Source organism: Aquarana catesbeiana, linkage group LG05, assembly GCF_042186555.1.
Source record: "Aquarana catesbeiana isolate 2022-GZ linkage group LG05, ASM4218655v1, whole genome shotgun sequence".
Taxonomy (NCBI): Eukaryota; Metazoa; Chordata; class Amphibia; order Anura; family Ranidae; genus Aquarana; species Aquarana catesbeiana.
The window spans coordinates 35,567,153-35,639,241 of record NC_133328.1 but is presented as its reverse complement, the minus strand read 5'-3'; the positions used below and the strand labels follow the sequence as shown (position 1 = coordinate 35,639,241).

The window sequence follows — 72,089 nt, the reverse complement described above, 5'->3', positions numbered from 1 at the left end:
AGGGTCTTAAAAGGGCATTAAATGCCAGGATTGCATTACATACAGAGAGCAGAGAGCTGTCACTTGTAAACACAGAAACCAGACTTCTGTGTTTACAAGCGATTGTGGTGAGCAGGCAACAAAAGGGTCTGAGCCAGAGGTGGTGGAACTGAGTTCCACCAAGTTCCCCCTGAAAAAAAGCCCTGGTCTTAATAATCGCTTCAGTTTCCATTGCAGTAATTGGGGAGTTAATTTTCTGCAGAGTAGTGTTATCGATTGAAGGTAATTGGATACCATTAGGAATTTATTGATCTCAGCTTCAGTGGGTTGGTGAGTGCCAGGATCAGCGTTAAGATTGTAGAGGGAGTGGTAGTAGTCTTTAAATGCATTAGCTATGGCTTTCGTGTTGCATAAGGTGGCGTTAGTTTGAGAGTGTGCTTGTCTCTTTTTGATTTGGGAGGCCAGCAACTTCCCTGCTCTATTGTTTTGTGCATAATATGATCATTTAAGCCTTTTGTAATAAATGTCATATTCCGCCCTGAGTTCCTGTCTCAGTTCCTCTCAGCAAGAATTAAATCTTTTTAGTACCAGGGAAGAAGAGGAATTGGGGTTTTTGTGTTGCCCTTCTAAGTCAGCTATGGAGGTTTGCAGTGTTGTTATGCGCTGCAGTTTTTTTTTTCTTTGGAAGCAATTTGTATAAGAGTTCCCCTGATGACTGCCTTGTGTGCACACCAAACAGGCGAGGGGCAGCATTCACCAGTGTCATTAAGTTAAAAGTATTCCTGGATTTTTCCCTCAATCTCAGTCCTTAATTCAGGCTGGAAGGAAGGTATTATTGTGCCACAGGGGTTTGTGGGATGCAGTGTTTGTATCCACAACCTCAATGGTCACCGGTGCGTGATCCGACCATGTGATGCTGTGGATATCCACTTTGCCTATGGTCTGCAGGGTGTACACATCTGTAAGAAAGAAATCTATTCTTGAATGACTGTTATGAACCGTTGAATAGTGAGTGTGGGCTCTATCATTGACAATGTCAGCAGGCCCCAGGGATGGTAGGGCCGTTGTCATAAGCTTTTGAAGGTACGATTGCAGTTCAGCCAGTTTGACAGTTTCGGGGATACCCCTAAATTTTGGGTTGTTCCTGTGGGATCTGTCCTCGATATCCGCAATTTTCAGGCACATGGCTTTGATCTCAGCTTCCACATCAAAGTGGACATCTACCAGCTCATTATGTGCTAGAATGAATTTCTTCATTTTTTTCTCCACATACTCCACTCTGTTGTTAACTGCAGTTATTTCTGTTTTTGTGGAGTTTATAAAGGTTGCCATATCTTGTTGGAGAGCCCCCCCTAATGTTTGCAGCATCTCCTTCATTGTAGTGTCAATGATGGGTTGCCCTGTAGTAGGGAATGCATCTACCTGCTAGCTGCATGAGGTAGTTTCCTCCATGTCTTCCCCCTCTTGCTCTGTAGCATCCTGCACTTCTCCCAGCTCCGTTTTTGCTTAACAGGGCTGTTAAATGCTGAGGATGGTAGAGGATTGCCTGTATCAGGCGACTCACCCCCAGATGGTGCTGGATGGCTAGACTTGTTAGCTGCTGCTGTGGGGACACAGATCCCAGCGCCGGCGCCATCCGTCACAGGAGGGTAAAAGTCCGTTAATTTCCGCGGCCCCTCTCTGTTCTTTCTTTTATAGATCTCGCCTCCGGTATTCTCCCCAATCTCCTCTATCTGGTGATGTAATTTTTGAGCTTTTCTGTGAGCTGTGAGCTGCTGTATGAAGCCCATTGTGGCAGAGCTAAGCTCTCACACTGCCATCTGCTCTGGCCGCCGGCTCCACCCCCCTAAAATTCCCATTTCAATGGGCAGAAACAGGCATAGAATACCTAGGAATTATCCTAGATACCCGAGGAACCTATATAAAGAAGACTTTACCCGTTATAGACAAAAGTTTCTCCAATCCCTCCAACAATTAGAAACATACGAATTCTCATGGGCTTGCTCATTCAAGATGATCACTCTCCCTCAACTTCTATACCTTTTTCATACCCTACCTATACCAATACCCAAAAGCTACACCAACTCCCTCTAAGCGGCCTTACACAAATACATTTGGGCGAGTGTCTATAAGCAGACTTATCAAACACAGAATAGCAGGTGGCTCAGGCCTAGTAGATATTACTGACTACTACACAGCAAGCATATTAAGCCAGCTTATAGAGTGGTTCCTTCCACTGACCTCCACTCGATGGGTGGCCCTAGAAAAGAATGCAGTCCCAGGCAATGACCTAAATAAGTGGCTATATAGCCTACATGCAAGATCTAAAATCCCAAACTACCTCCCACCGACCATTATAGCGCCAGTTAGAGCATGGCGTAAATTCACTTCCACCACCTGGAGTGGTACTCCCACAACTCCCATCAAATTACCCATATCTGTTCTTAAACTGCTTTTTCCTGAACTTCATATACATAACTGGCCCGAACATGAATCTCTATTCTTAACAGGCCTAGTCCAAAAGGGGAGGATCAAACCTTTCCACATGCTCAAAACAGTTCTACAACTTAGCCCAGAATCTTATTACCAATATCTGCAAAACGCTCACTGCCTCCAGAGCAACCCACAACTATTGATCTCTATTCCCATGAAAACAATAGCATACTATTCACCCCATTCCTCTGGAGGTAAAGGTATCTCCCTATTCTACAATGTACTGCAAGAAAAGACTCAATTCCAACACTCCCTGGCCTTCAACCAATGGGAGCATGATCTAGGCAGACCATATACAGAGGAGCAATGGCAAAGGGCTCTTAAATTCACATATGAGGCCACAAAATGCACAGCACTGTGGGAACGTACACAGAACATTGTTCAAAGGTGATACTTAACCCCAGATCGAATAGCCAAATTTGACAAACGCACATTCCCCAATTGTTGGAGAAATTGCGAATCACCGGGTTCCTTATTACACACCTCCTGGGAAATGCCCAAACATACGACACTATTGGCATCAAATCTTTTTGATTATTTCACAACACTAAACTCTGGAAAAACATTAAACCTCCAGTTGTTCTAGATGTTATGATGGTCCAAACCCATCATGGTTATGAAATTCTCCTGACAAAAAATAACCAGGCCTACACCAAGCTGAGGCGAATGTGGAACTCCTGGTCTAACTGGTATAAAATGCACACAAACTAGCAATACTTGGTAGTTTATTCCTGAAGGTCCCCCCCACCTCAAATAATATTGTAGCATTGATTATAGCGTTCACTTATATAAATGAAGAAAACTGTTATAGCACTGTTTAAGATATGCCACATATACTTATATATCTGAGCTCATCTAATAAGATTTGTAATTCCAGATTTGTAATTACCATTATGCCTGCATTATATATATTTGTGTGTTATCTGCTCATATGTCTCCAAATAGGCAGTATGACCTGTTGACAATGTTTGTAACCAGAAAATGCACAATAAAAAACTATTGAATTGAAAAAAAAAATTACATAAAAATCTGAAAAAAAAAATTGAAAAAAAATTTTACTTACCAGAAATGGCTGTTGCTAGGCAGATCGTCCTAATCTGCCACTTCCTACTCTGTGGAGATTTTCATTCTGCTCCTCCTCACGTTGTCTTCTGGGAACTGTGTGTGTCCCAGAACACAGCCGGCCATTCACAAAGCGCCACGCGACTCGCGCATGCGCAGTAGAAAACGGGCAGTGAAGCCTCAAGGCTCCACTGAATAGTAGGTGTATGGGGTAAATCCGCGCAATGAATTGGGTATTTTAGTTGTGGATATGGCTGCTGCCTCTACACATACAATACCACCTAAGTGGAAAGTATTAGAAGATGGTAAAAAAGCAGGAGTAGTATGGCGCTGCCCTTATGGAGACAAAAAGATATTTTTCTTCTTGGTAGTAAATGTGTTACCTAGTGACCTTATTCCTAAAGGATTGCTTCTAAAACCTGTATGTGTCAAATGGCTGAATAAAAACTGTGACTGGTGACGGATTTTTTCTATTAAAAGTGGAAAATGCAACATATGATGCTCCAATTATTCAGCAAAGGTGCATTGTGCGCTTTAACCACTTGCCGACCGCCGCACGACTATATACGTCGGCAGAATGGCACGGGCAGGCAAAAGGACGTGTATGTACGTCCTTGCCTGCCCGCGGGTGGGGGGTCCGATCGGACCCCCCCCCGGTGCCTGCGGCGGTCGGCAAATCTTCCCCGGCGATCGGAGGTGAGGGGGAGGCCATCCATTCGTGGCCCCCCCCTCGCGATCGCTCTCAGCCAATGGGATCATTTCCCTGCCTCTGTATTGTACACAGAGGCAGAGGAAATGATGTCATCTCTCCTCGGCTCGGTATTTTCCGTTCTGGGCCGAGGAGAGAAGACTGCAATGTAAGTGCACCAACACACTACACACAGTAGAACATGCCAGGCACACAAAACACCCCGATCCCCCCCCCCGATCTCCCCCCGATCCCCCCCCAATCACCCCCCCCCTGTCACAAACTGACACCAAGCAGGTTTTTTTTTTTTTTTTTTTTTTTTTTTCTGATTACTGTATTGGTGTCAGTTTGTGACAGTTACAGTGTCAGGGCAGTGAGTGTTAGGCCCCCTGTAGGTCTAGGGTACCCCCCTAACCCCCCCTAATAAAGTTTTAACCCCTTGATCACCCCTTGTCACCAGTGTCGCTAAGCGATCATTTTTCTGATCGCTGTATTAGTGTCGCTGGTGACGCTAGTTAGGGACCTAAATATTTAGGTTCGCCGTCAGCGTTTTATAGCGACAGGGACCCCCATATACTACCTAATAAATGTTTTAACCCCTTGATTGCCCCCTAGTTAACCCTTTCACCACTGATCACCGTATAAGTGTTACGGGTGACGCTGGTTAGTTTGTTTATTTTTTATAGTGTCAGGGCACCCGCCGTTTATTACCGAATAAAGATTTAGCCCCCTGATCACCCGACGGTGATATGCGTCGCCCCAGGCAGCGTCAGATTAGCGCCAGTACCGCTAACACCCACGCACGCAGCATACGCCTCCCTTAGTGGTATAGTATCTGAACAGATCAATATCTGATCCGATCAGATCTATACTAGCGTCCCCAGCAGTTTAGGGTTCCCAAAAACACAGTGTTAGCGGGATCAGCCCAGATACCTGCTAGCACCTGCATTTTGCCCCTCCGCCCAGTTCGGCCCAGCCCACCCAAGTGCAGTATCGATCGATCACTGTCACTTACAAAACACTAAACGCATAACTGCAGCGTTCGCAGAGTCAGGCCTGATCCCTGCGATCGCTAACAGTTTTTTTGGTAGCATTTTGGTGAAATGGCAAGCACCAGCCCCAGGCAGCGTCAGGTTAGTGCCAGTACCGCTAACACCCACGCACCGTACACCTCCCTTAGTGGTATAGTATCTGAACGGATCAATATCTGATCCGATCAGATCTATACTAGCGTCCCCAGCAGTTTAGGGTTCCCAAAAACGCAGTGTTAGCGGGATCAACCCAGATACCTGCTGGCACCTGTGTTTTGCCCCTCCGCCCGGCCCAGCCCAGCCCACCCAAGTGCAGTATCGATCGATCACTGTCACTTACAAAACACTAAACGCATAACTGCAGCGTTCGCAGAGTCAGGCCTGATCCCTGCGATCGCTAACAGTTTTTTTTGGTAGCGTTTTGGTGAACTGGCAAGCACCAGCCCCAGGCAGCGTCAGGTTAGTGCCAGTAGCGCTAACACCCACGCACGCACCGTACACCTCCCTTAGTGGTATAGTATCTGAACTGATCAATATCTGATCCGATCAGATCTATACTGGCGTCCCCAGCAGTTTAGGGTTCCCAAAAACGCAGTGTCAGCGGGATCAGCCCAGATACCTGCTAGCACCTGCGTTTTGCCCCTCCGCCCGGCCCAGCCCAGCCCACCCAAGTGCAGTATCGATCGATCACTGTCACTTACAAAACACTAAATGCATAACTGCAGCGTTCGCAGAGTCAGGCCTGATCCCTGCGATCGTTAACAGTTTTTTTGGTAGCATTTTGGTGAACTGGCAAGCGCCAGCGGCCTAGTACACCCCGGTCGTAGTCAAACCAGCACTGCAGTAACACTTGGTGACGTGGCGAGTCCCATAAGTGCAGTTCAAGCTGGTGAGGTGGCAAGCACAAATAGTGTCCCGCTGCCACCAAGAAGACAAACACAGGCCCGTCATGCCCATAGTGCCCTTCCTGCTGCATTCGCCAATCCTAATTGGGAACCCACCGCTTCTGCAGCGCCCGTAATTCCCCCATTCACATCCCCAACCAAATGCAGTCGGCTGCATGAGAGTCATTTTCTTTATGTCCTCCCGAGTACCCCTACCCAACGAACCCCCCCAAAAAAGATGTTGTGTCTGCAGCAAGCGCGGATATAGGCGTGACACCCGCTATTATTGTCCCTCCTGTCCTGACAATCCTGGTCTTTGCATTGGTGAATGTTTTGAACGCTACCATTCACTAGTTGAGTATTAGCGTAGGGTACAGCATTGCACAGACTAGGACACACTTTCACAGGGTCTCCCAAGATGCCATCGCATTTTGAGAGACCCGAACCTGGAACCGGTTACAGTTATAAAAGTTACAGTTACAAAAAAAGTGTAAAAAAAGAAAAAAAAAAAAAAAACACAAACAAAAATATAAAATAAAAAATAAAAGTTGTAGTTTTATTGTTCTCTCTCTATTCTCTCTCTCTCTCTCTATTCTCTCTATTGTTCTGCTCTTTTTTACTGTATTCTATTCTGCAATGTTTTATTGTTATTATGTTTTATCATGTTTGCTTTTCAGGTCTGCAATTTTTTATACTTTACCGTTTACTGTGCTTTATTGTTAACCATATTTTTGTCTTCAGGTACAGCATTCACGACTTTGAGTGGTTATACCAGAATGATGCCTGCAGGTTTAGGTATCATCTTGGTATCATTCTTTTCAGCCAGCGGTCGGCTTTCATGTAAAAGCAATCCTAGCGGCTAATTAGCCTCTAGACTGCTTTTACAAGCAGTGGGAGAGAATGCCCCCCCCCCCACCGTCTTCCGTGTTTTTCTCTGGCTCTCCTGTCTCAACAGGCAACCTGAGAATGCAGCCGGTGATTCAACCAGCTGACCATAGAGCTGATCAGAGACCAGAGTGGCTCCAAACATCTCTATGGCCTAAGAAACCGGAAGCTACGAGCATTTTATGACTTAGATTTCGCCGGATGTAAATAGCGCCATTGGGAAATTGGGAAAGCATTTTATCATACCGATCTTGGTGTGGTCAGATGCTTTGAGGGCAGAGGAGAAATCTAGGGTCTAATAGACCCCAATTTTTTCAAAAAAGAGTACCTGTCACTACCTATTGCTATCATAGGGGATATTTACATTCCCTGAGATAACAATAAAAATGATTAAAAAAAAAAAAAAAAATGAAAGGAACCGTTTTAAAATAAGATAAAAAAGCAAAAAAATAATAAAGAAAAAAAAAAAAAAAAAAAAAAAGCACCCCTGTCCCCCCTGCTCTCGCGCTAAGGCGAACGCAAGCGTCGGTCTGGCGTCAAATGTAAACAGCAATTGCACCATGCATGTGAGGTATCACCGCGACGGTCAGATCGAGGGCAGTAATTTTAGCAGTAGACCTCCTCTGTAAATCTAAAGTGGTAACCTGTAAAGGCTTTTAAAGGCTTTTAAAAATGTATTTATTTTGTTGTCACTGCACGTTTGTGCGCAATTGTAAAGCATGTCATGTTTGGTATCCATGTACTCGGCCTAAGATCATCTTTTTTATTTCATCAAACATTTGGGCAATATAGTGTGTTTTAGTGCATTAAAATGTAAAAAAGTGTGTTTTTTCCCCAAAAAATGCGTTTGAAAAATCGCTGCGCAAATACTGTGTGAAAAAAAAAAATAAAACACCCACCATTTTAATCTGTAGGGCATTTGCTTTAAAAAAATATATAATGTGTGGGGGTTCAAAGTAATTTTCTTGCAAAAAAAAATAATTTTTTCATGTAATCAAAAAGTGTCAGAAAGGGCTTTGTCTTCAAGTGGTTAGAAGAGTGGGTGATGTGTGACATAAGCTTCTAAATGTTGTGCATAAAATGCCAGGACAGTTCAAACCCCCCCAAATGACCCCATTTTGGAAAGTAGACACCCCAAGCTATTTGCTGAGAGGCATGTCGAGTCCATGGAATATTTTATATTGTGACACAAGTTGCGGGAAAGAGACAAATTATTATTTTTTTTTTTTTTTTTTGCACAAAGTTGTCACTAAATTATATATTGCTCAAACATGCCATGGGAATATGTGAAATTACACCCCAAAATACATTCTGTTGCTTCTCCTGAGTACGGGGATACCACATGTGTGAGACTTTTTGGGAGCCTAGCCACGTATGGGACCCCGAAAACCAAGCACCGCCTTCAGGCTTTCTAAGGGCGTAAATTTTTGATTTCACTCTTCACTGCCTATCACAGTCTCGGAGGCCATGGAATGCCCAGGTGGCACAAACCCCCCCCAAATGACCCCATTTTGGAAAGTAGACACCCCAAGCTATTTGCTGAGAGGTATAGTGAGTATTTTGCAGACCTCACTTTTTGTCACAAAGTTTTGAAAATTAAAAAAAGAAAAAAAAAATTTTTTTTTTTGTCTTTCTTCATTTTCAAAAACAAATGAGAGCTGCAAAATACTCACCATGCCTCTCAGCAAATAGCTTGGGGTGTCTACTTTCCAAAATGGGGTCATTTGGGGGGGGTTTGTGCCACCTGGGCATTCCATGGCCTCCGAAACTGTGATAGGCAGTGAAGAGTGAAATCAAAAATGTACACCCTTAGAAATCCTGAAGGCGGTGATTGGTTTTCGGGGTCCCGTACGCGGCTAGGCTCCTAAAAAGTCCCACACATGTGGTATCCCCATACTCAAGAGAAGCAGCAGAATGTATTTTGGGGTGCAATTCCACATATGCCCATGACCTGTGTGAGCAATATATCATTTAGTGACAACTTTGTGCAAAAAAAAAAAAAATAAAAAAATAAATTGTCACTTTCCCGCAACTTGTGTCAAAATATAAAATATTCCATGGACTCAACATGCCTCTCAGCAAATAGCTTGGGGTGTCTACTTTCCAAAATGGGGTCATTTGGGGGGGGGTTGTGCCATCTGGGCATTTTATGGCCTTCAAAACTGTGATAGGTAGTGAGGAGTAAAATCAAAAATGTACGCCCTTAGAAATCCTGAAGGCAGTGATTGGTTTTCGGGGCCCCGTATGCGGCTAGGCTCCCAAAAAGTCCCACACATGTGGTATCCCCATACTCAGGAGAAGCAGCTAAATGTATTTTGGGGTGCAATTCCACATATGCCCATGGCCTGTGTGAGCAATATATCATTTAGTGACAACTTTTTGTAATTTTTTTTTTTTTTTTTTTTTTTTTTCATTATTCAATCACTTGGGACAAAAAAAATGAATATTCAATGGGCTCAACATGCCTCTCAGCAATTTCCTTGGGGTGTCTACTTTCCAAAATGGGGTCATTTGTGGGGGTTTTGTACTGCCCTGTCAATTTAGCACCTCAAGAAATGACATAGGCAGTCATAAATTAAAGACTGTGTAAATTCCAGAAAATGTACCCTAGTTTGTAGGTGCTATAACTTTTGCGCAAACCAATAAATATACACTTATTGACATTTTTTTTACCAAAGACATGTGGCCAAATACATTTTGGCCTAAATGTATGACTAAAATTGAGTTTATTGGATTTTTTTTAGAACAAAAAGTAGAAAATATCATTTTTTTTCAAAATTTTCGGTCTTTTTCCGTGTATAGCGCAAAAAATAAAAACGGCAGAGGTGATCAAATACCATCAAAAGAAAGCTCTATTTGTGGGAAGAAAAGGACGCAAATTTCGTTTGGTTACAGCATTGCATGACCGCGCAATTAGCAGTTAAAGCGACGCAGTGCCAAATTGTAAAAAGTGCTCTGGTCAGGAAGGGGGTAAATCCTTCCGGGGCTGAAGTGGTTAAATTAGGTAATAAATTAGGTAGATAGTTGTGGATATGGATACAAAACCACCTAAGTGGAAAGTATAAAAAGGAAAAAAGAAAAAAAAGGCTCCACTGCCTGTTTCCCTTAGTTCGAATGGCGGCGCCGGGACCTGATCCGATGGACGGATCGGCCTCGGGCGACCGGCATTGCGGGCACCCTGGACAGGTAAGTGTGCTTATTAAAAGTCAGGAGCTACAGTGTTTGTAGCTCCTGACTTTAAAAAAAAAAACATTTCAGCTGGACCTCCGCTTTAAGGCCAAGCAACACACCAGACAGGTCAGGGATGAAGTTGTGGAGAAGTTTAAAGCAGGGTTAGGTTATAAAAAAATATCCCAAGCTTTGAACATCTCACAGAGCACTGTTCAATCCATCTTCCAAAAATGGAAAGAGTATGGCCGACCACCTAAATCGACAGGTCTGGGCAAGGAGAGCATCAATCAGAGAAGCAGCCAAGAGGCCCATGGTAACTCTGGAGTAGCTGAAGAAGTCCCAATAAGAAGTCCCATTTGCAGCTTGCGAGAAGCCATGTGGGGGACACAGCAAACATGTGGAAGAAGGTGCTCTGGTCAGATGAGACTAAAATTGAACTTTTTGGCCTAAAAGCAAAACTCTATATGTGGCAGAAAACTAACACTGCACATCACAGTGAAACATGGAGATGGCAGCATCATGTTGTGTAGTGGCGGCCTGAATCACAGTGGCGGGGGTGTTTTTTTAAGCACCTGATTAGAGCCATAGGCTCTAATAGGCTTCAAAATAGGCTGGACTTGGAGTGCAGAGCATTGCGCTCGGAGCCCACCAAGGTGTGTTAGAAAAGCAAATGAATATTTGCTTTTCTAACACTAAAACGCCTCTCTGCCAATCAGGAAGCGTGGGTCTGATACCGTCACCTGATTGGCTGAAAGTACAGGTGATCCTGTTGGACGCCTAGCAGGACGCCAGAAGCATGCATGGCAGAAGCATCAAGCCGCCGCCCATCCCACAGCTCGCCGCTACCTGACCTGCTGCCTGTCCCACTGCTTGCCGCCGTCACCCGCTGCCTGACCCGCTATCAAGCGGGCGTAAGTGCTGGACAGACAATGGCAGGCAGGTGCAGGGGGTGCTGGTTAAATGCCGCCAGGGGGGCACAGTGGCTGCAATGGATGGGCACAGTGGCTGCTATTGATGGGCAGAGTGGCTGCAATGGATAGGCACAAGTGGCTGCAATTGATGTTGTGGGGATGCTTTTCTGTTAGTCTGCAATTGACTTGAGACTGGGGCGGAGATTCACCTTCCAGCAGGACAACGACCCTAAACATACAGCCAGAGCTACAGTAGAATGGTTTAGATCAAAGCATATTCATGTGTTAGAATAGCCCAGTCAAAGTCCAGACCTAAATCCAATTGAGAATCTGTGGAAAGACTTGAAAATTGCTGTTCACAGATGCTGTCCATCCAATCTGACAAAGCTTGAGCTATTTTGCAAAGAAGAATGGGCAAACATTTCACTCTCTAGATGTGCAAAGCTGGTAGAGACATCCCCAAAAAAGACTTGCGGCTGTAATTGCAGCGAAAGGTGATTCTAACAAAGTATTCTTCTGAAGTAGTATACTTCACAGTACAGCTGTATTTATACTGAGATTAAATTACACACAGGTGGACTCTATTTACTAATTAGGTGACTTCTGAAGGCAAATGGTTCCACTAGATTTTAGTTAGGGGTATCAGAGTTAAGGGGGCTGTACACAAATGCACGCCACACTTTTCAGATATTTATTTGTAAAAAATTTTGAAAACCATTTATCATTTTCCTTTCACTTCACTTCAGTTATGCCCTGTACACATGATAGGATTTTCCAACAACAAAATCCATGTTTTTTTTCCGACGGATGTTGGTTCAAACTTGTCTTGCATACACACAGTCACACAAAGTTGGTCGGAAATTCCGAACGTCAAGAACGCGTTGACGTACAACATGTGCGACGAGCTGAGAAAAATTAAGTTCAATAGCTAGTGCGGCTCTTCTGCTTGATTCCGAGCATGCGTGGAAGTTTGTGCGTCAGAATTGTGTACACATGATCGGAATTTCCGACAACGGATTTTGTTGTCGGAAAATTTGAAATCCATATCTCAAATTTTGTGTGACGGAAATTCCTACACACAGTCGGAATTGCTGACAACAAGCTCCGATCGCACATTTGCTTATTGTGTGTACGGGGCATAAGTGTGCTATAGTGTGCTATTCTGATTCTATTGTCTGTAGAATATCAGTTTAGCGTGCATCTAGAGATAGTTCAGTGTGAGTGTAGTGCAACTATTCATCTTTACATTTGTGTGAATGTTGGGATAAGTTCAGTCATTGTGAGTGTAGTGCGACCACCATTCATCTTTACCTTTGTGTCAATGTAGGGATAGTTCAGTCATTGTGAGTGTAGTGCGACCACCATTCATCTTTACATTAGTGTGAATGTAGAGATAGTTTAGTCAGTGTAAGTGCAGTAACGCACAGAACAAAACCTGTGTTAAACACCATATAGTTCTGTGCGTTACTGCAAGTTTAACGCCATATAGTTCTGTGCGTTACTGCAAGTTTAATGCCATATATTTCATTGCATTGTTGCAAGTTTAACGCCGTATACAGCAGTTCTGTGCGTTGCTGCACATTTGACGCAGTATATTGCAGTATATTTTAGTATATCCGTGGAGTGTGTCTGTGTCATGAATACCCAAATTAAAGTGCACCAAACACCACTTTCCATTCATTAGAGTGCATCCACATACACATTTACACATCTTTATTGTATTTTGTTAATACTCACCCCCCCCGCTTTCCCCATCACGTCTGGGAGGGCAGCAAGGAGAGGCAGATTTTCCCATGTCATTGTAAGGGGGCCAGCAGCGTATGTGTCCACAGGCAAAGGTGGACGTGGTCAGTCCTCAGGCAGGGCATCATTTGCTTTGTTTAGTGATATTGCCTGTGCTATCCAGTCACAGCATGCAGAGGAGGTGGTGGACTGACTTACTAAACCGTCCTCATCCTCTGTCGCCCAAGCAGAGACTACTGCGCAGTCCCCTGCAGCTGCCGGAGTGGCAAAACCTCCCTTCTTGTCCACAGCTATTCCTGCCATAGCCCCAGCATCAGGCATGGAGGAGTCAGCGGAGTTATTTGAACACAGCATCAGCCACTTGCTCCTTGACGATCCACAGCCATTACTCAATTCAGATGTTGGTTCTGACTCTGAGGTTGAGGAAGGCAGGAACATGAGCCTACAGAGAGTGGAGAACACTGGTACACAAATTGCCGGTCATGTTCCCCCAGCTGCAGCGTATTGCCAAGTTGTCTCCAATGGTAATGAGGATGGAGGAGATAATGATGATGAGGTCACTGACTCGACTTGGGAAAGTGAGGGTGAGGCACAACCCCAACGAGGCAGCCATCATGGAAGAGTAGAGAGCAGCCACCCTATTCCATCACATTGTGGAGCTGTTATCTCCCGGCCCACTTCCCACAGCTCAGTTGTCTGGGCCTTTTTTAGTACATGTGCAGCCGATCGCACTGTTGCAAACTTTGTCTCAAGCGCATCAAGCGTGGCAAAACCATTTGGGTACCACATGCTTGACAAGACATTTAACCTCCCACCACTCAGCCCGTTGGAAGGGGCAGCTAAAAGCCACACAAAAGGGGCACATATCTGTCTCTTATCCTTACTCACCTCAGTCTGTCCCTGCTATACCTCATGACCTCTCAGCAGCCTCCACTGAAAGGGATGGTAGTATAGCGCAGGGTGTCCCAGGTCCTTGCAGCAAATCTGCCAGCAGCACACCACCAGCTGTAGACTATAGAAAATTGAAAAAAAAAGTTGAACAGCCACACTCCAAATAACACCTTTTATTCGTGGCAAAACAGTGTAGAAGATCCAAAATCTCTTACATGAAGGTGATGAAAGGTACAGACATGCTAACGCGTTTCACATCAATATAGATGATTAATCATAGCTGGTGACCATACTCAGACTGAAAATATTTATAGTGAAATAAAACCAATTAGGGAATAGACAACCCCCAGAAACTCCTCCCATATCTAATCAGACTAAAGTGGAAACCAAATGTGCACAGGAAATGGGCAGTATGAAAAAACAGAGAGCCAAAAGGATTAAGACCTCTGAAAGAATGACATAGCATTAAGATATACTTATTAAAGTCAGAATAGTACTGCTTCACTGTGTTGGCGTGCTGTCCCCTAGCAGATAATATTGCTAACAGAGTTCTAATACAGATACAATGTACAGTATAAAAACATGACAAGGCACTGAACAATGCATTAAATATATTAGCACAGCTGAGCGCAATCAAACATACCACGAATAATAGTAGAGAGAGACGATCACTGCCAGAGAACCGAAGTTGACTAATGTAAGGCACGGTTATAAAACATTAAGTAATAATCAATGTTCTATCCTAGGCATATTACTGCGTCGGACATAAGTGCAAATCCATTGGCTGAGCTAATATGCTATATTTCATGTATGTACATTGATTTTATTAAACATTTATACTGCTATTACTCTTGTTACTCAGTGGCTAACTGTGACCACCTCATTTAAAGTCCCAGGGCGACTCTCTTCTTTTTTGTATATGTATATAGGGATGGAGGTGTATCACTGGTGACTGCAGACCTTTTATTTTTTTGCTTCTATTGAACCCGGGTGGAAGCATCCCATCTAGCCTAAAAACTGGCCTACTGTCACCACCAGCCACTGGTTTTCACATACAGTATCTCACAAAAGTGTGTACACCCCTCCCATTTTTGTAAATATTTTATTATATCTTTTCATGTGACAACACTAAAGAAATGACACTTTGCTACAATGTAAAGTAGTGAGTGTACAGCTTGTATAACAGTAAAAACTTGCTGTCCCCTCAAAATAACTGAACAGACAGCCATTAATGTCTTAACCGCTGGCAACAAAAGTGAGTACACCCCTAAGTGAAAATGTCCAAATTAGGCCCAATTAGCCAATTTCCCTCCCTGGTGGCATGTGACTTGTTAGTGTTACAAGGTCTCAGGTGTGAATGGGGAACAGGCATGTTCAATTTGGTGTTATCGCTCTCACTCTCTCATACTGGTCACTGCAAGTTCAACATGGCACCTCATGGCAAAGAACTCTCTGAGGATCTAAAAAAAAAGAATTGTTGCTCTACATAAAGATGGCCTAGGCTATAAGAAGATTGCCAAGACCCTGAAAATGAGCTGCAGCATGGTGGCCAAGACCATACAGTGGTTTAACAGGACAGGTTCCACTAAGAACAGGCCTCGCCATGGTGGACCAAAGAAGTTGAGTGCACGTGCTCAGCATCATATCCAGAGGTTGTCTTTGGGAAATAGACATATGAGTGCTGCCAGCATTGCTGCAGAGGTTAAAGGGGCGGGGGGTCAGTCTGTCAGTGTTAAGACCATACGCCGCACACTGCATCAAATCGGTCTGCATGGCTGTTGTCCTAGAAGGAATCTAAAGATGATGCACAAGAAAGCCCGCAAACAGTTTGCTGAAGACAAGCAGACTAAGGACATGGATTGCTGGAAGCATGTCCTGTGGTCTGATGAGACCAAGATAAACTTATTTGGTTCTGATAGTGTCAAGCGTGTGTGGCGGCAACCAGGTGAGGAATACAAAGACAAGGTGTCTTGCCTACAGTCAAGCATTGTGGTGGTAGTGTCATGGTCTGGGGCTGCACGAGTGCTGCTGGCACTGGGGAGCTACAGTTCTTTGAGGGAACCATGAATGCCAACATGTACTGTGACATACTGAAGCAGAGCATGATCCCCTCCCTTCAGAGACTGGGCCGCAGGGCAGTATTCCAACATGATAATGACCCTAAACACACCTCCAAGATGACCACTGCCTTGCTAAAGAAGCTGAGGGCAAAGGTGATGGACTGGCCCAGCATGTCTCCAGACCTAAACCATATTGAGCATCTGTGGGGCATATTGAAACAGAAGGTGGAAGAACGCAAGGTCTCTAACATCCACCAACTCTGTGATGTCGTCATTGAGGAGTGAAGTGTACTTGTGGCAACTTGTGAAGCTCTAGTGAACTCCATGCCAAAGAAGGTTAAGGAAGTGCTGGAAAATAATGGTGGCCACACAAAATATTGACACTTTGGGTCCAATTTGGACATTTTCACTTAGGGGTGTACTCACTTTTGTTTACCAGCGGTTTAGACATTAATGGCTGTGTTTCGAGTTATTTTGAGGGGGCAGCAAATTTACACTGTTATGCAAGCTGTACACTCACTACTTTACATTGTAGCAAAGTGTAATTTCTTCAGTGTTGTCACATAAAAAGATATAATAAAATATTTACAAAAATGTGAGGGGTGTACTCACTTTTGTGAGATACTGTATATATTTCATATACATGTTTTAGCCTTTGACCTTGCCTCCACCAGTGGTAGTGTTCTGTGGCCTTTGTGTCCTTTGCTGTCTCCTCTGGCGGTTGGTGGTCTTTGTATGGCATGGGAGCTGCGATATGCCAAAGGAGATTCCTGTCTCCTGCTGCCCCCCCCCTTCGTCCTATGGCATTCACAATGTGCTGTCACCCAGTGGCAGTGCAGTTTGTCATCTTGGATGGACAGGAGGCCACTGCGCATGCATACTCCCATTAGGCAGCTGACGCCCCAGTGTCGGCGCACCAATCCATCCTCCATGGAGTTGGGGGCAGAGTGGACCGGACTACTTTGGGGATATAAGTCAGGGGTGAGACATGGCTGAGATCACTTCCCTCACCATTACTATGCACACCACAGAGATTTTCATTGCTGTTCAGCTGTTTGTATATCAAGGTAAATACACTCTCCCTACCCTAGCACTCACCTGGTGCTTCATCTGCATTCCTTGCACTTTTTTGTTTCATTTATAACACGGCTTTTCAAACAACCCTTTTCCTCTTTTCTTTCCCAAACACATTTTTTCAGGATTTACTTCCTTACCCATGGTCTCTATGGGGTTTATTTACTAAAGCTGGAACGCGCAAAATCTGGGGCAGCTGTGCATATAAACCAATCCACACATGTTTCTATACAAATAATTGTACAACTTTTGTCTACACTGCTTTTTTTAGTAAGGCTTGACACATATACTTATGCTAGAGTACACATGTTCTCATACAAAAATACTATTACAATATATAACTTGATGTTCATTTTACTAAATTTAGCAAATCATTGAGACATATACATCTATGTTTACAGCTGATATCTATCAAGCTACATACTGAAACAATTAGGACCATCCACCTTCACCTATGCCATGTCTGCCGCCTGGCATTCCTTCTGGGGGTACCCGTGTCCGTCTTCTCCCCCTCAGCTCCCATGCCATACTCTGCCTGCTGCCGTCCATTTGGGGGTTCAGCGATGGAGACTCTGGTTTCGTTCATTGGTAAGTATTGGGCTGTTTTGCTCTGGCCCATTCTGCCATTGCTCTTACATTTACCACTGTGACACATTTTTTTGTCTATTTAGATAAATCTTATCCGCATCCACCCCTGATGATCGAGCAATGATCTCGCGAAATGCCCGTCGGGTTTTCTGATGCGTGCATTTGTATATACTGCATTGTATAACGTTTGTATCAACTTTATTTATTCTCTTTATTATGTGCAAATCCATTGGCTGAGCTAATATGCTATATTTCATGTATGTACATTAATTTTAATAAACATTTATACTGCTATTACTCTTGTTACTCAGTGGCTAACTATGATCACCTCATTTAAAGTCCCAGGGCGACTCTCTTCTTTTTTGTATATGTATATAGGGATGGAGGTGTATCCCTGGTGACTGCAGACCTTTTTATTTTTTTGCTTCTAGCCATCCAGAATATAACATGCATGAACCACAGCAGTAACAAGCAACACAGTCGTCCAAAGCATGTCAAAAGCAATGTCCATGGCAGTGCGATAAAAGTCGCATTGAAAAAAAAATGTACATGCAAGGTTGAAAGCTATAAGGACACATGTGTTAGATTATCTACCATATGACAAAAATACATAGACATACCGCCCTAAATACACTCATATAATAAACAAAGATAGTAGAGAACATGAAAAACACAACCGTGCATGCACATAAGAATGATAAGATAGCACATGTAGAGGTATATGTATACAGGAGTGTTAATGGGGTACCAATACATGACTGGGTCTACTTTAGTGTTGCTATTCATAAAAGTAGGAAATGTCCCAATCCCAATGTAGTGCCCTGCTTCTGTTGATCGTGCGCTTGCATGTAAATTTAGGGGGTTATCTGTGCTGTACACAGTTCAGATTTAATCTGTGGCTAAATTAGCTTCTGTTCCAGCATTGGCTGTGTTGCATGTAGTTCCACACTGTTGTCTGTAGGTGTCGTCTCCTACAGGCCAGTGTTGGAAGAGCAACAGGCTGAAGTGTATTGAGTGCTCTTCTTTCTTGGAAACAGCCCAGTGGGAGTGGTCCACTGCTGTGCATTCTGGGAGATGGTAGTTAAGGGACAGACACCATTTGTTTCTTTTCTTGCCTCGTGGCCCTCCTGGCCTAAGGTATGTGGTGACTCTTCTCCTGCTTCAGGGCCACGTTGGCCTGAGGCTATGTGACTACAAGTAGGCCCAGAAGCCTGTCTGGGGCCTACTACCGCAGAGGTGGTTCTTAGACTATCTTGCCTGCTAGGAAGAAGCCGAGCCAAGCTGAGGAGATCCAGGGGAGGACCCTTGCTGGAGAGAGCCAGGATGAAGGCTGGTCTCTCGGGAGGGCCTGGTAACTTACTTGGAGGACGCACCTATACTTAACTAATCTGCCTCACAGTACTGCCGGGTCGGCTTAAAGGTTCTGGTACTGTGTAATCGTGCACCTAATACTAAATCCTGTGGCAGAGGATCGTGCAACTAATACTAAATTTTGTGGCAGAGGATCGTGCAACTGATACTAAATCCTGTGGCAGAGTATTGTTCAATCATTTTGTTCTTCTCAAGTCTGTGGCAGAGACTTTTCGTCGGTGCGCCATTCCGGCTGCTAGGTCAGTGAGAGAGGCCTATCCAGGTGGGCAAGATTTGCTGACTGAAGGAGTGTTTGTCTTCAGGATCTCAAATTCTTCAGTGATCTGCATAAGGTATCTGAACCCTCCTGCAACTCCTTTTCTACCTCTTTACTGCTACTTCTTTAAAAGTTTTGCAATAAAGCATTGGAAACAGAACAAAGTGACTGGTGCATACATTGGTAGGCGTAAGGCCTAATACAGACTCTAAGCTCCGGATACGGTGAAACTACAGGTAAGGGGGTGACGGCAAAGACCCAAATTAAATCAGCCGCTCTTTCGGGGGTAAGCGCTACACATAATTTAACCCTACTGGTATTCTTGTATGTAAAGTGAATATCCAATAAACTTTCTTTTTGCACAAGATACCAAACTTGTCACCTCCTCTGATGGGCATGCTTATTTTCTCCATACCCTGAATCACTAGGTTAGATGTATCCTTATTGTGGTGTTGGACCCAATGTCTGGCTACGTTAGTAGAGTGTTTTTTCCAAAATCGTACAGATGATCATATAAATGGTCCCTCAGATGTCGGATGGTCCTTCCTACATACTGAATCTGGCATGTGGTGCATGTAATAAAATACACCACGTAGCGCGTGTTACAGTTAATAAAGGAACCAATCCTAAAAGATTTACCTGTGGACAACGAAGTGACGCGATCACCTGTTTTAATGAATGAGCAATATGAGCAACTATTGACATCACACTTAAAAGTGCCTTTAAACTGGAGCCAGTGCATTGGTGGTCGTGCATTGGTATATAAACTAGGTGACAGACACCTGCCTCGAGTGAGCGCTCTCCTGGAAATGACCTGTATCCCATCGGATAGGATCTGTGCATATATAGGTCATTTGGTCATCTTAATAACTTTTTTAATTCTCTCAAACTCTATACTGTAAGGAGTTGAAAATACAGGGATATTAGAGAATTGTGAAGTTTTCAATCTACAACTTTTTTGCCAAGAGACCCACTATTCAACAAAGCATCACGTGGGGTGTTCTCAGCAATAACTAGGGCCTTATTAATGACAGAGCTGGAATACCCCCTGTCCTTGAATCTGGATTTCATGAGAGTATCTTCTCTCCTGAAGTCAGACACCTTACTACATATGCGTATGAGTCTACAAAACTGACCAACTGGTATACTCCTAATCAGGGCTTTTTTTCTCAGAGAATAGGTGCAGGAACTCAACAATGCCCGCCACACACATATACCTGCCAAATGACATCAAATAGTAGCTCTTCCCTCTACATACAACCCCTCCCTCCACTGCCCTCATCTTCTCCCCCCTCCTTAAAAAGCTCCACCATCTGTCATATGTTTTACCTTTGTTGCAATATTAAGCCGAAACACCTATCCGGTTGTAGTACCTCCCAGCATACTATACTATACTACAGTCACTTGCAAGGGAGATCATGCAGTAGGAGCTTCAACAACTGGTCACCAGGGGAAAAATAGAGACCACAGAGGGTGCAGCCTACCAAGCACCCTCTCCTGCCCATGACTGCACTGAACCCTGGGCAACTGTTCTGTATCTCCCTGGTCCCTGTCCGGCACTCAGTGGGATCTGCGCAGGAGATCTGACCTGTGGGAGCTACTGGGAGATAAGCTATCGCTTGTAAACGTAAAAGCTGGACTTCAGTGTTACCAAGTGATAGTGGTGAGCAGGGAGCAGACGACCTGAGCCAGAGGTGGTGGAACTGAGTTCCCCCTAGTTCCTGCTGAAAAAAAGCCCTGCTCCTAATGGTGTAGCCTTGTTGATTGGAGTCCGCTCTCAGGAGGGTATTCCCCACACAGGGCTTCCTATACAAACTAGACACTATTTGGTCCCCTTCAGCTGTAAGCAAAACATCTAAAAATTCAATAGATAGGGAATCACTATGGCCCATGAATCGGAGATTAAGCTGATTGTCATTCATGAAATCCAGCCACTTCTCCAGAGAAAAGTGTTGCACAGAGGCAATAAACAGCAGATCGTCTATGTAGCGACAGTATAGTACAGTATCTGCTCAGCGGGGATTGTCAGCTCCAAAAATGTGGGACTTTTCCCACCATCCCATGTATAAGTTAGCAAAGAACTATGATAACTTAGTGAGAACTTAGCTCCTATGGAGGCCCCGCACATCTGGAGATAGAAGCCCCCATCGAACATGAAAAAATTATGAGTTAAAAGAAACTCCAAACTCATAAGGATAAATTCCTGGAGGACAAGAGAAATTTGGCCCGATCTCTTTAAAAAGAATGAGACCGCTTGTAAACCTAAGGTGTGTGGAATGGAGGAGTACAGACTGGAAACATCGCAGGTAATCCATCTGTACAGGGGCGTAGCGTGAAGGGGTGCAAGAGTCACCATAGCAACTCCACATTCAGCTCCAGGGGGCCCGCAGCTCTCTGCTAAGAGATGTCATCATACATGCTGCATTTTACAATCACAAAATCCTGGAAACAAAATCCAGGTCCGGTCCGCCTTGTGTCTCCCAGGGCCCCAGCTGAGCTCTGCAATTCAGTCTGGAGCTTCTAGTTTGCCTTCTCCCCAGATCCCCAGGCCACACCTCTCCTGCGCTCCCATTGGCTGGAGGAGAGAAGTCTGAGTTTCCGGCATCCTGGATCGTGAATTAGCAACCAAAATGCTTGCTGCTGGAAGTGTACTCACACTGCTTACAATGGCAGGGGCCAGGGGACAGTAAGCTGCCTCTCTACTGCCACGGCCCACACAGACACACAGCGAGGAGTCGAGGACAGGAGGAGAGAGCCGCCTGAGAGCCAGGACAGGACAGGTAAGACTGACATGCTCCTGTGCAAGAAGTGTTCTCTTAGGCCCCTTTCACACGAGGCGGACTCCATTTCCACGGAGCCCGCCTCTGTCCGCCGGCTCAGCGGGAGATCAGTCCGTTGATCTCCGCTGAGCCGGCGGATGACAGGTCCCTCTCTGCTCACTGAGCGGGGAGGGGCTTGTCAGGCGCTGCTGCCGCCTATGGAGGGATCGGACGAAAACGGACAGCATGTCCGTTTTCGTCAGATCTCACCCGATCCGCCAGCAACAGACATGGACGTAGGGCCATCCGTCTGCTTTTAGCAGATCGGACCAGGTCGGATGTCAGCGGACATGTCTCCGCTGACATCCGTCGCTCCATAGGCTAACATGGAGCGCCCGTTCAGGTCCGCCGTCAAAACTGACAGGCGGACCTGAATGGTCCGATCGTGTGAAAGGGGCCTAATATGGGAACAGGCATAGCACACACACACTGCCCCCCCCCCCCCCCCCCCCCACAGCACCTGTCCTGACTGCCAACACTCATGCCCCGTACACACAAGCGGGATTTCCGTCTGAAAAATCTTGGATGGTTTTTCCAACGGAATTCCGCTCAAGCTTGGCTTGCATACACACGGTCACACAAAAGTTCTCTAAACATTTGACCGCCAAGAACGCGGTGACGTACAACACTATGATGAGCCGAGAAAATGAAGTTCAATGCTTCCGAGCATGTGTCGAATAGTTTCCGGGCATGCGTGATTTTTTGCGTGTCGGAATTGTATACAGGCGATTGCATTTTCGGATAGGAACTTTTTCCGACCGAAAAATAGAGAACCTGCTCTCAATCTTTTGCTGGCTGGAATTCGGTCAGCAAAAGTCCAATGGAGCATACACACGGTCGCATTTTCCGACCAAAAGCTCTCATCGGAGTTTTTCTGGCATGCATTTCTGATCGTGTGTACGGGGCATTAGACAATTAGAAAAGTTGAGGGAGGGTAGCATGTCATTACTAGGATGGTGGGAGGAGGGGGGGCACATGTTATGTGTAATTATCAGGACAGGGGCACTTATCATTACCTGGGGGGGGGGGTATTTTTCATGCCTCGGAGGTGGACAGGTCTGACAGCGATTGTATTACATAGAAACACCCCTCACAGCATCTCCTTTGATCTCACAGCACTTGATATCCACTAATTCCTTCCAATAGATCTTTCAATATCCTCCTCTCATCCACAAGAACAATCCTTTAAAGTGTATAGTAGTTTAAAATAAAAAAAATGTTTTTTCATAATCAATAACTTACATATAAGTAGATGTAAAATGGCATAGGGAGATCACAATAGGGCACCACAAACCTAAAGCTTCCAGTCTTTACCATATCGTACTACACCATGAGGATTGCTCTAATTGCATATGACCATTGATGAGCGGATAAGAGGAGGATATCTAAAGATCTATTGGAAACAATTAGTGGATATCAAGTGCTGTGAGATCTCCCCTATCCTGTGCATGAAATCCGAGGAATTGCTGTGAGGAGTGTTTTTTTAAATACAGGCACTGTCAGACCTTTTTGGTCTTCTATTAAAGCAGAGTTCCACCCAAAAGTGGAAGCTCCGCTTATCATCCCCCCCCCCCCATCTGCTGCCACATTTGCCACCTTTCAAGAGCACGTGCGCAGTAGGGAACCGGCTGTGAAGCTACAGGGTTTAACTGCAAGTTTCCCTTTGAAGCAGTAGCAATGGCAGCACCCGTGAGCCAATAGAAAAAAATCAGCTGGGGTGCTGCCATTGCGGGACCCCTGGACAGATAAGTGTCCATATAATAAAAGTCAGCAGCTACAGTATTTGTAGCTGCTGACTTTTACATTTTTCTGAAGGAGTCTGGAGCTCCGCTTTAAGGTGAGCTGCTAGAACACACAGCGTGGATCTCGGATGGTGCTAGGAAGTTTGATCAAAGTGCACCAAGGTTTTGTTTGCCAGAGCACCTGGAACATCACTGGATCTTGTTTCTACACTCTTCTAACTGTATTACTGGACACTTCTTGCTAGTAAATATGAACACTTTAACCACTTGCCGACCGCCGCACGCCAATATACGTCCTAACTTTGCCAGCGGATATCGTTGTTTCGGCAGCAGCTAGCTGCCATAACCCCGCTTTCCCCGTTTTCGTGCGGCGGTCGGCTACAGGATAAAAGTGGTCTCTGTGGCGGATTCGCCGCGAGATCACTTTTATCAGTGGCGGGAGAGGCCCCACCTCCCACCGCGATCCGGTGCCCTCCGCCGCTACCGACGGCTCCGATTGAATCTGTCCTCTAGCTGTGCCTGGAGAGGAGTGAGGGGAAGATGGTGCCCACTCATCTCCATGACACTGCAGGGCAGAAGCAACGTCAAAACGTCACTTCCGCCCATACGTCTTAAAGGCATATTTTTTTCAATGTCATTTTTTTAAATGACTTTTTTTTTTTTTTATTGCATTTTAGTGTAAATATGAGATCTGAGGTCTTTTTGACCCCAGATCTCATATTTAAGAGGAATGTTTACATTCCATGTAATAGGAATAATAGTGATACAATTTTTTTTAAACAGTGTAAAAATAAATAAAATCATATAAAATAAATAAGAAAAAAAAAAAATTTTTTAACCACTTGCTGACCGCCTCACGACGATATACGTCGGCAGAATGGCACGGGCAGGCAGAATCACGTACCCGGTGCCCGAGGCGGTCGGCTTTTGTCCAGCGGCAATCAGAGGTGAGGGGGAGGCCATCCATTCGTGGCCCCCCCCTCGCGATCGCCGCCGGCCAATGAAATCATTCCTATGCTGCTGTATGCTAACCCCCCCTAATAAAGTTTTAACCCCTTGATCAGCCCCTTTCACCAGTGTCACTAAGCGATCATTTTTCTGATCGCTTTATTAGTGACGCTGGTGACGCTAGTTAGGGAGGTAAATATTTAGGTTCGCCGTCAGCGTTTTATAGCGTCAGGGATCCCCATATACTACCTAATAAAGGTTTTAACCCCTTGATTGCCCCCTAGTTAACCCTTTCACCACTGATCACCGTATAACTGTTACGGGTGACGCTGGTTAGTTTGTTTCTTTTTTATAGTGTCAGGGCACCCGCCGTTTATTATCGAATAAAAGTTTAGCCCCCTGATCGCCCGGCAGTGATATGCGTCACCCCCTCAGGCAGCGTCAGATTAGCGCCAGTACCGCTAACACCCACGCACGCAGCATACGCCTCCCTTAGTGGTATAGTATCTGAACGGATCAATATCTATACTAGCGTCCCCAGCAGTTTAGGGTTCCCAAAAACGCAGTGTTAGCGGGATCAGCCCAGATACCTGCCAGCACCTGCGTTTTGCCCCTCCGCCCGGCCAAGCCCAGCCCACCCAAGTGCAGTATCGATCGATCACTGTCACTTACAAAACACAAAACGCATAACTGCAGCGTTCGCAGAGTCAGGCCTGATCCCTGCGATCGCTAACAGTTTTTTTGGTAGCATTTTGGTGAACTGGCAAGCACCAGCCCCAGGCAGCGTCAGGTTAGCGCCAGTACCGCTAACACCCACGCACGCACCGTACACCTCCCTTAGTGGTATAGTATCTGATCGGATCAATATCTGATCTGATCAGATCTATACTAGCGTCCCCAGCAGTTTAGAGTTCCCAGAAACGCAGTGTTAGCGGGATCAGCCCAGATACCTGCTAGCACCTGCGTTTTGCCCCTCCGCCCGGCCCAGCCCACCCAAGTGCAGTATCGATCGATCACTGAACTTACAAAACACTAAACGCATAACTGCAGCGTTCGCAGAGTCAGGCCTGATCCCTGCGATCGCTAACAGTTTTTTTGGTAGCGTTGTGGTGAACTGGCAAGCACCAGCCCCAGGCAGTGTCAGGTTAGTGCCAGTAGCGCTAACACCCATGCACGCACCGTACACCTCCCTTAGTGTTATAGTATCTGAACGGATCAATATCTGATCCGATCATATCTATACTAGCACCCCCAGCAGTTTAGGGTTCCCAAAAACGCAGTGTTAGTGGAAACAGCCCAGATACCCGCTAGCACCTGCGTTTTGCCCCTCCGCCCGGCCCAGCCCAGCCCACCCAAGTGCAGTATCGATCGATCACTGACACTTACAAAACACTAAGCGCATAACTGCAGCGTTCAGTCAGGCCTGATCCCTGCGATCGCTAACAGTTTTTTTGGTAGCGTTTTGGTGAACTGGCAAGCACCAGCTGCTTCTCCTGAGTATGGGGATACCACATGTGTGGGACTTTTTGGGAGCCTAACCGCATACGGGGCCCCGAAAACCAATCACCGCCTTCAGGATTTCTAAGGGTGTAAATTTTTGATTTCACTCTTCACTGCCTATCACAGTTTCGGAGGCCATGGAATGCCCAGGTGGCACAAACCCCCCCCAAATGACCCCATTTTGGAAAGTAGACACCCCAAGCTATTTGCTGAGAGGCATGGTGAGTATTTTTCAGCTCTCATTTGTTTTTGAAAATGAAGAAAGACAAGAAAAATAATTTTTTTTTTCAATTTTCAAAACTTTGTGACAAAAAGTGAGGTCTGCAAAATACTCACTATAACTCTCAGCAAATAGCTTGGGGTGTCTAGTTTCCAAAATAGGGTCATTTTGGGGGTGGGGGGTTGTGCCACCTTCGTATTCCATGGCCTCCGAAACTGTGATAGGCAGTGAAGAGTGAAATCAAAAATTTACGCCCTTAGAAAGCCTGAAGGCGGTGCTTGGTTTTCGGGGTCCCGTGCGCGGCTAGGCTCCAAAAAAGTCTTACACATGTGGTATCCCCGTACTCAGGAGAAGCAACAGAATGTATTTTGGGGTGTAATTTCACATATTCCCATGGCATGTTTGAGCAATATATCATTTAGTGACAACTTTGTGCAAAAAAAAAAAAATGTGTCTCTTTCCCGCAACTTGTGTCACAATATAAAATATTCCATGGACTTGACATGCCTCTCAGCAAATAGCTTGGGGTGTCTACTTTCCAAAATGGGGTCATTTGGGGGAGGGGGTTTGAACTGTCCTGGCATTTTATGCACAACATTTAGAAGCTTATGTCACACATCACTCACTCTTCTAACCACTTGAAGACAAAGCCCTTTCTGACACCTTTTGTTTACATGAAAAAATTATTTTTTTTTGCAAGAAAATTACTTTGAACCCCCAAACATTATATATTTTTTAAAGCAAATGCCCTACAGATTAAAATGGTGGGTGTTTCATTTTTTTTTTCACACAGTATTTGCACAGCGATTTTTCAAATGCATTTTTTTGGAGAAAAAACACACTTTTTTAAATTTTAATGCACTAAAACACACTATAATGCCCAAATGTTTGATGAAATAAAAAATATGATCTTAGGCCGAGTACATGGATACCAAACATGACATGCTTTAAAATTGCGCACAAACGTGCAGTGGAAACAAAATAAATACATTTTTAAAAGCCTTTAAAAGCCTTTACAGGTTACCACTTTAGATTTACAGAGGAGGTCTACTGCTAAAATTACTACCCTTGATCTGACCTTCGCGGTGATACCTGACATGCATGGTGCAATTGCTGTTTACATTTGACGCCAGACCGCCGCTTGCGTTCGCCTTAGCGCGAGAGCAGGGGGGGACAGGGGTGCTTTTTTTTTCTTTCCTTTATTATTTTTTTGCTTTTTTATCTTATTTTTAAACTGATCCTTTCAATTTAATCATTAATCATTTTTATTGTTATCTCAGGGAATGTAAATATCCCCTATGATAGCAATAGGTAGTGACAGGTACTCTTTTTTGAAGAAATTGGGGTCTATTAGACCCTAGATCTCTCCTCTGCCCTCAAAGCATCTGACCACACCAAGATCGGTGTGAAAAAATGCTTCCCCAATTTCCCAATGGCGCTGTATACATCAGGCGAAATCTAAGTCATGAAATGCTCGTAGCTTCCGGGTTCTTAGGCCATAGAGATGTTTGGAGCCACTCTGGTCTCTGATCAGCTCTATGGTCAGCTGGCTGAATCACCGGCTGCATTCTCAGGTTCCCTGTTGAGACAGGAGAGCCAGAGAAAAACACGGAAGACGGTGGGGGGGGGGGGCATTCCCTCCCACTGCTTGTAAAAGCAGTCTAAAGGCTAATTAGCCGCTAGGATTGCTTTTACATGAAAGCCGACCACTGGCTGAAAAGAATGATACCAAGATGATACCTAAACCTGCAGGCATCATTCTGGTATAACCACTCAAAGTCGTGAATTGGGTATCTGAAGACAAAAAAATGGTTAACAATAAAACACAGTAAACGGTAAAGTATAAAAAATTGCATACCTGAAAAGCAAACAGGATAAAACATAACAACAATAAAACATTGCAGAATAGAATACAGTAAAAAAGAGCAGAACAATAGAGAGGGAATAGAGAGAGAGAGAACAATGAAACGACAACTGTTTTTTTTTATTTTATATTTTTTTTGTGTTTTTTTTTTTTTTTTTTTTTTTTACACTTTTTTGTAACTGTAACTTTTATAACTGTAAGCGGTTCCAGGTTCGGGTCTCTCAAAATGCGATGGCATCTTGGGAGACCCTGTGAAAGTGCGCCTAGTCTGTGCAATGCTGTACCCTACGCTAATACTCAACTAGTGTATGGTAGTGTTCAAAACATTCACCAATGCAAAGACCAGGATTGTCAGGACAGGAGGGACAATAATAGCGGGTGTCACGCCTATATCCGCGCTTGCTGCAGACACAACATCTTTTTTGGGGGGGTTCGTTGGGTAGGGGTACTCGGGAGGACATAAAGAAAATGCCTCTCATGCAGCCGACTGCATTGGGTCGGTGATGTGAATGGGGGAAGTACGAGTGCTGCAGAAGCGGTGGGTTCCCAATTAGGATTGGCGAATGCAGCAGGAAGGGCACGACGGGCCTGTGTTTGTCTTCTTCTTGGTGGCAGCGGGACACTACTTGTGCTTGCCACCTCACCAGCTTGAACTGCACTTATGGGACTCGCCACGTCACCAAGTGTTACTGCAGTGCTGGTTTGACTACGACTGGGGTGCACTAGGCCAGTGGTGCTTACTTCACCAAAACGCTACCAAAAAAACTGTTAGCGATTGCAGGGATCAGGCCTGACTCTGCGAACGCTGCAGTTATGCGTTTAGTGTTTTGTAAGTGTCAGTGATCGATCGATACTGCACTTGGGTGGGCTGGGCTGGGCCGGGTGGAGGGGCAAAATGCAGGTGCTAGCAGGTATCTGGGCTGATCCCGCTAACACTGCGTTTTTGGGAACCCTAAACTGCTGGGGACGCTAGTATAGATATTGATCCGTTCAGATACTATACCACTAAGGGAGGCGTATGCTGTGTGCGTGGGTGTTAGCGGTACTGGCACTAATCTGACACTGCCTGGGGCGTTGCATATCACCGCTGGGTGATCAGGGGGCTAAACCTTTATTAGGTAATAAACGGCGGGTGCCCTGACACTATAAAAAATAAACGAACTAACCAGCGTCACCCGTAACGGTTATACGGTGATCACTGGTGAAAGGGTTAACTAGGGGGAAATCAATGGGTTAAAACCTTTATTAGATAGTATATGGGGGTCCCTGACGCTATAAAACGCTGACGGCGGACCTAAATATTTACCTCACTAACTAGCATCACCAGTGACACTAATACAGTGATCAGAAAAATGATTGCTTAGTGACACTGGCGACGGGGGGTGATCAAGGGGTTAAGACTTTATTAGGGGGGGTTAGGGGGGTATACTAGACCTAAAGGGGGCTAACACTAACTGCCCCACCACACTAACTGTCACAAACTGACACCAATGCAGCAATCAGAAAAAAAAAACTGCTTGGTGTCAGTATGACGGGGGGAGGGAGGGGTGATTGGGGGGTGATCGGGGGTGGTCGGGGTGATCGGGGGGGGGATTAGGGGTGTATTGTGTGCCTGGCATGTTCTACTACGTGTGTATGTGTTGTGCACTCACAGTGATGTCTTCTCTCCTCGGCGCCGGAACGGAAAATACCGAGCCGAGGAGAGATGACATCATTTCCTTTGCTGCTGTTTAGCATACAGCAGCAGAGGAAGAACCTGATTGGCTGGGAGCGATCGCGAGGGGGGGGCCACGAATGGATGGTCTCCCCCTCACCTCTCATCGCTCCCAGACAGAAGCCGACCGCCTCAGGCACCGGGGGGGGTAAGATCGGACCCCCCGCCCGCGGGAGGCAGATCACGTACAGGTACATGATTCTGCCTACCCGTGCCATTCTGCCACAGTATATCTGCGGGAGGCGGTCGGCAAGTGGTTAAAGTGGAGTTCCACCCACTTTTACAACTCTTCAGCATCCCTCACTAAACTGTGCACTGTAAACGAATTGGATATTTTTAAAAAAAATTTCTCAGCACCTACTGAATATCTGCTGTATTCATTTTTCACTTCCTCCTCCCTGGCCGTGGCCCATCGCATCATTTCCTGTTTTGCAATGCCTTCTGGGAAGGGGCGGCAACTTCCTCTGACACTGCCGTTGCTATGGAAACCTGACCTGAAACCTATTACACTGCTTGTGCTGCACTGAGCATGTGCGAGATCTGCAAGGATGAGATCCAGGAAAAAATACAGTCTGGCTTCAGATGCCCACACTTAAGATGGCCACGGCCTGCTGTAAGTTTATAAAATAACAAACTACTGCTATAAACTAACAAAACAGACCTTAGTTTCCAGACTCATTTTACTAGAATACATTAAGCTTGTGTATTATAGGGGTATTTTTATTTAAAAATTATAATTTTGGCCAGAACACCACTTTAATGTTGGCTTCTATGAGTGAGGTATTGAAAATGCCTTTGAGTGATCTGGAGGATGACTTGTGCCAGTCCTAGTCCCATGTGTTTTGGAGGTCTTTTTCCCAAGCCAGCATATAAGATAGTTTGTTAGTGTTCCTAGCAAGGTATACACTTTTTTACATGTTTTTTTCTTTTTAATATTTTTATGGCCTCAAGACACATTAGTATTTTAACAATATTGTGTAAATTTGGTAGGCACCTAAAATGTCAAATTTTTGGGTAAATTGTGTGCATGTATTTAATAACCCCCTGGGCAACCAAAGCAATATACAGTGCCTTGAAAAAGTATTCACACCCCTTTAAATTTTCCACATTTTGTCATGTTACAACCAAATTATAAATGTATTATATTGAGATTGTATGTGATAGACCAACGCAAAGTGGCACATAATTGTGAAGTGAAAGGAAAATGATAAATGGTTTTCAAATTTTTTTAGAAATAAATATCTGAAAAGTGTGGCTGGCATTTGTATTCAGCCCCCCTGAGTCAATACTTTGTAGAACCACCTTTCACTGCAATTACAGCTGCAAGACTTTTTTGGTATGTCTCTACCAGCTTTGCACATCTAGAGAGTAACATTTTGCCCATTCTTCTTTGCAAAACAGCTCAAGCTCTGTCAGATTGGATGGACAGCGTTTGTGATCAGCAATTTTCAAGTCTTTCCACAGATTCTCAACTGGATTTAGGTCTGGACTTTGACTGGGTTATTCTAACACATGAATATGCTTTGATCTAAACCATTCCATTGTAGCTCTGGCTGTATGTTTAGGGTCATTGTCCTGCTGGAAGGTGAACCTCTGCCCCAGTCTCAAGTCTTTTGCAGACTCTAACAGAAAAGCATCCCCACAATTTTAGTCTCATCTGACCAGAGCACCTTCTTCCACATGTTTGCTGTGTCCCCCACATGGCTTCTCGCAAACTGAAAATTGGACTTCTTGTGGTTTTCTTTCAACAATGGCTTTCTTCTTGCCACTCTTCCATAAAGGCCAGATTTGTGGAGAGCATGACTAATAGTTGTCTTGAGGACAGATTCTCCCACCTGAGCTGTGGATCTCTGCAGCTCCTTCAGAATTACCATGGGCCTCTTGGCTGCTTCTCTGATTGATGCTCTCCTTGTCCGGTCTGTCAGTTTAGGTGGACGGCCATGTCTTGGTCAGTTTGCAATTGTGCCATACTCTTTCCATTTTCGGATGATGGATTGAACAGTGCTCCGTGGGATGTTCAAAGCTTGGGATATTTTTTTAGAATCTAACCCTTCTTTAAACTTCTCCACAACTTTATCCCTGACCTGCCTGGTGTGTTGCTTGGTCTTAATGATTCTGTTTGTTCACTAAGGTTCTCTAACAAATCTCCAAGGGCTTCACAGTACAGCTGTATTTATACTGAGATTAACCTGCACACAGGTGGACTCTATTTACTAATTAGGTGATTTCTGAAGGCAATTAGTTCCACTAGATTTTAGTTAGGGGTATCAGAGTAAAGGGGGCTGAATACAAATGCACACCACACTTTTCAGATATATATTTGTAAAAAATTGTGAAAAACATTATCATTTTCCTTCCACTTCACAATTATGTGCCACTTTGTGTTGGTCTATCACATAAAATCCCAGCCAAATAAAATTTCAAGGTGTGTGAATACTTTTTCAAGGCACTGTATATCTCATAAATGTTTCTGTTTTGCCGCAAAATCATACCCCATAATTTCTTCCATCAATGAAGCTGTAGTTCTAGCATAGAAAAACTTTAATGAATCACATATCTTCTCTGTGTGTAGATGTACAGAATGTAGGAGACAGTAAAGTGGAGATATTCATAGTATCCTTTCACATATTGTGGTGTCCGTTTATGAAGCAGTGATCAGCGGTAATCCCCAGGTTTGCCGCTGATCACAGTCCATAAACAGTTTATGAAACAGAGATAATCGGGGGAGAAATGTTTGAACATGTTCTCCCGCCGATGATCTCCGCATTGAATGACACAGAAACGGCCAGTTTATGAAGCTGTGATCTCAGCGCTTCACTGGCGATCTGTGTCAGAATTCACACTCCTCGATTCACCAGCTCAGAGGTGGAGAATCGGGGAGTGAAGAGAGAATCTGGGGGGAACTGAGGGGGAAGGAGGAAGATTTTTACCTTCCTTATGCCTCGTTCAGACCTCCCAACACTGTAAGCATGTCCCCCTGTCATATTTATGTGTATACACTATATATATATATATGTATATATATATATATATATATATATATATGTAGGGGGACTTGTTATATTATTAACATTAACCACGCCGTCTGTCAGTGATAAATTATCACTGCTTAATAAGCTGACATCCTGGTGTTTCTGTGAATTTCTGGTACTGTAATCTCGTAAAGTCTCACGAGATTCCAGTTTTAGGGGCCGTTCTCCACTGTTGGAAGCATTTGTAGATCTCTTCACTCCTCCAAAGGTGAAGCGATCTACTCCGCTTCATAAACAGGCACAGAATGAAGCAGTGAATAGATTTCACTGCTTCTTAAACGGACACCTCTATGTATTTTTTATTTCAGTAGGTCAGCAACAAGCATTGTTCACTTAACAGAAGAACCATAAATCATAGAGGCATAACAATATAATCTCTACCACGTTATACAAATTATGATCATATATTTATTGACAGATCAAAAACAGTGCTGGCTTATAAAATGAATTATTTTAGTTCTTTCAGGCTCAATATCCAAATGTCGATCCATAGTTTAATAGTTCTCCAAAAACTCCTATGTTGTCAGAAAACAAAAGCAAGTAACAACAAAAAATAAGTTTATCAAAAGAAAAGAAGAGTACTATACATACTATACAGAGAGTGAATCTCTTCAGCAGAACACAGACAGCAATAAAAACCTGACAGGGGTTCTAACCCTTCTTCCCTATACAAAACTAAAATAAGAGCCTTTACATACATGTTTAAAAAAAAAAAGTATTGAGCAATTATGGAGGCTGCTATTGCTGACCACTCATCTGAAAATACTGGTCTGTTGATCTGATGGCTTCACTGCTTTCTCAGCACAAAAAAGGTGCCCCCCACCAATTGTAACAAATTCTTCTGGTGTTCCTGGATTTTGCTTCTCCATTGTCACCGAGGTCTTCATTTGAACCAAGGTTTTCATTGTCACCAAGGTCTTCATTTAATTCAAGGTCTCCTTTAAAGAAAAAATAAAATGGATTTTGATGCATTTTAGTTAATTGTTGTTAGTTTATGTTTTTAAACTGATGGTGTATACCTTTGTTTATTACTAATTAATAACATTTTTGTTTTCACAAAATGTTTACTACAGCTAATACCCAAACACAATTCACTGATCATTATGAGAGTTTCCTTTCAACCCCCCTCTCTGATTTAACCACTTGCCTACTAGGCACTTTTACCCCCTTCCTGGCCAGGCCAATTTTCAGTTTTCAGCGCTGTCGCACCTTGAATGACAATTGCGTGGTCGTGCAACACTGTACCCAAACAAATTTTTTTATTATTTTTTTTTCACACAATTAGAGTGTTCTTTTGGTGGTAGTTAATCACCACTGGGTTTTTATTTTTGGAAAAATAGACGAACGCATTTTTTGAAAATAAAACAAAAAACGTTTTCATAGTTTATTATAATATTATTATTATTATATAGGTAATTTTTCTCCTTCACTGATGTGCGCTAATGAGGTGGCACTAATAGGCTGCACTGATGAGCACCTGAGGAGGTGACACTGATGAGGAGGCACTGATGGGCGCTTATTGGCAGCACTGGTGGGCATTGTTGGGACTGCACTGATAATCAGTGCCCTGATTATCAGTGTACATTGGCTCTCTTCTCTCCTCATGCTGTCAGCATGAGGAAAGGAGTGCCGATAACCGGCTTCTATTTACATCCTTCGATCAGCTGTGATTGGACACAGCTGATCAAGTGCATCTGATTGGCTCTTTACCTCAATCTGTGATCACAGTGTCCTCCAGACACTGTGATCAGAGAACACGCCGCCCACAACTCACAGCAGGCATGGGAGGCTGTCATATGACGTCATTCGGCTATAGCGTGGTCGGTAAGTGGTTACGTTTTGTATGAAGTCCTCAGAAAAGGGGAGGCGGTCACTGTTTTGAAGGTGGAAGAGTCACTGCTCTGAATTAGGGGGAGACACTGCTTTGGAGAGGTAAGCCACTGCTCTGACTCTGCTCTGTGTTTAACCCTTTCATTGCCAGGACATGACAGCGGGGGGGGGGGGGGGGTTCGATGGCTGCAGCCACTGGGATTGTGTGTAAAACTGATAAGCAGACTCCTGCCTGTCATGTGGAAGCATTTGGGTGGCTGCACTGCCACCCGATTGCTTCCACACACACCCCCGGTAATGGCGCACTGCCCTCGCGCGCACGCCCCCACATATTCAAGGCCCATCTGCGGGTGCCGGCGGGTGGTTGGGAGGGAGAAGAACGGACAGACATCCACTGTCCTCCTTTTCTTGTTGGTGACCCTGAAAGCGATGTGTATGATGTCAATTCCGGGTCGCCCTGTCACTTTCCCCGGCTAGCATAGCCAGGAAGGAATGTATTGCAATGCGATATGCATTGCAATATATTCAGTGCAGCCCAGAGGAGATATGCACGGTCTTTTAGGCTCTGCATGTCTCAATAAAGAGAATCTGTCCCCTATGTAATTCAAAAAAACTTTTTTTTTAATTGCAAAAAAATAAAGTTACACCCAAGCACATACAATCCCCCCAAAACATTTTGAGGATACCCACTCCCTCATACATGCACATGTGAACATAAACGCATATGTCAGGGGTGCCCACCCATGAAAACTTTGCTTGTAATACACATGTTATATATCACTGCGCACGCTGATGTGAGATTAATAATTCTAGCACAAGACCTCCTCCGTAACACTAAACTGATGTCCTATAGGGGGCTTTTGAAGTGCTGCCTATAGAAAATATAGGTAACTGAAGTTTGTCACTATTTCACAGGCCCACACCAATTTAAGGTTTGGCAAGTTCGGTGTCTATTTACTAAGTGCAACATCATGAATATTTTACCAAAAATGTGGGTAATTTTTGTGTTTGTTGCTCTAAAATTCACTTTAGTGTGTTTTTTACTGAAATTTTTCATTTCCTTGATCATTGCAGTAATATTGTGTGACATAAAATATTGGAACTACCGCTATGTTATTCTCTAGGGTGTCTGCTTTCAGAAAATATATCATGTTTTGGGGTTTTGTGTAATTTTCAGCCCAAAATGATTTTTTAAACACATGTGTAAAAACGGCTGTCAGCTCTGTTTAATTTGTTTGTATTTTGCCACTCTGGTTTCTCCTTTCCCTTTCTATTACCATATTAATGAAAATCTTAAATAAAACCTTTCCTATTTAATTTCATAGCTTATTTTAGACCAAGTAATATAATCAATGGATCAGGAGGGGGTAGCACTCTGCCTCAGTACTCAAGAACCCTCAGCCCTGATGGAAGAAGTAAACTGGTGTTTTGGAGGAAGGACAGTCATGTGAAAACTTAGGTACATCCCATAGAAAGTGTTGACTCTTTTAACATATTTGTTTTTAATCTCATTTTATTATTTCCATTAATACAAATACAAATACACAACTTTTTTTAAATCTATCCAAGTGAATTCCATGTTCTAGCTATATCTTAACACAATATCGATATTCTTTACATTTTACAAAGAATCACACACATCATCCATCCACCACTCCCACTCAACATCTACATCTCCCCCTACATAAAAAAAAAAAAAGTTCAGGCAATCGAGGAAGCTTGCCATCCACTAGGGTATTTTCGGACCTCTTCCACTTAAGAACATTTTTAACCTCTACTGCTTGAGGAAATTCTGGGTATGAAAACAATGGAGTCATTGGTCCTATCAGTGTGGATAGGCCTCCCTTTTTTAAACTCTTATCCCATATCTTTAACCACTTGCCGACTGCCTAACGCAGATATACTGTGGCAGAATGGCACGGGCAGGCAAAATCACGTATGTGATACGTGATTTGTCTCCCGCGGGCGGGAGGCGCATAGCGTCCCCCCCTGGTGCCCGAGGCGGTCGGCTTCATTCCAGGAGCGATCCGTGCTGAGGGGGAGGCCATTGATTCATGGCCACCCCCTCGCGATCGCTCCCGGCGAATGAGAATCTTCCTCTGCTGCTGTAATGTAAACAGCGGAAGAGGAAGTGATGTCATCTCTCCTCGTGTCAGTCTTTTCCTTCCGGCGCGGAGGAGAGAAGACATCAAATAAGTCTGCACAACACTACACATTACAGTAGAACACTCAAGGCACACTTTTCACCCCCCGATTACCCCCCGATCCCCCTGTTACAGTGACACCAATAGCAGTTTTTTTTTTTTTTTACTGATTATTGCATTGGTGTCATTTGTGACCATTATAAGTGGTAGGGCAGGTAGTGGTAGGCCTTTTTTAGGTCTAGGGTACCCCCCTAACCCCCCCAATAAAGGTTTAACCCCTGGATCACCCCCCGTCGCCAGTGTCACTAAATGATCGTTTTTCTGATCCCTGTATTAGTGTCACAGGTGACGCTAGTTAGGCAGGTAAGTATTTAGGTTCGCCGTCAGCTTTTTATAGCGTCAGGTACCTCCATATACTACCTAATAAAGGTTTTAACCCCCTGATTGCCCCCTAGTTAACCCTTTCACCAGTGATCACCGTATAAATGTTACGGGTGACGCTGGTTAGTTAGTTTGTTTTTTATAGTGTCAGGGCACCCGCCGTTTATTACCTAATAAAGGTTTAACCCCCTGATCACCCGGTGGGTGATATAAGTTAGGTTTTAGGGTCAGATAGGGTCTGCGTCGCCCTAGGCAGCATCAGGTTAGTGCCAGTACCGCTAACACCCACGCACGCAGCATGCACCTCCTTTATGCCGCGTACACACGAGCGGACTTTACGGTAGACTTTGCCCGGCGGACTGGATTTCGTCAGACAATTCGATCGTGTGTGGGCTCCAATCCGTCGAAATCGAGTCCGGTCGAAAAGTCAGTTCGTCTGTATGCTAGTTGGACGGACAAAAAGCCACGCTAGGGCAGCTATTGGCTACTGGCTATGAACTTCCTTGTTTTAGTCCGGTTGTACGTCATCACGTACGAATTTGACAGACTTTGGTGGATTGTGTGTAGGCAAGTCCGTTCATTCAGAAAGTCCGTCGTAAAGTACGTCGAAAAGTCCGCCGGGCAAAGTCTGCCGTAAAGTCCGACCGTGTGTACGCGGCATAAGTGGTATAGTATCATAACGGATCAATATCTGATCTGATCAGATCAGATCTGTACTAGCATCCCCAGCAGTTTAGGGTTCCCAAAAATGCAGTGTTAGCGGGATCAGCCCAGATACCTGTTAGCACCTGCATTTTGCCCCTCCGCCCAGCCCAGCCCAGCCCACCCAAGTGCAGTATCGATCGATCACTGTCACTTACAAAACACTAAACACACATAACTGCAGCGTTCGCAGAGTCAGGCCTGAACTCTGCAATCGCTAACAGTTTTTTATGTAGCATTTTGATACAGTCACTAACAGTCAGGAGCCTTTTAACCTGTGACTCTCACTACTGTACCACTAAATTTAGAGCCCAAAATGGCAAATCGAAGGTACAGTAGTAAAGAGGCCTACACAGTTCTGAGCATGACAGATAGTGAAGAGGAATTCACTCATCTGTCAGATTCAGGCTCAGAATACGAACCTGTAGACGACAGCGGCTCTATGACAGATAGCTCTGACGACAGAATTGTGGTCCCTGCCAAGGTCAGGAGTACCCGACCCCGTTCTTCTGCTGTTGTTGAGGTGCAAGAACCGCAGGTCCCTCGTATGGAGCAGAGCAGTACTAGCACCGCTATTCCTTCTGGTGAACTGGCAAGCACCAGTGGCCTAGTACACCCCGGTCATAGTCAAACCAGCACTGCAGTATCACGTGGTGATGTGGCGAGTCCCATAAGTGCAGTTCAAGCTGGTGAGGTGGCAAGCACAAGTAGTGTCCCGCTGCCACCAAGAAGAAGACAAACACAGGCCCGTCGTGCCCGTCGTGCCCTTCCTGCTGCATTCGCCAATCCTAATTGGGAACCCACCACTTCTGCAGCACCCGTACTTCCCCCATTCACTGGCCAACCCGGAATTCATGTGGAAACAGTTGATTTTACGTCACTTGATTTTTATTCGCTGTTTTTCACCGAAGATCTCTATAGATCTATTGTGGGCCAAAGCAATTTGTACGCTGGTCAACACATCGCCACTATTCCCCAGTCCTCCCTTGCCAGAGATTGGAGACCAATTACGGTTTCCGAATTTAAGCTCTTTCTGGGCCTATCCCTCAACATGGGCATAACTAAAAAGAGTGAGTTGCGGTCATATTGGTCCACTGACCCAATTCACCATATGCCCTTGTTCTCTGCCTCCATGACCAGGGCACGATATGAGCAGATCTTGCGGTTCATGCATTTCAACAGCAATGAACTCTGTCATCCTCGTGGAGAACCTGGATACGATCGGCTCTACAAAATTCGGCCCCTCGTAAACCACTTCAACCAACGTTTTGCAGACTTGTTTACTCCCTATCAAGTTGTCTGCGTTGATGAGTCCCTGATTAAGTTTTCGGGCCGCTTGTCATTCAAACAGTTCCTTCCCAGCAAGCGTGCCAGATACGGGGTCAAGATGTATAAGCTCTGTGACAGGGCCACAGGCTATACATGTAGTTTTATGGTTTACGAGGGCAAAGATAGTCACGTAGAGCCGACAAACTGCCCTGACTACATAGGAAGCGCTGGCAAGATTGTGTGGGACTTAGGGTCACCCTTATTCGGAAAGGGGTACCACTGTATTCTATTCTGAAATGTTTTATTGTTATTATGTTTTATCATGTTTGCTTTTCAGGTATGCAATTTTTATACTTTTATTTTTTATTATTTTACGTTTTATTGTTAACCATTTTTTTGTTTTCAGGTACGCCATTCAGCTGCAGCACGTATTTATTTATCTTGACAGCAACAGCGTTTGCTCCCACTATACATAAAGCCATGACTCCAGTGCTGTCAGAGGTGATTTCACCACCACAGTTAAAAAAAGAGCATATATGCCAAAGCATGGGGGCAGCAGGGGTGGAGGAGCGATTTGCTCCTACCTTTTGCGGGAGGATGCCCCCATGCTTCGGCATATATATATTTTAGGCACAGGTTGCGTTAAAAAATGTTTCATTTTTTACTATGTTTTTTTGTATTTGCTTTGCAGGTATGGTATGTCTTACTGTTATACTGTAATGTTACTTTGTTTTATTGTTACCATCATTTGCTTAGCAGATACGCCATTCAGTTGCAGCGTGGATTTATTTATCTTGACAGCAACAGCGTTTGCTCCCATGATACATAAAGCCATGACTCCAGCGCTGTAGCAGGTGATTTCACCACCACAGTTAAAAAAAGAGCATATATGCCGAAGCATGGGGCAGCAGGGGCGGAGGAGCGATTTGCTCCTAACTTTTGGGGCGGATGCCCCCATGCTTCGGCATATATAAATGGTGCATGTATGCCCATCATTAGAAGTAGGTGGATGAAGGTAGGTATTCTAATGGTGGGCATACCCACCGATCAATCTCTTTTTTTCGTTCAGCCCACAGGCTGCATGAAAAAAAAAAGATTACAATATATGCCCAACAAGGACCAGCAACGTACTGGTATGTTGCTGGACTTTGAGTGGTTATACCAGAATGATGCCTGCAGGTTTAGGTATCATCTTGGTATCATTCTTTTTTTGCAGGTATGGTATGTCTTACTGTTATACTGTAATGTTACTTTGTTTTATTGTTACCATCATTTGCTTAGCAGATACGCCATTCAGTTGCAGCGTGGATTTATTTATCTTGACAGCAACAGCGTTTGCTCCCACGATACATAAAGCCGTGACTCCAGCGCTGTAGCAGGTGATTTCACCACCACAGTTAAAACAAGAGCAAATATGCCGAAGCATGGGGCAGCAGGGGCGGAGGAGCAATTTGCTCCTAACTTTTGGGGCGGATGCCCCCATGCTTTGGCATATATAAATGGTGCATGTATGCCCATCATTAGAAGTAGGTGGATGAAGGTAGGCATACCCACCGATCAATCTCTTTTTTTCGTTCAGCCCACAGGCTGCATGAAAAAAAAAAGATTACAATATATGCCCAACAAGGACCAGCAACGTACTGGTATGTTGTTGCACTTTGAGTGGTTATACCAGAATGATGCCTGCAGGTTTAGGTATCATCTTGGTATCATTCTTTTCAGCCAGCGGTTGGCTTTCATGTAAAAGCAATCCTAGTAGCTAATTAGCCTCTAGACTGCTTTTACAAGCAGTGAGAGGGAATTCCCCCCCCACCATCTTCCATGTTTTTCTCTGGCTCTCCTGTCCCAACAGGAAACCTGAGAATGCAGTCGGTGATTCAGCCAGCTGACCATAGAGCTGATCAGAGACCAGAATGGCTCCAATCATCTCTATGGTCTAAAAAAACGGGAAGCTACGAGCATTTCATGACTTAGATTTCTCCGGATGTAAACAGCACCATTGTGAAATTGGGAAAGCATTTTATCACACCGATCTTGGTGTGGTCAGATGCTTTGAGGGCAGGCGAGAAATCTAGGGTCTAATAGACCCCAATTTTTTCAAAAAAGAGTACCTGTCACTACCTATTGCTATCATAGCGGATATTTACATTCCCTGACATAACAATAAAAATGATTTTAAAAAATTAAAGGAACAGTTTAAAAATAAGATAAAAAAGCAAAAAAATAATAAAGAAAAAAAAAAAAAAAGCACCCCTGTCCCCCCCTGCTCTCGCACAAAGGCGGACGCAAGTGTCGGTCTGGCGTCAAATGTAAACAGCAATTGCACCATGCATGTGAGGTATCACCACGAAGGTCAGATTGAGGGCAGTAATTTTAGCAGTAGACCTCCTCTATAAATCTAAAGTGGTAACCTGTAAAGGCTTTTAAAGGCTTTTAAAAATGTATCTACGTTGTCGCCACTGCACGTTTGTGCGCAATTTTAAAGCATGTCGTGTTTGGTATCCATTTACTCGGCCTAAGATCATCTTTTTTATTTAATCAAACATTTGGGCAATATAGTGTGTTTTAGTGCATTAAAATTTAAAAAAGTGTGTTTTTTCCCCATTGAAAAATCGCTGCGCAAATACTGTGTGAAAAAAAATGAAACACCCACCATTTTAATCTGTAGGGCCTTTGCTTTGAAAAAAATATATAATGTTTGGGGGTTCAAAGTAATTTTCTTGCAAAAAAAAATATTTTTTCATGTAAACAAAAAGTGTCAGAAAGGGCTTTGTCTTCAAGTGGTTAGAAGAGTGGGTGATGTGTGACATAAGCTTCTAAATGTTGCGCATAAAATGCCAGGAGAGTTCAAAACCCCCCAAATGACCCCATTATGGAAAGTAGACACCCCAAGCTATTTGCTGAGAGGCATGCCGAGTCCATGGAATATTTTATATTGTGACACAAGCTGCGGGAAAAACTTTTTTGCACCGAGTTGTCACTAAATGATGTATTGCTCAAACATGCCATGGGCATATGTGAAATTACAACTCAAAATACATTCTGTTGCTTCTCCTTAGTATGGGAATACCACATGTGTGAGACTTTTTGGGAGCCTAGACATGTACGGAACCCCGAAAACCAAGCACTGCCTTCAGGGTTTCTGAGGCTCGATTCACACCTATGCATGTTGCTTTTGAGCGTTTTTGGAGGTTTTTTTTTCATGCTTGCCACGTTTTTGAGCAGCGTTTTTGCGGCGTTTTTGCCGCAAATTTGCGTTTTGCGTTTTTTTTTTTTTTACAGTTTTTTTTTACAGTCTTAAAAAAATTTAAAAAAAAACGCAAAAACGCATCAAAAACGCACCAAAAACGCATCAAAAACGCTGCAAAAACGGTGCACTTGCGTTTTTGATGCTTGTCCATTGAATTCTATTACATGCAAAACGCTGCATTTTGCATGAAAAAAAGTCCCTGACCCTTTCCAAAAATGCAGAGAAACAAAAAGGCATTGATGTGAACATGTTCCATAGGAAACCATGTTAAAAAATTCCCGTGCATTTCTGCAAAATGCATCAAAAAACGAGCTAGTGTGAATGGAGCCTAAGGGTGTAAATTTTTTATTTCACTCCTCACTGCCTATCACAGTTTCGGAGGCCATAGAATGCCCAGATGGCACAAAACCCCCTAAATGACCCAATTTTGGAAAGTAAACACCCCAAGCTATATGCTGAGAGGTATGGTGAGTATTTTGCAGACCTCACTTTTTGTCACAAAGTTTTGAAAATTGAAAAAAGAAAAAAAAAAAAAAACATTTTCTTTTCTTTCTTCATTTTCAAAATACGAAGCTGCAAAATGCTCACCATGCCTCTAAGCAAATAGCTTGGGGTGTCCACTTTCCAAAATGGGGTCATTTGGGGGGGTTTGTGCCATCTAGGTAGTGAGGAGTGAAATCAAAAATTTACGCACTTAGAAATCCCATGGTTGCAGGACAGAAATTTGCTCCATGTATGGCCGGCCTTAGTTACACTTGGCTCTAGGCACTACCTAAATCAAGATTTAATTTTTGCTTGTTCAAATATGTAGAAAAAAGCTACAATGTCCATGGGGGTGTACTTACTTTTTCATCTGACTGTAGCCATGCTCTGATGGCTGCAAAGGCTTATGGGTGGAGATCTGACAACACGACGCTACACGCGCCGACCGCGGCCATCTTTATGGTTGGAAACAATTGGTGCCTAGGATCATTTTTAGTTCCTGACATGCTTGTTTTTATTGACAAAATGTGAATATTCTGATTGTTTTATGTAGCGCCCTGCTCCTGTTGATCAGGCGCTTGTATGTAAATTTAGGGGGGTATCTGTTCTGTATATAGTTCAGATTTAATCTATGGCTAAATTAGCTTCTGTTCCAGCATTGACAGTGTTGCATGTAGTTCCACATTGTTGTCTGTAGGTGTCGTTGTCACCACAGGCCAGTGTTGAAAAGCAACAGGCTGAAGTGTATTGAGTGCTCTTCTTTTTCAGAGGTAGCTCAGCAGAGGTGGTCCACCGCTGTGCGTTCTGGGAAAGAGTACTTAAGGGGCAGACACCATTTTTGATTCTCTTTTACCGCCTGGCCCTCCTGGCCTAAGGTATGTGACAGTTTCTTTCCTGTCTCGGGACCATGCTGGCCCGAGACTATGTTGCTACAAGTAGGCCCAGAGGTTGTCTGGGGCCTGTTGGTTTAGAGGTGGTCCTGTGCTGTCTGTCCTGCGGGAAGAAGCCATGCAATTGAAAGATTCAGGGGAGGACTCATCTTGGAGAGGACTGAGCGAAAGGCTAGTATCTCAGGAAGGGTCTGGTGACTCAATTGGAGGATGCATCCTAACTGACCTACCGCACAGTACTGCCGGGTCGGCTTAAAGGTTCTGGTACCGTGTTGCTGATCATCTAATATGACAATTCTGTGGCAGAGGATTGTTCAACCATTACTACGTCCTGTGGCAGAGGATCGTACAACCATTTTGTTCTTCTCAAGTCTGTGGCAGAGATTTTTTGTCCGTGCTCCATTCTGGCTGCTAGGTCAGTGAGAGAGACCTATCTGGGTGGGCAAAGATCTTTAGACTGAAGGTGTGTTAGTCTGCAAGATCTTAAATTCCTCAGTGATCTGCAAAAGGTATTTGAACTCTCCTGCAACTCCCTTTCTACCTCTTTACTACTACTTCCTTTGAAGTTTTGCAATAAAGCACTGGAATAAAGTGACTGGTGCATACATTGGTGGACGCAAGGCCTAATATAGATTCGAAGTTCTTGATGTGGTGAAACTACAGGTAAGGGGTGACGGCAACAACCCAATTTAACCACTTCAATACAGGGCACTTAGACACCTTCCTGCCCAGACCAATTTTCAGCTTTCAGCGCTGTCGTAGTTTGAATGACAATAGCGCGGTCATGCTACACTGTACCCAAACTAAATTTTTATAATTTTGTACCCACAAAGAGTGTTTTCTTTTGGTGGTATTTGATCACCTCTGCGGTTTTTATTTTTTGCGAAACAAATAAAAAAAGACCGAAAATTTTGAAAAAAATAAAAGTTTTGCTTTTGTTTTTGTTTAAAAATTTTGTAAATAAGTAAGTTTTCTCTTTCACTGATGGGCACTGATAAGGCGGCACTGACAGGCACTGATAAGGCGGCAGCGATGAGGTGGCACCAATGAGTGGGCACTGACGGGTACTGACGATGGGCACTGATATGCGGCACTGATGGGCACTGGTAGGCGGCACTGATGGGGTGGCACTGGTGGGCACTGATGGGCACTGATAGGCGACACTGATGGGCACTGATAGGCTGCAAAGATGGGTTCTTATGGGTGGCACTGCTGGGCACTGATAGGTGGCACTGCTGGGCACTGATGGGCACTGATAGGCGGCACTGAGGGGCACTGATGGGCACTGATACGTGGCACTGATGGACACTGATACGCGGCACTGATACACGGCACTGATAGGCATCCCTGGTGGCACTGGCAGTGGTAGGCATTGCAGTGGGCACTGATTGGCAGCTGCCTGGGCATTGATTGGCAGCTGCCTTTGCACTGATTAGTTTTTCCCTGGGGGTCTAGGGGGCATTCCTGGTGGTCCAGTGTGGCTGGTTTCCCTGGTGGTCCTGGGCGGCTTCCCTGGTGGTCCTGGGCGGCTTCCCTGGTGGTTCTGGGTAGGATCTGAGGGGGGGCTTGCTGATAAACAATTAGCACAGACTCCCCCTGTCAGGAGAGCAGCCGATCGGCTCTCCTCTACTCGCGTCTGTCAGACGCGAGTGAGGAAAAGCCGATCACCGGCTCTTCCTATTTACATCGTGATCAGCCGTGATTGGACACGGCTGATCACGTGGTAAAGAGTCTCCGTCAGAGACTCTTTACCTAGATCGGTGTTGCGGGGTGTCAGACTGACACCCCGCAACAACGATCGCCGTGATGCGCGACCCCAGGGGCGCGCAGCGGCTCAATATCCTGAGGACGTCAAATGACCCCCAGTCAGGGTATTGATACCACTTTGCCGCCGTCATTCTGCTATATGGCGGGCGGCAAGTGGTTAAACCAGCAGCTCCTTCGGGGGTTAGTGCTACATGTGGGGGCTCATCCGGGATTGTTTGCCATTGCCCTGAGCAACTCTGAGAAGTATTTCACCGACAGTCTATGCTAAAAGAGGGGTTCCTGGACTTTGTCACTTTCTCCAGGAAAAAGAAAGGTCAAATTGTAAGATCACATTTCTGACTGCGTAGGCTGCGGGTGGAGAAGTAAAAGCCCGGGAGCTACGTGATCAGAGGAGCAAGTGGGAGGAGCTACACCGCTTGCTGCTGCGTGAGACACGTGTGTGTGTGTGTCTGGCGCCAAAGAAGAAGAGAGGCCTCGTGATCATACTGAGAGGATCAGAGTGAAGCCATGTCTTCTTTTTCATTGATACCGTCAGCCATGGGGTCCAAGATGTTCTCTACAAGCACCGCTGTGGGTGCAATGCTAACCGGAACCCTGCTGATGGATACTGGCATCCACTTGAAGCCACAGGCGCAGTTTGTGTTGTACACTGTTGGAGATACTGAAGGGCTGGGCATGCTTTGCCACAAGTGCGAGGGACTGGCCATACATCTCCATCCAGTTGTCCAATGTTTGCAGTGTGGAGAATACCTATTTGCTGTGGAGCAACCTACAATGTCGCCCTGTGCTTACAGAGTAGACTGGGCTACAGGGATCGCTACGGCGGAAACTACTGCCATTGCAACAGGCCCTTGTCCCATCTGCTACTGTGAGTGTTCCTGAGGGAGATGTCGCTGTTACTGCTTCATCAGCGGACATCACCCTTGCTTCTGCTTCTATTACACTTGTTCCCACTGCACCTGTCCAAAGGAAGGTGGGATATGTGAAGGCAGTCGAGGCTTGCCCCAAAGACTACCTGAACTGGAGCCGGAGGAGAGCATGGATCCGGAAAAGTCCACGACAGGAACAGGTGAGAGATCAAGGGGGGACATATCTGGGACTGTCTGTAAATATTTGCCTGCAGAGGAGTTGATAAATTTGGAGATAGATTCTCTGTCAGAAATCTCCAGTGATGATGATTTGTTTGAGACAATGTCACAGGAATTGTTGTGGGCCCAAGTTGAAGATATCGCTTCTGTCTTTACTTTCTCAGACTGGATAGCCTTGGATTCTGGGAAGACATCACCTAGTGTGGAGCCACAAAGCACTACCAAAGAGACATGGTCTAAAGTTACTAGTTCATTTGAGTCTGAGCCAATGCCCATCGGACCTATGGTGCGCAAATTGCCAAATTCTTGTGTGCCTCCTGCTCTGGGAAAAACCAGAGCTTTACCTAGATCCAGGGAGCCGCAGGAGTAGGCGGGGAGCCGGAGGAAGACACAAGGAGCCACAGGGGGGCACCGGGAGTGGAAGGAGGAGGTGGGGAGCCAGAGGAGGACCTGGTGAGCCGCAGGAGGGCACCGGGAGGCACAGGAGGACCCGGAGAACCACAGGAGGGCACAGGAGGCCCAGAGATTAGGGACATTTGATGGGCAGTGGGGGATGGTCGTTGGGCCAATGGGGAAAGTTACATGCACTGATCTCCCTGTATAGCTTTCAATAAAGCAGCTGACAGCTGCTGGAGGGAGAGCAGGAGAAACGGCTGTAAGCTGCTTAATTGAAAGCCACACAGGGAGATCGATGCTTGCAGACCGATCACCTGTGAGGCTGCCCGGACCCCCCCAGCTGAGCTTTGGATCAGCTGTTCTGGCTTATAAGTGGCCCTGCCTGGCGCCGCCCTTGGCGGGGACAAAATCAGGGACAGTCTTGGACCGGGGACAGTGTCTTCAGTCCGGGGACTGTTCCCAGAAATCGGGGACGTCTGGTCACATAACATAGGATATCTATACCCATCCACACAAGTACAGAATGCAGGGAAGCTGGCTTTTTTGAAGGCTAGTGCATTATGTGCATACTCTCATTTGTGAAAGCATCATCCTGCTTGGAAATACACAATGGAGTTGATTTACTAAAGGCAAATAGGGTTCTTTCACAATAGCAGTAATGCTTACAGCCCTCTGAAAAGCATTCCATGGTACAAAGCATCCGTTCAGGAGGCACTACTTCTGCCTCTTGATGCCTGGTTTTTGTTTTCAAATTTTCTTCATTGTCGAATAGCAATTTTAAAATGTAGAGCTGCGCCGCAACTGCAAGAGAAGTGCTTGGCAGTTGCAGTGCAGCTCCATGCATGCCAGGGCATGTGTACAACCCTGTCAGGGTGCAATGTTAAAATTATGGTGGGTGGCCGGGGAATGGTTATTATATTTTTTTCTATTTGCAAAAACCCTTGCTGAAATTACTACACACGCATATTATTTGACTGATTTCTGAGATATTTTGACTTTAAGAGAACCTCTCTCTCTTTTTTTTCTAAAACAACAATAAAGATGATGTGTTAGTTTCATACCTTAATGTGATGATTCCCAGTGGCCCCAGAGACCCTTTTTTTTGCTGTGTTCCCTTGCTCAGCTCCATCACTTTGTTTGTGACATTAACAGCTGCTTTGGGGCCTGCAAGCTACAAAGTGTGCACGCTGTTGTGCAATGTACTGGGGCAGTTAGGTTAATCAACACATCAGCTGTTTTCTTTTTTAAAGTACTTGTTTTTTTGTTTTTTTGTAGAAAAATAAAATAAAGGCACAACTTTTTGCAGGTAAAGAAAATGTGCATTTATTATTTTTTACATTGCAGTCTGGAAAGCATTGCACCTCTGATCAGCAGATCAGAGGTGCAATGCTAGAATCCTGCAGACTTTCAGTAAGCTGTCTGCCCATACCTCCTGTATGGGAGGACATTTATTGAATGGTAATGAGTCAAAATGCTAGTGATCAGAAAACCATGTTTGCAGAAGAAAATTGCAAGTAAGAATTTAAGATACTTTTTCCTGTGTATTGATCTGTCAATTTTCCTTTTTAGCGACAGAATCTCTTTAATATTCACAAAGGTAATCACATGAGTTATTGCTCCTAAAAATGCCCTTAGTTACAGGCTAGCAATAACTAGGTTGCACTGAGGTGCCAACTGAGGAGAGCTGAAAAGAGACGTTTGAGATGATGATGAAAAAAAAAAAAAATCTGCCATAGAACCCTTTATGAGAAAATAAGGATTTTAACAGTTAAATGCTCATTTTGAAAGTGAAAATAACTCACCCATCTTTGTGAACCTTACCTAATGGCAGCTCTAAAATATACCAATCTTATATTTCATAATTGTAAAAAATTACAGCACCTGGAACTGTGAGGAAGACTTACTTGGAGCTGCAGAGGTGAACTGGAACAACATGATAGTGATGGCAATCAGAGCCAGGTAGTAGGTGGCTTTCATGGTGCAGTCCTGTGTCTTGGTCACTCAACAGATGGAGAGTTGGTATTGCTGTATAGAGTTGGTATCGCTGTATAGAATGTACAAACTCCTGGTAAATATTTATATTCGAAAATGCGTAGAAACCACACCCCCAGAAGGACTGGTCCTGTCCACTTTATTATGTAATGTCAACTTTCTTGTTCGGTGAGATGATTTTAGAACAAACTTTAGGGGTTCTGCTAAAGTATGCCTTTCAGGAGCTAAAAAAAAAATGTCAATTCAAAACAATTGTGATTTTCTAATTATTTTGCTGTCATAAAAGGTTTTTGAGATGTGTGAACGTGTGAAACCTATATAATCAAAAAATATAATCAAAATATTGAATGGTTTCTAGGGTGGTCCTGTGTGGAATATTTGCGATGCATTTGCGCCTATATACACAACACTTTGCCTCCACATGATTTATATATGTGGACATGGTTGATTTTTATGTGTATGCGCATCCTTTTCATCATGTATATGGTTTAGTATCTCATTATTTCCTCTTATCCTTGAACAGTTTTTAAGCAGTCTTAAATAATAAGTATTGAATCACACAATTAGACTTAATTTGTTATGCAGTGATATATGTGATTTATATTGGTATACATACATGTTTTTTCGCTATTTTTTTATTTTTGTTTTTGTTTTTAATACATTTCTTGCTTACATGTTTACATGATCTATTTTTGTTTTGACCCTTTTATGATCAGATGTTTTAGCATTTAAGAAATGTTGGTGTCGGTGAAGTTTTGTGTTGATTGCTCTTTAACCACTTGACGACCGCCTCACGCCGATGTACGTCGGCAAGGTGGCACGGACAGGCAAAATCACGTACATGTACGTGATTTGCCTTCCGCGGGTGGGGGGTCCGATCGGACCCCCCCCGGTGCCCGAGGCGGTCGTCTTTTGTCCCACGGCGATCGGAGGTGAGGGGGAGGCCATCCGTTCGTGGCCCCCCCCTCGCAATCGCCGCCGGCCAATCGAATCATTCCTTTGCTGCTGTATGCTAAACAGCAGCAAAGGAAATTATGTCATCTCTCCTCGGCTCGGTAATTTCCGTTCCGGCCCGAGGAGAGAAGACAGGTATGTGAGTGCACAACACTACACACACACAGTAGAACATGCCAGGCACACTAAACATACCGATCCCCCCCCCCCCCCCGATCGCCCCCCAATCACCCCCCCCCTGTCACAAACTGACACCAGCAGTTTTTTTGTTTTTTTCTTCTGATTACTGCATTGGTGTCAGTTTGTGACAGTTACAGTGTTGGGACAGTTAGTATTATCCCCCTGTAGGTCTAGGATACCCCCCTAACCCCCCCTAATAAAGTTTTAACCCCTTGATCACCCCCTGTCACCAGTGTCGCTAAGCGATAATTTTTCTGATCGCTGTATTAGTGTCGCTGGTGACGCTAGTTAGGGACGTAAATATTGAGGTTCGCCGTCAGCGTTTTAAAGCGTCAGGGACCCCCATATACTACCTAATAAATGTTTTAACCCCTTGATGCCCCCCTAGTTAACCCTTTCACCACTGATCACCGTATAAGTGTTACGGGTGACGCTGGTTAGTTCGTTTATTTTTTATAGTGTCAGGGCACCCGCCGTTTATTACCGAATAAAGGTTTAGCCACCTGATCGCCCGGCGGTGATATGCGTCGCCCCAGGCAGCGTCAGATTAGCGCCAGTACCGCTAACACCCACGCACGCAGCATACGCCTCCCTTAGTGGTATAGTATCTGAACGGATCAATATCTGATCCGATCAGATCTATACTAGCGTCCCCAGCAGTTTAGGGTTCCCAAAAACGCAGTGTTAGCAGGATCAGCCCAGATACCTGCTAGCACCTGCGTTTTGCCCCTCCGCCCAGCCCACCCAAGTGCAGTATCGATCGATCACTGACACTTACAAAACACTAAATGCATAACTGCAGCGTTCGCAGAGTCAGGCCTGATCCCTGCGATCGCTAACAGTTTTTTTGGTAGTATTTTGGTGAACTGGCAAGCACCAGCCCCAGGCAGCGTCAGGTTAGCGCCAGTACCGCTAACACCCACGCACGCACCGTACACCTCCCTTAGTGGTATAGTATCTGAACGGATCAATATCTGATCCGATCAGATCTATACTAGCGTCCCCAGCAGTTTAGGGTTCCCAAAAACGTAGTGTTAGCGGGATCAGCACAGATACCTGCTAGCACCTGCGTTTTGCCCCTCCGCCCGGCCCAGCCCACCCAAGTGCAGTATCGATCGATCACTGTCACTTACAAAAGACTAAACGCATAACTGCAGCGTTCGCAGAGTCAGGCCTGATCCCTGCGATCGCTAACAGTTTTTTTGGTAGCGTTTTGGTGAACTGGCAAGCACCAGTGGCCTAGTACACCCCGGTCGTAGTCAAACCAGCACTACAGTAACACGTGGTGACGTGGCGAGTCCCATAAGTGCAGTTCAAGCTGGTGAGGTGGCAAGCACAAGTAGTGTCCCGCTGCCACCAAAAAGACAAACACAGGCCCGTCGTGCCCATAATGCCCTTCCTGCTGCATTCGCCAATCCTAATTGGGAACCCACCACTTCTGCAGCGCCCGTACTCTCCCCATTCACATCCCCAACCAAATGCAGTCGGCTGCATGAGAGGCATTTTATTTATGTCCTCCCGAGTACCCCTACCCAGCGAACCCCCCCAAAAAAGATGTTGTGTCTGCAGCAAGCGCGGATATAGGCGTGACACCCGCTATTATTGTCCCTCCTGTCCTGACAATCCTGGTCTTTGCATTGGTGAATGTTTTGAACGCTACCATGCACTAATTGAGTATTAGCGTAGGGTACAGCATTCCACAGACTAGGCACACTTTCACAGGGTCTCCCAAGATGCCATCGCATTTTGAGAGACCCGAACCTGGAACCGGTTACAGTTATAAAAGTTAGTTACAAAAAAAGTGTAAAAAAAAAAAAAAAATATATAAAATTAAAAAAAATAGTTGTCGTTTTATTGTTCCCTCTCTCTCTATTCTTTCTATTGTTCTGCTCTTTTTTACTGTATTCTATTCTGCAATGTTTTATTGTTATTATGTTTTATCATGTTTGCTTTTCAGGTATGCAATTTTTTATACTTTACCGTTTACTGTGCTTTATTGTTAACCATTTTTTTGTCTTCAGGTACGCCATTCACAACTTTGAGTGGTTATACCAGAATGATGCCTGCAGGTTTAGGAATCATCTTGGTATCATTCTTTTCAGCCAGCGGTCGGCTTTCATGTAAAAGCAATCCTAGCAGCTAATTAGCCTCTAGACTGCTTTTACAAGCCGTGGGAGGGAATGCCCCCCCCCCCCCCCCCCCACCGTCTTCCGTGTTTTTCTCTGGCTCTCCTGTCTCAACAGGGAACCTGAAAATGCAGCCGGTGATTCAGCCAGCTGACCATAGAGCTGATCAGAGACCAGAGTGGCTCCAAACATCTCTATGGCCTAAGAAACCGGAAGCTACGAGCATTTTATGACTTAGATTTCGCCGGATGTAAATAGCGCCATTGGGAAATTTGGGAAGCATTTTATCACACCGATCTTGGTGTGGTCAGATGCTTTGAGGGCAGAGGAGAGATCTAGGGTCTAATAGACTCAAATTTTTTCAAAAAAGAGTACCTGTCACTACCTATTGCTATCATAGGGGATATTTACATTCCCCGAGATAACAATAAAAATGATTAAAAAAAAAAAAAAATGAAAGGAACAGTTTAAAAATAAGATAAAAAATCAAAAAAATAATAAAGAAAAAAAACAAACAAAAGAAAAGCACCCCTGTCGCCCCCTGCTCTCGCGCTAAGGCGAACGCAAGCGGCGGTCTGTCGTCAAAAGTAAACAGCAATTGCACCATGCATGTGAGGTATCACCGCGAAGGTCAGATCGAGGGCAGTAATTTTTGCAGTAGACCTCCTCTGTAAATCTAAAGTGGTAACCTGTAAAGGCTTTTAAAGGCTTTTAAAAATGTATTTATTTTGTTGTCACTGCACGTTTGTGCGCAATTGTAAAGCATGTCATGTTTGGTATCCATGTACTCGACCTAAGATCATCTTTTTTATTTCATCAAACATTTGGGCAATATAGTGTGTTTTAGTGCATTAAAATTTAAAAAAGTGTGTTTTTTTCCCCAAAAAATGCTTTTGAAAAATCGCTGCGCAAATACTGTGTGAAAAAAAAAATGAAACACCCACCATTTTAATCTGTAGGGCATTTGCTTTAAAAAAATATATAATGTTTGGGGGTTCAAAGTAATTTTCTTGCAAAAAAAAAATAACTTTTTCATGTAAACAATAAGTGTCAGAAAGGGCTTTGTCTTTAAGTGGTTAGAAGAGTGAGTGATGTGTGACATAAGCTTCTAAATGTTGTGCATAAAATGCCAGGACAGTTCAAAACCCCCCAAATGACCCCATTTTGGAAAGTAGACACCCCAAGCTATTTGCTGAGAGGCATGTCGAGTCCATGGAATATTTTATATTGCGACACAAGTTGCGGGAAAGAGACAAATTTTTTTTTTTTTGCACAAAATTGTCACTAAATGATATATTGCTCAAACATGCCATGGGAATATGTGAAATTACACCCCAAAATACATTCTGCTGCTTCTCCTGAGTACGGGGATACCACATGTGTGAGACTTTTTGGGAGCCTAGCCGCGCACGGGACCCCGAAAACCAAGCACCGCCTTCAGGCTTTCTAAGGGCGTGAATTTTTGATTTCACTCTTCACTGACTATCACAGTTTCGGAGACCATGGAATGCCCAGGTGGCACAAAACCCCCCCAAATGACCCCATTTTGGAAAGTGGAACACCCCAAGCAATTTGCTGAGCGGTATAGTGAGTATTTTGCAGACCTCACTTTTTGTCACGAAGTTTTGAAAATTGAAAAAAGAAAAAAAAAATGTTTTTTCTTGTCTTTCTTCATTTTCAAAAACAAATGAGAGCTGCAAAATACTCATCATGCCTCTCAGCAAATAGCTTGGGGTGTCTACTTTCCAAAATGGGGTCATTTGGGGGGGGTTTGTGCCACCTGGGCATTCCATGGCCTCCGAAACTGTGATAGGCAGTGAAGAGTGAAATCAAAAATTTTCACCCTTATGCCGCGTACACACGGTCGGACTTTCCGGCATACTTGGTCCGGCGGACCAGAGTGTGCCGGACAATCCGCCCGTGTGTGGGCGGCGGCGGACTTTTCCGGCGGACTTCTTCCCAAAAGCCCGCCGGACCTAGATTTCAAACATGTTTGAAATCTTTCCGTCGGACTCAGTTTCGGGCGGAAAGTCCGCTCGTGTGTGTGCTGGTCCGACGGAAAGCCCGCTCGTGTGTAGGCTGGTCCGACAGACCAAATACGACACGAGGGGATGGTATTGCATCTCGCGCTCGCTGCAATAGGAAAAACAAATCTTCCTATTGCGGCGAGCGCGGGGCATACCAGGCCCTTAGGTCTGGTATGGATTATAAAGGGGAACCCCGCTACGCCGAAAAAACGGCGTGGGGTCCCCCTAAAATCCATACCAGACCCCGATCAGAGCACGCAGCCTGGCCGGTCAGGAAAGGGGGTGGGGACGAGCGAGCGCCCCCCCCCTCCTGAACCGTACCAGGCCGCATGCCCTCAACATGGGGGGTGGGTGCTTTGGGGGAGGGGGGCGCCCTGCGCCCCCCCCCCCCCAAAGCACCTTGTCCCCATGTTGATGAGGACAAGGGCCTCTTCCCGACAACCCTGGCCGTTGGTTGTCGGGGTCTGCGGGCGGGGGCTTATCGGAATCTGGGAGCCCCCTTTAATAAGGGGGCCCCCAGATCCCGGCCCCCCACCCTATGTAAATGAGTATGGGGTACATGGTACCCCTACCCATTTACCTAGGAAAAAAGTGTAAGTAATAAAACACACTACACAGGTTTTTAAAATATTTTATTAAACAGCTCCGGGGGGGGATCTTCCTCCGGCTTCGGGGGTCTTCTTCCGGCTTCGGGGGTCCCTCCGCTTCATCTTCTCCCGGCGTCCGGTTGGTTCTTCTCCGCTCTCCGGCCTCTTCTCCCGGTGTCGCAGGTCTTCGGCCGGCCCCTCCGCTCTCTTCATGTAGCTCTATTGCGAGCGGAGGTCCGGACTTCTTGGCTTCTTGGCTTCTTGGCTTGGCTTGGCTTGGCTTCTCTTCTCTTCCCCCAGATGTTGACACGACGCTCTCTCCGGCTGGACTGGTTTCTGAGGGCTGCGTTGTGACTTATATAGGCGGAGACCCCGCCCCCATATGATGTCACAGTCCCTGGGCATGCTGGGACTGTGACGTTTTAGGGGCGTGGTCGACCACGCCCCCCGACCACGCCCCCTAAAACGTCACAGTCCCAGCATGCCCAGGGACTGTGACATCATATGGGGGCGGGGTCTCCGCCTATATAAGTCACAACGCAGCCCTCAGAGACCAGTCCAGCCGGAGAGAGCGTCGTGTCAACATCTGGGGGAAGAGAAGAGAAGAGAAGCCAAGAAGCCAAGAAGCCAAGAAGCCAAGAAGTCCGGACCTCCGCTCGCAATAGAGCTACATGAAGAGAGCGGAGGGGCCGGCCGAAGACCTGCGACACCGGGAGAAGAGGCCGGAGAGCGGAGAAGAACCAACCGGACGCCGGGAGAAGATGAAGCGGAGGGACCCCCGAAGCCGGAAGAAGACCCCCCCCCCCGGAGCTGTTTAATAAAATATTTTAAAAACCTGTGTGGTGTGTTTTATTACTTACACTTTTTTCCTAGGTAAATGGGTAGGGGTACCATGTACCCCATACTCATTTACATAGGGTGGGGGGCCGGGATCTGGGGGCCCCCTTATTAAAGGGGGCTCCCAGATTCCGATAAGCCCCCGCCCGCAGACCCCGACAACCAACGGCCAGGGTTGTCGGGAAGAGGCCCTTGTCCTCATCAACATGGGGACAAGGTGCTTTGGGGGGGGGGGCGCAGGGCGCCCCCCTCCCCCAAAGCACCCACCCCCCATGTTGAGGGCATGCGGCCTGGTACGGTTCAGGAGGGGGGGGGGGGCGCTCGCTCGTCCCCACCCCCTTTCCTGACCGGCCAGGCTGCGTGCTCGGATCGGGGTCTGGTATGGATTTTAGGGGGGACCCCACGCCGTTTTTTCGGCGTAGCGGGGTTCCCCTTTATAATCCATACCAGACCTAAGGGCCTGGTATGCCCCGCGACGGGGCTCGCAAGGTGTCAATCTAGCCGATAAAAGCGGCAAGATTGACATCCTTTTCTAGTCCCGTCGCACCTGAGTCACGTTCAAAATGAACGGACTTGTCCGTGTGTGGGCAAGTCCGTTCATTCTGAAAGTCCGCCGGAACTCCGGCGAAAGTCCGTCGGAAAGACGGGCGGACTTAGCCCGCCGGAAAATCCCGGCGTGTGTGGGCAAGTCCGTTCGTTTTAAAGTCCGGCGCACCTGGCGGACAAAGTCCGTCGGAAAGTGTGCCGGACCAAGTAGGATAGAAAGTCCGCTCGTGTGTACGCGGCATTAGAAATCCTGAAGGCGGTGATTGGTTTTCGGGGCCCCGTACGCGACTAGGCTCCCAAAAAGTCCCACACATGTGGTATCCCCATACTCAGGAGAAGCAGCTAAATGTATTTTGGGGTGCAATTCCACATATGCCCATGGCCTGTGTGAGCAATATATCATTTAGTGACAACTTTGTGCAAAAAAAAAAAAAAAATGTGTCACTTTCCCGCAACTTGTGTCAAAATATAAAATATTCCATGGACTCAATATGCCTCTCAGCAAATAGCTTGGGGTGTCTACTTTCCAAAATGGGGTCATTTGGGGGGGTTTTGTGCCACCTGGGCATTCCATGGCCTCCGAAACTGTGATAGGCAGTGAAGAGTGAAATCATAAATTTACACCCTTAGAAATCCTGAAGGCGGTGATTGGTTTTCGGGGTCCCGTACGCGGCTAGGCTCCCAAAAGGTCCCACACATGTGGTATCCCCATACTCAGGAGAAGCAGCAGAATGTATTTTGGGGTGCAATTTCACATAGGCCCATGGCCTGTGTGAGCAATATATCATTTAGTGACAACTTTTTGTAAATATTTTTTTTTTTTTGTCATTATTCAATCACTTGGGACAAAAAAAAAAAATATTCAATGGGTTCAACATGCCTCTCAGCAATTTCCTTGGGGTGTCTACTTTCCAAAATGGGGTCATTTGGGGGGTTTTGTACTGCCCTGCCATTTTAGCACCTCAAGAAATGACAGTCATAAACTAAAAGCTGTGTAAATTACAGAAAATGTACCCTAGTTTGTAGACGCTATAACTTTTGCGCAAACCAATAAATATACGCTTATTGACATTTTTTTTACCAAAGACATGTGGCCGAATACATTTTGGCCTAAATGTATGACTAAAATTGAGTTTATTGGATTTTTTTTATAACAAAAAGTAGAAAATATCATTTTTTTTCAAAATCTTCGGTCTTTTTCCATTTATAGCGCAAAAAATAAAAACGGCAGAGGTGATCAAATACCATCAAAAGAAAGCTCTATTTGTGGGAAGAAAAGGACGCAAATTTTGTTTGGGTACAGCATTGCATGACCGCGTAATTAGCAGTTAAAGCGACGCAGTGCCAAATTGGAAAAAGACCTCTGGTCCTTATGCCGCGTACACACGGTCGGACTTTCCGGCATACTTGGTCCGGCGGACCAGAGTGTGCCGGACAATCCGCCCGTGTGTGGGCGGCGGCGGACTTTTCCGGCGGACTTCTTCCCAAAAGCCCGCCGGACCTAGATTTTAAACATGTTTGAAATCTTTCCGTCGGACTCAGTTTCGGGCGGAAAGTCCGCTCGTGTGTGTGCTGGTCCGACGGAAAGCCCGCTCGTGTGTAGGCTGGTCCGACAGGCCAAATACGACACGAGGGGATGGTATTGCATCTCGCGCTCGCTGCAATAGGAAAAACAAATCTTCCTATTGCGGCGAGCGCGGGGCATACCAGGCCCTTAGGTCTGGTATGGATTATAAAGGGGAACCCCGCTACGCCGAAAAAACGGCGTGGGGTCCCCCTAAAATCCATACCAGACCCCGATCCGAGCACGCAGCCTGGCCGGTCAGGAAAGGGGGTGGGGACGAGCGAGCGCCCCCCCCCCTCCTGAACCGTACCAGGCCGCATGCCCTCAACATGGGGGGTGGGTGCTTTGGGGGAGGGGGGCGCCCTGCGCCCCCCCCCCCAAAGCACCTTGTCCCCATGTTGATGAGGACAAGGGCCTCTTCCCGACAACCCTGGCCGTTGGTTGTCGGGGTCTGCGGGCGGGGGCTTATCGGAATCTGGGAGCCCCCTTTAATAAGGGGGCCCCCAGATCCCGGCCCCCCACCCTATGTAAATGAGTATGGGGTACATGGTACCCCTACCCATTTACCTAGGAAAAAAGTGTAAGTAATAAAACACACTACACAGGTTTTTAAAATATTTTATTAAACAGCTCCGGGGGGGGGATCTTCCTCCGGCTTCGGGGGTCTTCCTCCGGCTTCGGGGGTCCCTCCGCTTCATCTTCTCCCGGCGTCCGGTTGGTTCTTCTCCGCTCTCCGGCCTCTTCTCCCGGTGTCGCAGGTCTTCGGCCGGCCCCTCCGCTCTCTTCATGTAGCTCTATTGCGAGCGGAGGTCCGGACTTCTGGGCTTCTTGGCTTCTTGGCTTCTTGGCTTCTCTTCTCTTCTCTTCCCCCAGATGTTGACACGACGCTCTCTCCGGCTGGACTGGTCTCTGAGGGCTGCGTTGTGACTTATATAGGCGGAGACCCCGCCCCCATATGATGTCACAGTCCCTGGGCATGCTGGGACTGTGACGTTTTAGGGGGCGTGGTCGACCACGCCCCCTAAAACGTCACAGTCCCAGCATGCCCAAGGACTGTGACATCATATGGGGGCGGGGTCTCCGCCTATATAAGTCACAACGCAGCCCTCAGAGACCAGTCCAGCCGGAGAGAGCGTCGTGTCAACATCTGGGGGAAGAGAAGAGAAGCCAAGAAGCCAAGAAGCCCAGAAGCCCAGAAGCCCAGAAGTCCGGACCTCCGCTCGCAATAGAGCTACATGAAGAGAGCGGAGGGGCCGGCCGAAGACCTGCGACACCGGGAGAAGAGGCCGGAGAGCGGAGAAGAACCAACCGGACGCCGGGAGAAGATGAAGCGGAGGGACCCCCGAAGCCGGAAGAAGACCCCCGAAGCCGGAGGAAGATCCCCCCCCCGGAGCTGTTTAATAAAATATTTTAAAAACCTGTGTAGTGTGTTTTATTACTTACACTTTTTTCCTAGGTAAATGGGTAGGGGTACCATGTACCCCATACTCATTTACATAGGGTGGGGGGCCGGGATCTGGGGGCCCCCTTATTAAAGGGGGCTCCCAGATTCCGATAAGCCCCCGCCCGCAGACCCCGACAACCAACGGCCAGGGTTGTCGGGAAGAGGCCCTTGTCCTCATCAACATGGGGACAAGGTGCTTTGGGGGGGGGGCGCAGGGCGCCCCCCTCCCCCAAAGCACCCACCCCCCATGTTGAGGGCATGCGGCCTGGTACGGTTCAGGAGGGGGGGGGGCGCTCGCTCGTCCCCACCCCCTTTCCTGACCGGCCAGGCTGCGTGCTCGGATCGGGGTCTGGTATGGATTTTAGGGGGACCCCACGCCGTTTTTTTGGCGTAGCGGGGTTCCCCTTTATAATCCATACCAGACCTAAGGGCCTGGTATGCCCCGCGACGGGGCTAGCAAGGTGTCAATCTCGCCGATAAAAGCGGCAAGATTGACATCCTTTTCTAGTCCCGTCGCACCTGAGTCACGTTCAAAATGAACGGACTTGTCCGTGTGTGGGCAAGTCCGTTCATTCTGAAAGTCCGCCGGAACTCCGGCGAAAGTCCGTCGGAAAGACGGGCGGACTTAGCCCGCCGGAAAATCCCGGTGTGTGGGCAAGTCCGTTCGTTTTAAAGTCCGGCGCACCTGGCGGACAAAGTCCGTCGGAAAGTGTGCCGGACCAAGTAGGATAGAAAGTCCGCTCGTGTGTACGCGGCATTAGGCAGCATAATGGTCCGGTGCTCAAGTGGTTAACTACAGGTGTTTTGTGTTAGGTGTTTGATTTGATATACGCCTTTAAATAGCTTGTATTGTGAGCATTTCAATTGTTGTGAACAAGCTCGTTTTTTTTCGTGAGAAACGCGTCAACTGATCATCATTGCAATTTTTTCTGGCTCATGACAATAAAGAGATTTCTACAGCATTTCTACTGGCATCATGTCACACAGAACACTGAGGATATGATTTAAATAGGCATCATGGCCCCGACCTTTGAGGAGGCCTCATCATAACACCCTTAATTTATAGTTTATTTATGCAGGTCACTTGTCTCTGTATTTCTAAGGATCACACTGTTAAAGCTATGAGCCCCTTAAGTAATAACTTACACCAGGCTATGAACTCTCCCAGTGGTATGACACTCATGCTTGGTGATTGGCCCTGCGCTATCATGTGTGGTGAGTCACATGCTCCTTCATACTCGGAGGTACTTGGCATTTTCTCTACTCCAAGTATGTAAATGCAGCAGTGGGGTAACAATAGAAAGGTGAGCATGTATGCTGGGTGGGGGGGAATATAAGCAAACCTGTTGCTTTGCCCTGCATTAGGTAAGATTTGAGGTAGACTAGCTCAGCTCTCCACATAATTGTTTTCTATGTGCCTCGTTCATACCACAACAGAGTGGAGAAGTGTGGAGCAGAGAGGTTCAGCATGTTTGCATTTTTCCACACCATACTGAAGCTCATCTGAAGTCTCCATCAGTCATCACACTGAAGCTCAAATGTCATTTAGTGACATTTCAATAAAGTTTAAAAAAAAAAATTAAACAGTGCCTTGCATTGTAAAAATGCCAGAAATAGCCTATGCATAATGAACATGGTATAGATAACTCCAGTAATTACAAAAAAAAAAAATTGCATATAGTGGGAAAAAGCTAAACAGCACTTCTATCTGTGAGACACAATTGTGATGCAGGGGTTGGTGGAAGAAACTATAGCAGTTTCTTCCACCAACCAGCGGACCAGAATCCGGCACTCTTTTAAATGTCGAATTCAGAAGATTTTTCCAGCAGCAGCTTCTCTGCAATACAGCACTGATTGGCAGCATGGGAAGCAGGGTAGATGAGTATTAATATTTGTAGCACACACCCTAGGGCACATGTGTCAAACATAAGCCCCACAGGCTGAATCTGACCCACCAGGCCAGCTTGAACATGGTGGAACTCCATTTTGCCACCTCTAGCTCTCAACCTCCACTCCCTGCTCACCACTGGCACATTCTGTGTTTACTAGGACAGCTTTTCTCTCAGTGGCTCGTGGTTCTTACAGGTCACTGCCTGACATGGCAGGGAATGTCGGGGATAGGTTCTGATCAATGATCTTTCTGCAAGTGAGAGAGGCAAAGCCACCAACACTGCTTAGAGGTACTAGATCTGGGCCAGGTAGGTGTGATGCGAGGAAGCTTTTTTTTGGGGAGAGGGAGAGATGAGGGCTTTTTTGGGAGATGTGTGCAGAGGTGAGAGAGGGGGAGGAGTTGTGCCGAAATCAGAGCCAAGGAAGAGGACAGGAAGTGAGATGTGGACAGCTATTGAAAGAGAGCTGAACCCTGCACTCTGTGCATAACACAGCCCTAAACTCTGCATGATGTATGTACTGCAGTCCTCAACCCTGCATTCTATACACAACGCACTCCTGAACTTTTCACTCTGTATTTAGTATACTCCTGAACTCTGCACTTTGTATGTTGCGCACCCATAAATCCTTCACCCTGTATGTAGTGCATTCCTCAACCCTGTACTCTGTACACAGCACATCCCTGAACTCTGCGTGCCACATACTTCTGAACGCTGAACTCTTTATTTAGCGTACCCCTAAACCCTTCACTCAGCATGTAGTACACCCCTAAACCATGCACTCTGTATGTAGAGTACTCCTGAACTCTGCACTCTGTATGCCACATACTACTGAACTCTGTACTTAACTCACTCCTGGAATCTTCATACCTAGAGGGTGACTTACTAAAACTAGAGAGTTCAAAATCTGGCGCAGCTGTGCATGGTAGCCAATCAGCTTCTAGCCTCCTTATTCAATTAAGCTTTGACAAAAAACCTGGAAGCTGAATTAATTTCTATGCAGAGCTGCACCAGATTTTTCCCTTTCCAGTTTTAGTAAATCAACCCATAGTCTTACAGCTACAATCAGCCCTTTGAGGGCAACCATAATGGCCCCCCCACCCCAAAGCACTTTCTCCCCATGTTGATGAGGACAAGGGCCTCTTCCCGACAACCCTGGCCGTTGGTTGTCGGGGTCTGCGGGCGGAAGGCTTATCGGAATCCGGGAGCCCCCTTTAAAGAGGGGGCCCCCAGATCCCGGCCCCCCTCCCTATGTGAATGAATATGGGGTACATAGTACCCCTACCCGTTCACCTGCGGAAAAAAGTGTCAATAAAAAAACACACTACAAAGGTTTTTAAAGTAATTTATTAGGCAGCTCCGGGAGTCTTCTTCCGACTTCGGGGGTCTTCTTCCGACTTCCCTGCTCTCTCTGGCCTCTTCTCCCAGTGTCCGGTTCTTCTCCCACTCTCCGGCCTCTTCTCCGGGTGTCCGGTTCTTCTGCCGGGCTCCTCTGCTATCTTCTGCTCTTTTGCCGCTCTTTTGCTAGTGGTGGGCCGGTCTTCTCCATCGTCTTCTTCCCTCTTCTCTTCTTCTGATGTTAACAGGATGCTCTCTCCTGCTGTAATGATGTGTGCAAGGTGCGCGGCGACTTATATAGGCATGGGGCGTGGTCACCGGGTGATGTCACCCGGTGACCCCGCCCCTTATGACGTCACAGTCCCGGGGCATGATGGGACTAAATATTACAGTTAAAGTGGTTGTAGCGGCTAAAGATTTTTTTTACTTTAGTGCATTCTCTGCTCTGTGTCAATAAACACACAGCCTTGTTCGGGATTGAGGCTGCACATGTGTCACTATAGGAAGCGGCTTCCTGTGGTGGCACATGGAGAAGAGGGGAAGCCTGGAGCACTGTGGGCTGGGGGGGTGATCCCAGAAGAGGGGGATCGGTGCTGCTCTGTGCAAAACCATTACACAGAGTAGGTAAGTGTGATACGTTTGTCATTATTATTTTTTTCAAAGAATGTTTACAATCACTTTAACATTATAGCTAGTGCCACAAAAGGAAGTGTGAGTCCAAAGCCGGAGAGAACAGAGCCAGAAACGGTGATGAGTTCCGCTGCCTATGGGAGTCACAGAGAAATATTAAAATTTGGTGAGTATATACAGCCAACTAGCTTTTACATGCTTTGAAAAATAAATTCTCATGGATAGAATGAATCGTGAAGTGAATCTGTAATTTTTCTACGCAGGTCAAAGAAACTTGTTCACTGTTATAGAAAGAAGAAATATCCCCTGACTGGACTTTTAAGGCACTAGAATTCAATTGTATGTAGAAAAGTATACATTTTATCAATAGCGTACATACATCATAAGATACAGAATAAAAAAATATATAGACGGAATGTTAACAATACTGCATGTATGTTTTGACATTCACCACAATGATTGACAGTATTTTCTTATGGTTCACCCTACGCGTTTCGGAGTTTACGAAATCTCCTTCTTTGGGGTATGTGAAAGAGTCAATCATGTGTATGTTTTATGAGACTGTCATATGCATAACATTCCACAAAATATTAAAAACAAGACAGTTGAGCGGAATTGTGTCTTGGATATGCCCGTCTATGGTGTTTTAGTGTGGAAGCAATTTCTGAAGAGTGGCCAAAACAATCCGGGAAGATGTTGAAGTCAAAGAGAGGCGTGACCCTCATAGTAAGAAGATTACCGTTGTTCATTCACGGGTGAGTGTAGCACACTGTCAAGCAAGTGGTCACTTGTACAGTAGTATAGACGACCGTGTAAAGACACACTCTGGCATCCTACCAGATTACAGCCGCGATCAGTTTTAAATGACTTTTTTCCTTTAAAAATGTAATTTTTGCTGTGGTACTGTTGTAAACATGGAAAAACTGTGCCACTTTACAGGCATACTATAGACACCCCCCAGGCATGATATTAAAAGGAATATTCCATTTTTATTGTTTCACTTTAAGCATTATTAAAATCACTGCTCCTGAAAAAAATGATGTTTTTAAAACTTTTTTTGCATTGATACATGTCCCTGGGGCAGGACCCGGGTCCCCAAATACTTTTTATGACAATAACTTACATATAAGCCTTTAAAATGAGCACTTTTTCATCCGTAACAGAGAGGCTCGAGACAACACTATCAGGACGATAAACGTGGTGGCTAGAGCTAAAAGCCTTAACATCCCATTCATCTTGTTGTCGACGGACGCCGAAAAGGCGTTTGACAGGGTGAACTGGACTTTCCTCCTGGCCACACTGCGACGCCTTGGCATGCCAGCCCCCATGTTATCCTGGATTTCTGCCATATATTCCTCTCCCACAGCAACAGTTAAAGTAAATGGGACTACTTCTAACCCCTTCAAGATAAGCAACGGTACGAGGCAGGGATGCCCACTTTCCCCGCTCCTTTTTATAATTTCATTAGAGCCCCTATTACAACATATAAGGAATAACCAGGACATCAGGGGAATCACAACGAGCACTTATCATCATAAAATTGCCGCATACGCGGACGACTTGTTGTTCTACATTTCAGACCCTCACACGACTCTTCCAAACTTACTATCGGCAATACGTAAATACGGGGAATTATCGGATTTCAAAATCAACCTCCAAAAGTCGGAGGCTTTAAACATCACTCTTACCCCTAGTTCCAGGGCCGCCATAAGCAGCAATTTCCCCTTTCGGTGGTCTCCCCAGGCCATTAAATATCTAGGCACAAAAATTCCCTCTGATATACACCTCATTTATCAACTCAACTTTCAACCACTCCTGAGCGTTTTCTCCTCAGATTTAGACAGGTGGAGGGGCCTGGCGGTGTCCTGGTTCGGTAGATGCAATGTTTTAAAAATGAACATCATGCCGAGACTGCTCTACCTCCTTCAGGCATTGCCTGTTAGGATACCACAGGACTTCTTCCGTAAGATACGCTCAATATTTATTAGATATGTCTGGCAGGGCAGACCACCGAGGCTCAAGAGGTCCCTATTGCAGAGGCCAAAACTGAGAGGAGGCATTGGCCTCCCTGACCCAGCTCTATATTACACAGCAGTCCACATGAACAGAGTAGTAGACTGGTGCAGGCACTCAGCATATAAGCTGTGGATTGGGTTAGAACAGGAAACAATCACGTTTCCCATTGAAGGCTTACCATGGAGTGGAACTCACCCTTCCAGATTCTCACCTTCCCACCCATTGCTGGAACCTACTTTGGAAGAACTCTGTAGATACTTCCAACTGGCAGAGACACCTAATTTTCCTTCCCCAATGACACCCATAATCGGACATCCAGATTTCCACCCAGGCCTCTCCGATAGGTCCTTTAGGCTCCACTTGGACCGGAGACTAGTCAGGGCCTCCTCTTTTTGTGGGCCTCTGGAATGGAAGGACCCTTCTAACATCTACCCTAACTTCAACTCCTCCATACTGGGCAGATGGAAGATACTGCAATTGTCACACTTTCTCAGATTTCTTCTGGAGGTCAGCGGTTTCTGTAGACAACCCACATCCTTTGAGGAGCTGTGCATGGGCGAGGAGCCAATTCGGAAATCTCTTTCTCAATCTTATAATATTTTACTGACTCATACATCCCAACAGGATCCCACATACCTAGTGAAGTGGGAGAGAGATTTGAACACTACGTTTACAGAAGACCAAAAGACCTGAATCCTCTTCTTTGCACATAAATCCTCTTTATGTAGCAAATACCAAGAAATTACCTTCAAAATTCTGACACGATGGTACAGGACACCTTCAGTGTTAGCATCCATTTTCCCGGGGCAGAGTCCCCTATGTTGGAGATGTGGCACACAAAATGGCACATTAATCCACATCTTCTGGGAATGTTCGGCCTTGACCCCTTTCTGGAGACAGGTTTTAGGAATCATTCACAAACTCACTGATGTGGATCTTCAGAATAACCCAGCGGCAGTACTCCTGAATCTGACTCCGATGTCTAGTAAGCAGTACCGCAAATCTTTGCTGAAACACCTGTTGAACGCGGCTAGGGCGTGTATCCCCAGCATGTGGAAGCGGCAGTCCCCTCCAACAGTGACACAATGGTTTGGCAGGGTCTGTGATATTCAGCAAATGGAGAGCCTCACAGCTGCCCTTAGGGAAAAAGAGGAGGAACATGGCACCCGTTGGACACATTGGGATATGTTCCGCTTTTCAGACGAATACAACTCTTACACATAGGTACCCGGTTTCTGGGTGCTCTGGGGCCACGGGTCGTCGGCCTCGCTGGGATCCTACAGCCACCCCTCTTTCCTTCATACATTTCTATTTCTGTTTCCCTATTTCCTATTGCTTTCTTCCTTCTTTGGCACCACTGGTGTCCTTTCTCTCTTTTTCCCCACCAGTAGGGGGGAGGGGGAGAGAAAAAACAAAAAAAAAACAAAAAATAACTCCGGATTGCAGTATCCCATTTTGGTACCACTCCTATGTTTGTAGGAGTGAGCGCCATAATTTCTACATAAGACAATGCATAGTATTAATTCACCATAGGAAAGCAGAGCGCTATTTAGACCAGAGGGATAGACTAGCGCTACCCCTCGGGAAGGCATTACATTAGATTGTCAGAGCACCCTCATTTGAATTATGCCTACTGTTTAATCTCAGATAGAGGGCATTCTCCTCAGTACAGAGGAATAAATCAAGCTGGAACCATTAACCTATGACTACTTGCCTCGATAGCACATTTCAAAGGAACCTTGCTTGCTGTTAAACCATTACATAATTGAATTTCTTTTATTTCTTGTGTGTGAAAAATATTAACAGTAGCAGACAAACTGTTATATTGTATTGTTCATTTATATGTATTATCTGCACTCCTTAAATAAAAAAAAAAAATGTAAAATGAGCACTTTTGATTTTTCATGTTAGTGTCCCATAGACTTTAACGGTGTTCCGTGGCTTTCAAATTTGCCAGGTACACCGCATATTGTTCGGTGTTCGCCAAACGTCCAAACAACCAAAGTTCGGCCCGAACTTATGCTCGGGCCGAACCGTTCGCCCATCCCTATTTGTGACATAAAAGTGAATAAGAGAATCTTCCTATAAAAGGTACATAACACATTTCCTAATCCAACGTGCTTCACTAAGACTCCACACCACTCTGTAAAATGTGCTCCCGTCACTGAGTGCAATGCAAGCTCACCTCCTTGTTAGACCCTGCAGGGGGTCAAACATACTTTGCACACAGTGCAATTCTACTTTACAGTAGGTATGGCTCCACAACGATCATCAGCGGTTCTTAGTATACCCTGAGTCAGACACACTCTGCACAAATTGCAATATCCTTCGAATACTTCAAATTTGGCTCCATATTGATCTCCAGCAGTTCCAAAGTGACATAAAAAAATAAAGATTCCACTGCCAAGCTCCACCTTTCCTAGTTACGCCACCATCCTTGTGGCTTCACCTGGAGGAATGAGCCGTGCGGTTAGGGCTGCGTGCATTTATAGATTTGTGGCAATACAGGCATGTAAATTCTGGTTTGCGCATGCGCCATGGGCTCCGGTGATCCCAGAGGTACACGCATGTGCACTATAGTAATCCGATATTTAGAAACAATTTTTCCTTGGGGTACGTGTATGATGAACTTCTGGCAGACCCGCGCAACAGACATATATTAACTAATATAGTGGCAGGGAAGAGGTGGAATAGATATCTCGCCAGATATATGAATGAATAAAATAATAACAAATTGACTAAGGATAAAATCTAAAACACTTGCTACATCTAGCTACAGTACATATAAAAACAACAAGACCATGTGTTAAAAAGGAGTATAAAAGATGGGGGGGGTGGACGAATTAAGTTGACACGGAAGGGTGATGAAGGAAACAGGTGTCAAAAATTATTAATGCACAATACGGACTATGGTTATTAAAACTAATAAAAATATACCGTTAAGGGGACGGGAAAACCACATTTAAAAAAAAAAAGTTAGGGGCTATGGATTGAAGATAACAGTAGATGACAAAATATTCAATAATCACTAATGAAACAATTATTATCAAACTCAGTATTATGACCTGATGGATAAAGGGTCTGCATTTCATGTATCCAGAAGGATTCTCATTGGCTAAGGGCAATGACCTTATAAGTTCCTCTCCAATGGGGATGATATTTCTCTATTCCCCAAAATAAAAGGGAGGAGGGATCTTTGTTATGATGGGTAGCATAATGTTTGGAAATACTATGCTTAGGGTAGCTTTTGATAATATTTTTGACATGTTCCTAAATTCTTTTCCACATTGGTCATTTTGTTCGACCAATGTACTGTATTTGGCAAGGGCATCGGAGGGCATAAACTACCCCTTCTGTTCTGCATGTAATGCAGTCCTTGATTTGGTGCTCATGTAGCTGTAGCTATAAAGGGATACAATTTATCCCTTTTAATATTCTTTTTCTTTGTTCTAATACAAGTATAACATTGTTTACATGGAAAAAACCCTTACCTGCAAAAAACGTAAATTTATTTTTTTTTCTTTTAGGGGGTGGGGGTCTACTATATTTCTTGCTATTGCTATCACGTAATGTTGGGGCTCTTCTGTAAGTAAATTTTGGTTGTGAGGGTAGCACCTGTTTTAAATGTTTATCAGCCATCAAGATGGGCCAATATTTTTTGAAAACCTTTTCTATTTTTGTATGCTGTATTCCATAATTGAGGATGATGGGCATGTTATCTTGGTATAAATCCAATTTCAATTTATCCTCTATTAGAGTTTGTCTATCTATCTGGTCCACTTTTTCTACCATTACAATGGTGGCATTTTCCTCCCACTAAGCCAAAAAAATGTTTTCCATACTCAGTGCAAATGTTGCACCCATTGCAATGCCTTTAATTTGTTTATAGCATGTGTCATCATGCTAAAAGTAATTGTGTTACAGACAGTATTCCAAATTTTCCAACAGATACGCCTGTTGTTTTCTAGGTATTTTTCTTAGGTGTTTTAATGCCCATTGTGTTGCCTTCATTGCCTCCTCATGTCCAATGATTGTATATAATGAATTAACATCAGCTGCAGCTAGTATACAAGGTCCTTCTTCTGTTTGAATTTCTTCTAACAATTGAATAAGGTGCTTCGTATCCCTCTAATATCTCTAGTTTTCCTCACTAAAGGTTGCAAGTGATGATCTAGGTATTGGCCCATCCTGGCTCCGACAGATTCAATTCCATTAACAACGGGATGTCTCGGAGGATTTGTGCTGTCCTTATGTATTTTGGGAACCGTGTAAATATCAGGGATCCTACAAGTGTTTGGAAGAAGATATCTGCTTTCTTTCTTATTCAAAAGACCTCTTTTCCTGCCCTTATCCATTAATTCTTCCAAGTCATTTTTGTAACTCCTTGTAGGGTTACTTCTTAGTGGAAAATATGTCTTGTTATCTTCTAACTGTCTCTTTAATTCCGCCTTATAGGCCTCGTCTGTATGACCAATCCTCCTCCAATGTCCACTGGTCTAATCACAAGGTTTTATGTTTTCTAGACGTTTATATCCAATTTCAATACCTTTAGCTTCTCTTACTTTTCTAAGTTCCATTTTATGTAAATCCTGCGCTACCATTCTTTTGAACACTTCGATATGCCCATTATCACTGACCAGTGAGTTAAATAAAGATTTTTTTCTAAGAGACGTATGTTGGAATTTTCTTTTGGTGCAATTCATAGGTTGAGATAACATGTATTTTTTAATATTGAGTTTCCTTACATATTTTTAAACATCTACATAAACATAAAAATTTGTCATATTCCTCACAGGTGCTTATTTTTAATCCTTTATCCAAAACAATTGTTTCTTCTTTGGTAAGTGGTATATTAGTTAAGTTAAAAATTCCCACTCCTACTGTTCTCTTTTTTCGCTCGTTTCTTGTATCTTGCTCTGCATCCCCTCTTCCTGTTGGGCTTCTTCTTCCCCTGTCATCTCTGTCTGTCCATTTTGAAGTTTGTTCCCGTCTCTATTCCTCTAAAAAAAGGGTTCTATTGGTGTCCCATTCATCCCTCAATGGTTCCTATCTGTAATTGTTTCTACATACCGGATTACCATAGCGCACATGCGTGAACCTCCAGGATAGTCGGAGCCCATGGCGCATGTGCGAACCAACAATTTACATGCGTGTATTGCAACAAATCTATAAATGCACCCCATAATTACCGCATGGCTCATTCCTCCAGATGAAACCACGAGGATGGTAGCGTAACTAGTAGAGGTGGAGCTTGGTGGTGGAATCTTTTCACTACACGTGAGATCTTATTGGAATATGTTTACATGCTGTTTTTTACTTCAATAAATGTGAATCTTAAGCTGGTGATGTTCTGTCCATCTAACATCTTGGGTACTGCACTATCAGAAGCACTTTTGTTTTTTATGTCACTTTGGAACTGCTGGAGAGCAATGTGGAGACAAATTTGAATTATTCAAAAGAAATTGCACTTTGTGCAGAGTGTGTCTGACTCTTAAGGGCATACCAGGAACCACTGCTGATCGTTGTGGAGCTATACCTAAAGGAGAATTACACTGTGTGCAAAATGTGTTTGACCCCCTGCAGGGTCTAACAAGGAGGTGAGCGTGCATTGCACTCGGTGATGGGAGCACATTCTACGGAGTAGTGTGGAGTCTTAGTGAAACAAATTGGATTAGGAAGTTTTTTATGCACCTTTTATAGGAAAATTCTCTTATTAACTTTGTCACAAATGGTCTACAATTGAAATTTGTGCACTTAATCCACTTGCCGCCCGCCCTATTACAAAATGATGGCTGCAAAGTGGTTTGATATACCTGACCGGACGTCATATGACGTGATCAGGATATCGAGCCGCTGCTCGCCCCTGGGGGTGCGCATCGCGGCGATCGCTGTTGCAGGGTGTCAGTCTGACACCCTGCAACACCGATCTAGGTAAAGAGTCTCTGACGGAGACTCTCTACCACGTGATCAGCCGTTTCCAATCACGGCTGATCACAATGTAAATAGGAAGAGCTGGTGATCGGCTTTTCCTCACTCGCGTCTGACAGACGCGAGTAGAGGAGAGCCGATTGGCTGCTCTCCTGACAGGGGGGGACTGTGCTGATTGTTTATCAGCACAGCCCCCCTCGGATCCTACCCAGGACCACTAGGGAAGCCGCCCAGGGCCACCAGGATGGCCACCACACTGGACTACCAGGTATGCCCCCTAGACCCCCAGGGAAATACCAATATGTGCCCAGGCAGCTGCCAATCAGTGCCCACTCCAATGCCTACCACTGCCAGTGCCACCAGGGATGCCTATCAGTGCTGCATATCAGTGCTACATATCAGTGCCCATCAGTGCCATGTATCAGTGCCCAGCAGTGCCGCATATCAGTGCCCATTAGTGCCCAGTAGTGCCGCCTATCAGTGCCGCCTATCAGTGCCACCCTATCAGTGCCCATCAGTGCCCAGCAGTGCCGCCTTTCAGTGCCCATCAGTGTCGCCTACCAGTGCCACCCAGTGCCACCCATGAGTGCCCATCAGTGCCGCCTATCAATGCCCATCAGTACTGCATATCAGTGCCACCCATCAGTGCCCATCAGTGCCGCCTACCAGTGCCCATCAGTGCCGCATATCAGTGCCCATCGTCAGTGCCTGTCAGTGCCCGCTCATTGGTGCCATCTCATTGGTGCCGCCGTATCAGTGCCTGTCAGTGCCGCCTTATCAGTGCCCATCAGTGAAAAAGAAAACTTACTTATTTACACATTTTTTTAACAGAAACAAAAGCAAAACTTTTATTTTTTTCAAAATTTTCGGTCTTTTTTTATTTGTTTAGCAAAAGGTGATCAAAT

General features: G+C 45.3%; 1 long non-coding RNA gene across 1 annotated transcript; it reads right to left on the bottom strand.

The window, feature by feature from the left end:
• Positions 1–33,311: 33,311 nt before the first annotated feature.
• Positions 33,312–49,174, bottom strand: LOC141145782 (uncharacterized). Its single transcript, XR_012244637.1, has 2 exons — positions 49,031–49,174; positions 33,312–33,864 (listed from the first exon to the last, which is right to left on the bottom strand). It is a non-coding gene; the product is annotated as an uncharacterized lncRNA (long non-coding RNA).
• Between the last annotated feature and the right edge of the window lie 22,915 nt (positions 49,175–72,089).